The 72,089-nt window shown below is 31.6% G+C and overlaps 6 protein-coding genes across 7 annotated transcripts; 5 read left to right on the forward strand and 1 right to left on the reverse strand.

Moving 5' to 3' along the window:
• The first annotated feature begins 15,317 nt into the window (after positions 1-15,317).
• On the forward strand, positions 15,318-19,206 carry LOC126654097 (receptor-like protein kinase HSL1). Its single transcript, XM_050348156.2, has 2 exons — positions 15,318-18,034; positions 18,478-19,206. Exons 1-2 carry the CDS (start codon positions 15,451-15,453, stop codon positions 18,867-18,869), a joined length of 2,976 nt encoding a protein of 991 aa, XP_050204113.1. The 5' UTR covers positions 15,318-15,450; the 3' UTR covers positions 18,870-19,206.
• Positions 19,207-28,015: 8,809 nt separating this feature from the next.
• Positions 28,016-29,496, forward strand: LOC126664685 (leucine-rich repeat receptor protein kinase EMS1). Its single transcript, XM_050357194.2, has one exon. It carries the CDS (start codon positions 28,156-28,158, stop codon positions 29,170-29,172), a length of 1,017 nt encoding a protein of 338 aa, XP_050213151.1. The 5' UTR covers positions 28,016-28,155; the 3' UTR covers positions 29,173-29,496.
• Positions 29,497-42,128: 12,632 nt separating this feature from the next.
• Positions 42,129-47,081, forward strand: LOC126680393 (uncharacterized). Its single transcript, XM_056104389.1, has 8 exons — positions 42,129-42,183; positions 42,404-42,610; positions 42,720-42,820; positions 43,471-43,488; positions 43,649-43,720; positions 44,234-44,602; positions 44,774-46,909; positions 46,993-47,081. Exons 1-7 carry the CDS (start codon positions 42,129-42,131, stop codon positions 46,568-46,570), a joined length of 2,619 nt encoding a protein of 872 aa, XP_055960364.1. The 3' UTR covers positions 46,571-46,909; positions 46,993-47,081.
• LOC126677821 (uncharacterized) lies at positions 43,634-49,885 on the forward strand. 2 transcript variants are annotated; one of them, XM_050372629.2, is made up of 6 exons: positions 43,634-43,720; positions 48,029-48,272; positions 48,350-48,494; positions 48,577-48,870; positions 48,950-49,056; positions 49,313-49,885. In XM_050372629.2, exons 2-5 carry the CDS (start codon positions 48,031-48,033, stop codon positions 49,004-49,006), a joined length of 738 nt encoding a protein of 245 aa, XP_050228586.1. In that variant the 5' UTR covers positions 43,634-43,720; positions 48,029-48,030; the 3' UTR covers positions 49,007-49,056; positions 49,313-49,885. The 2 variants fall into 2 exon arrangements, with proteins under 2 accessions (XP_050228586.1, XP_050228578.1); XM_050372621.2 differs by lacking the exon at positions 43,634-43,720 and having other exon boundaries at positions 47,812-48,272.
• A 4,583-nt stretch (positions 49,886-54,468) lies between these two features.
• LOC126667691 (NAC domain-containing protein 73) lies at positions 54,469-57,452 on the forward strand. The gene is made up of 3 exons (XM_050360743.2): positions 54,469-55,005; positions 55,102-55,294; positions 56,660-57,452. Exons 1-3 carry the CDS (start codon positions 54,868-54,870, stop codon positions 57,238-57,240), a joined length of 912 nt encoding a protein of 303 aa, XP_050216700.1. The 5' UTR covers positions 54,469-54,867; the 3' UTR covers positions 57,241-57,452.
• Positions 57,453-58,819: 1,367 nt separating this feature from the next.
• On the reverse strand, positions 58,820-65,356 carry LOC126655281 (uncharacterized). The gene is made up of 14 exons (XM_050349401.2): positions 64,927-65,356; positions 64,560-64,721; positions 64,410-64,475; positions 64,133-64,276; positions 63,923-64,036; positions 63,573-63,674; positions 63,245-63,430; positions 62,371-62,460; positions 62,169-62,303; positions 61,730-61,852; positions 61,460-61,545; positions 60,740-61,352; positions 60,191-60,268; positions 58,820-60,079 (listed from the first exon to the last, which is right to left on the reverse strand). The coding sequence occupies exons 1-14, from the start codon at positions 65,188-65,190 to the stop codon at positions 59,042-59,044; spliced, it is 3,201 nt and encodes a 1,066-aa protein (XP_050205358.1). The 5' UTR covers positions 65,191-65,356; the 3' UTR covers positions 58,820-59,041.
• Positions 65,357-72,089: the final 6,733 nt, after the last annotated feature.

The following is a 72,089-nucleotide window of genomic DNA, read 5'->3' on the forward strand; positions in this document are numbered from 1 at the left end:
TTTAGATATTTGGGAAAATCTTAAGGAGAGATTCTCTCAGGGAGATGCTGATAGGATTTCAGATTTGCAAACTGAAATATGTTTCTTGAAGCAAAATGATATGTCTGTTTCTGAGTACTATACTGATTTGAAGATATTATGGGATGAATTCACAAATTTCAGACCTATACCTAGTTGTTCATGTATTCCTAAGTGCACTTGTGGTGGATATGATGTGATTAAAAAGTATCAGGATAATGACTATGTGATTCGTTTCATTAAGGGATTGAATGAACATTTTGAGACTGTTAGATCTCATATATTACTTCTTGAACCATTACCTCCAATAAACAAGGCTTTTTCAATGGCTTTGAGGCATGAAAGACAGATTGGATTGTCAAAGGCTGTTGTTATAGATAATGCAGAAACTAATGTGTTTGCTGCTCAAAGTTCTAATTCAGATCATACTGCTTGTTATAGAAAAATGAATTCTGGATTTCAGAAGAGATACTTTAATCCACAGAGTAAAAAGATGATGCTTTGTTCCCATTGTGGTCTCACTAACCACACAGTTGATAGATGTTATAGGAAACATGGATTTCCTCCTGGATTTCTTTCAAAATTCAGATCTAATGCTCCTGGTTATGCAAATCAAGTTGATTCTAGTTCTGGTTCACATAATGAGTTTAAAGATGAATATGAACAGTACAATAGTCAAACTGCTGCTGATTCTGAAAAATGGAATTCCAACAATATTGTTGCTCCTGCTGCTCCTCAATCCATTGTTCCATTTACTCCAGAACAATGTTCACAACTTATAGCCATGTTACATCAGAAGAATGACATGCCTTCCACTTCTCAAGTTCATAATGTTCATCACAATGTTCATGCCAACACTGCTTCTGCTGATTTTTCATCTCAACCCAGTTACTCAGGTATGACACATTCTTGTCTCTTATCTGCAAAATTTACTCAAAATGACTGGTTAGTAGACACTGGAGCTACTGATCATATCGTTTGTTCCATGGATTACTTTACTGATTCAAGACCTATCAATGGTGTTTTTATCAATCTACCAAACAATAATCATGTTCCTGTCACCCATATTGGCACAGTTACTGTTTTTTCCACTCTAATACTCAAAAATGCCCTCTTTGTTCCTCACTTTAAATTCAACCTTATTTCAGCAAGTAAAATTACAGATGATCCCAATTATTGTATATTTCTTCATACTGACAATTGCCTCATTCAGGAACTCCATACCTGGAAGAGGATTGGCTTAGCTAAGAAACAGAATGGTCTTTACCACTTAACTCCTGTGATTGAGAGTGTAGTTGATTCTTTACCTGTCAAAAGTTGTTTTTCAGCTTCTATGTCTAGTATAGATCTTAGCACTATATGGCATTATAGACTTGGTCACTTGTCTAACTCAAGACTCAAACTCTTGCAGTCTGTATGTCCTTCCATTCAGTGCACAATGAATAAAAGTTGTGACATTTGTCATTTTTCAAAGCAAAAGAAGTTGTCTTTTCCTTTAAGTATTTCCACTACTAAAAATTGCTTTGACTTGGTTCATATGGACATCTGGGGTCCTAATGCTCAATCATCATTATATGGACACAAGTATTTCCTCACTGTTGTTGATGACCACAGTAGGTACACATGGGTTTTTCTTATGAAATCCAAGGCAGAAACCAGAAATATTGTGGAAAATTTCTTTCAATATGCTGAAACACAATTCTCAACAAAAATAAAGACCATTCGTACAGATAATGGAGCAGAGTTTGCTATGACTTCTTTCTTTCATTCCAAAGGAGTGATCCATCAGACTTCATGTGTCTACACTCCTCAGCAAAATGGTTTAGTTGAGAGGAAGCATCAGCACATTTTGAATGTTGCTAGAGCTTTGAAGTTCCAGGCTTCACTCACCACAGTTTTTTGGGCAGATTGCATACATCATGCTACTTACCTTATAAACAGAGTTCCATCTCCTGTTTTGCAGCAAAAGACACCTTTTGAGATGCTATATCATAAGGTACCTGACTATGCTATGATCAAAGTTTTTGGTTGTCTTTCTTATGCCTGTACTACAGAAATCCAAAGACAATCAAAATTTCATCCAAGAGCTCTAAAGTCTGTGTTTCTGGGTTATCCTTCATCCACAAAAGGATACAGATTATACAATTTACAAACAAGGCAAGTGTTTGTTTCAAGAAATGTTACTTTCTATGAAACTGAATTTCCATTCTCTCAAACTTCCATAAACTCAGCCCCTTCAACCCCTTCCACACCTTTCATTTCTCCCATCTTACCAACCTTAGATCCAACTTCTGTAACACAAAATTCACAACCCAATCCAGCTTCTCCTCTCTCTCCTTCTTTCACATCCCCAGACAATATCTTTCAAGAATCAGATTTTCCTGTTCTTAGAAAGTCAACCAGAACTAAAAATCCTCCTCAATACTTGAAAGATTATCATTGTCCTCCACAAACCTCATCTTCTGTTACTACCACATCTCCACACTGCCTTGCCAATGTTATATCATATCACAGACTCACTCCTCAACATAGAGCCTTTGCAGTTAACATTTCTGCTCCTACTGAGCCTTCTACATATACAGAAGCAATAAAACATCAATGTTGGATTGATGCTATTCAGTCTGAATTACAAGCTCTTGCCACTAACAATACTTGGTCAGTAGTTGATCTACCAAGTCATAAACAACCTATAGGTTGCAAGTGGGTATTCAAAGTTAAATACAAGGCTGATGGTAGTCTTGAGAGATGCAAAGCTCGTTTGGTTGCCAAGGGCTTCACTCAACAAGAAGGCTTAGATTTTCTGGATACATTCTCTCCAGTGGCTAAAATGACAACAGTAAGGACTCTTTTGGCAGTAGCAGCAGTTCAAAAATGGCATTTGCATCAATTGGATATCAACAATGCTTTTTTGCATGGTGATTTGATGGAAGAAGTATATATGAATATCCCTCCTGGACTTGCTGTTTCTTCACCAAAATCCAAAGCTTGCAGACTACACAAGTCTTTGTATGGTTTAAAACAGGCTAGTAGGCAGTGGCATGCCAAACTGACAGAAGCTTTATTGTCTCATGGTTTTTCAGTTTCTGCAGCTGATCCATCTTTTTATATTAAAAGGTCTTCTCAAACCTACATTGCTCTTCTGATTTATGTAGATGATGTCATCCTAGCAAGTGATTCAATGGATGAAATAAACTCAGTCAAACAGTTCCTTCATGCTAAGTTCTGCATTAAAGATTTGGGCCAGTTAAAATTTTTCCTTGGTTTGGAAGTTGCTAGGTCTTCACAAGGAATCAACTTATGTCAGAGGAAGTATATTCTAGACCTCCTTACAGATACTGGTTTTATTGATTCAAAACCAGTATGCACTCCCATGGTCAATTCTTCAAAGCTTTCATCTACTGACAGTGCTTTACTTCCAGATTGCACTACTTACAGACAACTAGTTGGAAAGTTGGTCTACTTGTGCAATACTAGGCCTGATTTATCATTTGCCATTCAACAATTATCTCAGTACCTTGATAAGCCAACTGAGAAACACATGGCTGCAGCTCATAGAGTACTAAGGTACTTAAAAGGATCACCTGGAACTGGATTATTATTTCCTGCTGCTGGACCTCTGCACTTAAAGAGTTTCTCAGACAGTGATTGGGCATCTTGTGTTGATAGCAGAAAGTCAATATCAGGATTCTGCATTTTCTTTGGTTCTTCCCTTATCTCTTGGAAATCAAAAAAGCAATCCACTGTGTCTAAGAGTTCCTCAGAAGCAGAGTATCGTGCCTTAGCATCTCTTACTTGTGAGATTCAGTGGCTGCATTATCTTTTTGCAGACCTCCAAGTTAAACCTGAGAAACCTGCTGTGATTTTTTGTGACAATCAATCAGCAGTGCAACTGGCTCATAATCCTGTATATCATGAGCGCACAAAGCATATAGAGATTGACTGCCACATAATCAGAGAGAAAATTCAACAAGGTTTGGTCACTCTTTTGCCTGTGACAACTACAAACCAATTAGCTGACTGCTTCACAAAGGCTCTCCCTCCTGCTGTTTTTACTTCTGCTACTGTCAAACTGGGCTTACAAAATTTGTATGCGCCAGTTTGAGGGGGGATCTTAGACTGTATGTGTTTCTGTACAACCATCTGCAGCTGATTCTCTCCTGCTGCTCTTCCAGGCTGTTGACAGTTAGATGACAGGCTGTTATTAGTTAGTTTCTTATAACTAACTCATGCTTTTTGCTCCTTCTTGTAAACCCGTAAGAGTGTGCCACTTGTCATAGGCAGTTACTTCTTTCTGGTATAAATATGAGCTGAACTCTTTCTTGTAAATTGCTTCCTGAGTTTAATGAGAAAAGAGTTTTATTTCTGATAGAACGTAGATCTGAAGTGCTATCAGTAGAAATCTTATTTCTAATATTCTCTCAATCGGACTCATTCAAAGACCAAAGAGTCGATTTGTGGTTTAAAATAACTTTCGAGTGGAGCGGATGGATCGCCGAGTTGCACATTCAAAGAGCTCCGTCAATGCGATTGAAGAAATTAGATATGATTTTTTGTTATTTTACTGATGTTCTATTATTGTACCTCTTGAATGTATTGATATATTCAATATTTGATCAAGTTGTATTTTTATTTCTCTATTAATGAAATTTTCATTATTCTCAAAAAAAAAAAAAAGATTTGATTGATTTCCATGTAATTATTAGTAGTTTGGTAAGGTGAAAAAAGATTAAATCATTACAAGAACACTATAATTCGCAATGAAATTAATTAACTTTTTTAAAATTTTGGTTGTTTTTGTTTGCATACTCTCATCTCATCATTCCCATGCTATAACGTTGTCAGCGAGAAGGTATAGTTTCCTATTTTCACGCGGGTGACATGCCCATCAATACTACCCTGTACCCGCACCTAAATTCTACTGTTCACCATCTTATTCTCAATAAATAAATATTATTAACCTATCAAATTTATTTAAAATTAATTATTTGCTATCCCTTATATCACAAACAAAAATAAATGGAAGGTTGTGGCAGTGAATATTTCAAAATATTCTTCAATGAATTTCTTTATTTTTGGGTATTTTGATAGTGATAAATGTTTCTTTAATTTATTCATTGCAATCCATACAAAAAAGGTGATTACTAGTTTATATTCTCATAAAAATTTCTTTTGACTAATTTAGATATGCATTTTATCCATTTTGATATTTTTTCATTCCCAAAGCGCATGTGAGTTGATAAGGTATTTTTTAAAATTTAAATAAGCCACATATTCAAATCGTACTCATGTATATATACAAACATTTAAAATTTTGAATTAGAGTTTTACTTCACGCAACCTACTTGATTTGAGTGTATATTATTCTGCATGTAGAAAATTTAAGGCCAAATGTCGTAAAAAGGCCAAACCTTTCACAAAAGTTCTGACCATTTAATTTTGTCGATTTTGGCCAAAAATGGATTATTTGGTTCACAAAAATCCTGAACTTTCAATATATGTGCATACCACGTAGGCGCCACATAGCCAAAATTGAGATCAAATTGATAGTTGGCCACAATTGAAACCAAATAATCTGTTTTTGGCCAAAATCAACAAAATTGAAAGATCATGACTTTTGTGAAAATTTTATAAAAGGTTTGACCTTTTTACGATATTTGACCATGTTTAATCATTAAATAATGATAATTTTTTATAAAAAATTTCTAACAATTTGAAACAAAATGAGTAAATATACATACATTAATTATTACGAATGTGGTAAGATTTATGTTGAGTAGGTTAGAAGTTTTAATAAGTGAATTATATATTGTTGGATTTAGTAATTTTGGTTGACAATTGAACAGAATGATGAAGGATTATTGTTGAGAAATTACTATTTCCAGGGACCCATTGGGGGGTCAACAGGTGAAGATTTGATTGCTGTTAATTGAATTTTTGCATGCAATACCACCAACACCATTTAATTGAATTCCTTATTTACCAAATTGATGACTACTCTATTCAAGATATATATATCTTAAATTCATACTAACATCTACTATTAATTATATATGTACAATTTTTTTTTTCTGTATTTGGTCCGGTCATATACAAATAATTATAGAGAAATACTCCAGCAGCAATGCGCTTGTATATTTTCTATGCGAATACTCCCTAAATGGAGTATTATACAATCTGAATTAGTATTAGTAATTGTTTATAGGAAAGTATTTATATATACTTGGTATTTTAAAAAAAAAATTGAAAAAGGGGAGCGCTTGTGTAAGGAACTGAACTCACGACCTAGCAGTTTACTGCCTGCCGTTTATATCATTTGAGTTATAACTAGTTGGTCGGTATTTCAATTTTAAACAAAATTGTTTATTACCGAGAAGAGAAGGAGGGCAATAATTTTTAATTGAAGTATGTTTTTTGAAATAATTTTATTTATATAGATGATATTATTTTAAATAAATGTGTGACACAGATTTAAATGTTTAAAAAGTTGAAAGATGCATTTTTTTACGGCTTAAAAAAATATATGTTTCAGTTATAGAAAAATGTAGGTCCTTTTTTTAACTTTTATATTACTATTAGGTTTGGTAGGTTGGAAAATAGAGGTATCCAAATCCAATATTTTTCCTCAATAAAGGTTATTTTATCCCTTCAATTTAAAATAGAAGGTTATATAGGATTAAATTCGTGATTTTTAACAAAAAAACACCTTTAAAATAGGCGTTTTATATTGTCTTACCTCTTCAATTCCAAAAGGTCAAATAGTTTGTTGGCACCTCAGCTCCAATTGCTTTTATTATTTTTTCCATTTCATTTAAAGGGGTAAAAAAGGCTAAATTAACCAACATGTGTGTATTTTTGTCCTAAACCATGAATTTGTTCTTAATTGATATTTTGTGTCAAATTGAAGGGGCAAAATGAAACTTTGTTGGTTTGTTTGTTTAAATGGATATTCATGGAATTATATCCAATGTTAAAGCTAAGGATTATTGATAATTTAATTCTTCCGATTTTTTTTAAGGATAATTAACATTACATAATTGTTTTCTATATTGGAAGAAGAAGAAAGCTAATAATGGAGATGGGTCACAAACAGGTCATACAGGCACAGCCACTAAGTTGGAAAATATAAATGTGGTAGAATAATATATTAGGAGATTCTAAATTAAAGTCCCAAATCTATCTTTAGGTGGGGTTTTAGCTTATCTACATAGGAATCTTCAGATTTGTTAGTTAAGGACAACAAATAATCCTCCAAAATCTGAGCTCAATATTTAAGTAACCATTTAAACTTGTAAGGATAATTAATTTCTAGAGTTACCAACTTGTTCTCTAATTTGCTTCTTTTTTTTTAAATCATCAAATCTCATTAAATCAAATATGAAATAATTATATTTATAAAAAATTTAAAATAATTTGAAAAGTAAACTCGATGATCTGACATGAAACAGACAATATGATATCTGATTCGCAGACCGTACTTATAAAAATAAAAAAAATTATTAACTATTTTTCTAAATAAGTGCAGTGTCCGATCACTCTTCGATCAATCACCTATAAACTCACAACATTCCATTTAATCACCATTTGATAACTCATTCATAAAAAAAAGACAGCAAACCTTTCACAGAGAAATGACAACAAACTTTTCATTGAAAAAGGACAAAATCAAACATTCAGAAAAAAAAAACAAATAATAAAAAATAAATAAAACTAATATAGCTCATAAACGATTCCATTTTGTTGTTGAAAAATCTTCAATCTATCTTCGCTTCTTGGTAATTGAAATGCGCTTCATTGATATATTTTAATCCATCAAAAAAAAATGAAAAAGAATCGCTATTTATTATATTTTATGAAATTAAAATAATATAAATAAAAAGACGACTACCGTCAACAAAGAAAATCAAATCACTGACGGTAGCCGGAGAAAAAAAAAACTCTTGTCAGTTAGAGTTTTTTTAGAGAGAAAGAAAAGGGTTTTATTTATTGTCTAATTTACTTAAGTGGCTGAACCTTAATTTATTTCATTATAACAAATAAATTTTATTTTTATTTTAATGAACAATTTTGAGGTTAAAATATATGTGGCAATCAATTTTTACTTTCAAATGCATGTGGTAATCGATTATCTGGAAAAAATTTAGTCATGCATAATTTATAAAAAAATTAGCAAAAATTGATTGTCATTGGGTAAAAATTAACTGTCCAATATATATATTTTTGAATCCATTAAAAGAAATTTAAAATTTAAAATTTAAATATTAAAATAAAATAAATTTAAATTTAGTTACTGAAATAGACTAAGGCGATTGTTTAATAATCTCAACTCTCAAGAATCAATTAGCCAAACTTGTGATGTAAATCAATCAACTACTTCCATTTTATAGTTACACTACTATTAATATAAGTTCAATTAAAATAACATCATCTAAAAATAATATTTTTTTGTCAAACAAGGGAATATATTTTGTTAATTTATGATTCAATATCAAATCAATCTAAACAATGCATCTCTCCTAAGAAGATGATCATGGATTAAAATGGATTAAGCTTATATCTTTTAAATTTTCAAAACATGAGAAAAAGAATGCTACCACAATAAATTTAAACTAAAAAGAACATGTCAAATAACTTCTTATTGTTATCAATTATTAATATATGCAACAGAGGAAACAAATTGAATTTCAGCAACTATATTAAACGTAACAATTCAAAATTGAAGAGGGCTGGGGAAAGAAGAATAACTATGAGTAATTGTAATTTTTTTATGGGATATAAATATATGCATGACCAGATTGGAAGTATTATATGCAAGCTGTGTGTTCTGTTATTAATACATATAATTAACTTGTTTCACCGAACTTTTTATTTATTTGAATTTTAAACTAGCTCTGTGTCACAAATATATTGGATCTCATAGTTTCCAGTTGGTGGGATTTATACCATATCCACCCACCAACAAAATAGTAGTAATTCTTTCAAATTAATCCTCATTATTGTTTGTATCTAATTAGAATTGATGTTCGATACTTATGCAATCGAATTAATAGAACTCTTACTTTTAATTTAAACAATTTTAACTAGGGAAGATATACAATTAGAGTTGTAATGATCGAACCAAAATTTCAGTTGTTTATATTTAGCTCGTTTATATGAATGACGTGTTTATATTCAGTTCGAGTTATGTTCAAATAAATATTGAATCCGAGCTCAGGTTATATAAATTATACTACAATTTTTATATTTGGCTCGAAATCATCTCGTATTAGTCTATTTAGATGTTAAAGAAGCCGAAAATCAGCATTAGCACAACTCATTTTAACGTAGTTTTATTCTACATAGTTTTCATTTATAACAGATTATGTAATTTTATATAAATAAAAATTATGTAACTTTTATTATATTGACATGCGAGTAGGTTCAAGAGTTTTTTTAATCCAGCTCATATACGAACCGATTTACGATATTATAATCGAGTTTATATACAAGCTCATTAGCAATTTGGGAACTCATAATCAAATCAGCTCGTGATCTCATCAATATGAGTTATTTACTAACGCAAACGCATATTGGACCCGTTTAAATAAATGAACATACATTAAAACTCGGGTTTGATCTCGTCTTTTTAGACTAAGGAACGAATTCGCGCAAGTATTGAGGTACTTGCGAGTGGCAATATTTATTCACTGTGGCCTTTAAAATTACGTATTCAAATTAAATTGTCTCATTGAGAAACAAATGTTGTTCAAATTCTTTTTACATAAATTATTTTTTCATTTAAAATTTAGGAGAATTATGAAGCGTAGGGTTAAGGTAAGAAATGTGAAAGTGACTACACTAAACAGAAATCATAAATGAGTGGAGCAAAAAATGAAAGCTCGCAAATTCTTCTTCTTATGTAGCAACCGTGTGGCTGTAGTCTGCACTGCTCCAGACCAGACCCACCTCTTTAATTTTTCATCTCTATCCTCTTTAATATTTATGTTCCCCTCTCGTTGACCTCCCATTTTGAATTTCTAATTTTTGAATATGCGAAGTTAATACTACTGCCATTGTATAATTCATGCTTTACTTTCTGTCTTTCATTTTATTAGTAAATTAGTTGCAATTAGTGTTTTAATTTACATTGTTAAATTAAGTATTCCAAAAATATATCTAAACATAAGAAATGTAAAAGAAAAGTACAAAATTTACCAATGGGGGTTGGTCTAAGTGGTAAGCGGCTTGGTATCGCTTAAGCAAGGTCTCGGATTCGAGTCCTTGTGAATGCAGAAAATTCCCACTGGCAGACTCACCCACCATGCCAGGTGCGCGACGCGGGTCGGATCCGGATTAGTCAAGGCGAAGTCTTGGAAACCGGATGGGCTTACCAAAAAAAAAGTACAAAATTTTATAATTTTAGAATATTGGTTGGTCTATTTAGTAATTAGTGCTTTTGATATTTTATATCAGTTGATTTACGGTGTAGTTCGATGATTATATCTACATAATATTGGCCAAATTGATCCCGAAGTTCTTATGTTCTTACCATTTTATATATTTGGTATTTTCTTAAAGTTTGGTATTTATTAGGTCCTTATACTTTACAAATTTGATTTAATAGGTATTTTCTAAAAGAAAATATTTACGTGTATGTTTAGTTATGAAGCACGGAAACTTCAACAAAGTTGCGTGTCCCGTTTCAGAAACCAGAAACTCTCAGAAACTCTCGGAAACTCATAAGGAAACGTTTCGGGCCGTTTCCATAAATAAAAAAATTATATAATTATAAAAAATCCTCAAAAAATAATTTTATGAATCAATTACCCACAATTTTTATTATTATTTTATCTATAACATAGCTTATATACTTATTTTTGTTGGATTTAATTATATTTGATTTATTTTATTAATTGCCAAAAATATATAAATAAAATTTAATATATATATATCATTTTATAATTCTAATATTATAAATATATCCTTATATATGTTTTTATTATTTACACGTTTCCCCCACGTTTTATGTCCTTCATTTTAAAAATTCGCCGTTTCCCCGTGTCCGTTTCGTGTCGTTTCCGTTTCCGTACTACATACTATTACCACGCATGATAAAATGAGTATGAATTAATGAGTTAAGTTTTTTATTCAGTAAATTTTTATATTTTTATTTTTATAGTACTTGTACTTTCAAATGTTATTTATCCGTCTCTCTTTAAGTTCGGATTCACGCTCATTTTACAACGAGGTAGTGTACACTTCTTTCTATTTTAAAAAAATTTAAAATTTAAAATTCAAAATAAATTAAATATATAAATTAAATAAATATAAAAAGTTAGAATAAAGACCAGGTAAATAAAACAGTAAAAATCGAGCCTCAAAATAGGCTTGGCCTATAAAATTTTATCTATGACAATTTACTCTTTGGTTCTTGCTTAAAAGAATTGATGACAAAATTTTCCAAATCACGTGGAAGAGAAACGTGCCACCGTTCGCAGCCATTGAACGTATTTAAGGTAGAAGTGACGGCTTATGATCATATATTCAATTTTCTGTATGAAGTGGTAATGTAAAACCTAGCTGCTAAAATGGTTAGTGACTGACTGAACTGTTACTTAGAGCACAGTAAAAACTTAAAAAATCTACTGATGGTGCCATATAAAATTGCAGAGTGTTTATCCCATGCAACCGTTGCGCCACGTCATTTTTACATCAAGCCAATGAGCATTTGCGATAGGAAATCTTTTAATTATTACTTATTTTTTTTATCATTCAATTTTCCACATGGCTAACGCACAATTGGTTTGTTGCACGAATGACATGGCGCAACGGTTGTGTGCAATAATTTTTCAAAATTGTATTATCAAAAGCCAATTTAGAATTTGGAAGAATGTGAAAGTTTATCTTTTTTATGAGACATGTTTTACAGTTTTTTATCCATTCCATGCAATGTCTTGTTTTTGAAAGAAATTTCCGCGGGTTTTCATTCATTTGAACCAATTAAACTCTAGAAATATTCATAAAAAATAATAATAATTAAACTCTACGAATCAGATTGGTAAAACACACTATTGGATATTTGTATCATCACATTTTCTAAAATTGAGTCCCTCTACTATAATAAATATATTGAGTCTTTATATTTTAATTTTTTTTAGACATTTAAATAATTCCGTCAAAAAAATGTTAAAGGTGTCAAGTTAAAATAAATAAATTTTACAATTTTTTTACCCCACTCATGCTAACAGCTTATGAAATGCACTCACTTTGATTTAATGTTTAAAAGATTATTGTAAGAATTTAATAATGACAACAAAAAGTGAAGGAACCAAATTACTAAAATATAATAGTTCAGAGATCCAAGTATATATTTTGCCAATTAGCTAAAAGTCTTTATTTTCGGCGAATCTTGGACGTTAATTTTATCAGCTGGTTCAGATTAATTTTGACGGGACGTGGAAGCATCACTTTCTTAAAACGACATGACTAGGGTTGACGCTAAAATATGCAAGACTAATTTTAAATGCCACGTGTACAGTAATGATAAGTTTACAGTATGAATTTGATCTTTTAGCCTATTTGTCTGGCTAAGAACCTCTCTAATCCAACTAAATGATGTACTAGAACATTACATCGTATTTATAGTTTGAACTTCAAACTTCTCTGTAGTTTAACTTTATAATTTTGAAATTAAAATTCTATTAATAAATTTTCATTTATTTATAATTGTAATTGTTTTTTCTAGTATTAGTTGTTTGAATATTTATTATATTTACTCTTTTTGTATAAAATGAGCTTTTTAATTTTTTAAAAAGCAACTTTTCTATATCTATTGAACGGAAGAAGTAAATATTTTTATAAACGAAAATTATAAGCATGCCCCTCATGATAATATAAAGAGATTAATTATTTTATGTAAAAAATGATAAAATACATCTATGTTTTCAAAATATCACGTATTTGTTTTTTTTACGAATTTTTTACTCATTAGATCTATAATTTAAATTTTTTATTCATCCGACTCTCCAAATTTGTTAAATGTAACTCATTTTTATCAACACATCGATTTAAATGAACATCTAAATATGGTCTCATACGCGTTTTTAGTAAGTGTAGTGTCCATTCATTTTCTGCTAAAAAATCTAATAAATTAAGATAAATTAAGCATAAAGACTATATAAAACTAAAACTTAAAAAAAAAACTAAATATATTAAAAATAAAAAATAAAAAGATTAAAAAACAATGGAATCCATGGAGTAAATAAAAACACAAATACGCCATCAATTTTCTCAACTACTAACATGTGTCTACTTAATCATCTCTAAAACAAAGCATGGAACAAATTTCCAAACTGTCTTTCCCATTTGTTAGACGGACTTAACCACTCATTTGGATACTTAGGTAATTAGCAATAAATTATTCACTAATTACATGAAATAATTAACCTGTCTTGTAGTATTTCTAAGCATGTCTCTTCTTGGTCATGATACTGTCTTAAAGATTAAACAACACAAGAGACAGTGGTAATAATCCAAATTCCAAGTCCGATGTCCAGAAAATGACGTCGTTTTTCTCTGACCGTCGTTGACTGGTTTGCAACTTTTTCTCTTGCAAAGTCCCGTCAGTCTGTCGGAGATTTTCCCGTCGGTTTTGTTTTTATCTGCCACACGCGTGATATGGACAGCTTAATGGTTTTAGTGTGTTTTGTTTACTTTTTTGACGACGAAACAACCCACTAATTACTGTCCATTTTGTAATAAAATACTAATGTAAAAAGAGTCAATTTTACTTTTGAATTTATATTTCAAAATTAAATAACTTCTTAATCGATTAGATTTTAAAATTTGTCTTTTAAAGTTTAATATAGAATTTTTAATTAATCTCAAAATGCGTCTCTCAATGTAGAATAAGTCGTGCCATTGAATTTAAGTTTCGGAATCAAATAATAATTTTTTTGGTAAATTAGATCTCAAAATTTATATTTCGGGATTAAATAAATCACACATTTAAAATTTACGTATTAGAAGATATTTAATAAATTAAGAGAGTTTAAATTTAATTGACTAAAAAAACTAAAAATATTTTAAATGAACTTAATGCACAAATGTCAAAATTTAATTGACAAAAAAATAAAAAATGACTCTTTGCTCTTAAACTAATCCAAAACATTTTCTTATTTTATTACATTTATGATTATAGTTTGTATCACAAAAAAAGAGAGCAATAATTTTTTTTTTTTTTTTTTTTTTTAGCTATTTTCTAAACCAGCGTTTATTAAATTTTTTGGAATGAAGTGTTAAAATATGAAATACAACGAAATTTTCAACTGTATTATATTTTCCGGGCAAACAAACAGGATCTGAAAAGCAGAACACATGGAGTACTCTTGTGTAAGAAAAGATATCAACAGCTAACAGAGATCGAAAAAATAGAGGTTGTGTTTAAATCCGTACACATTTCAGTACAAATTTGGATTCTACAAGCAAAGCCATTTCCAATTCTTGTTCTCATTTTTGCATGTGATCGTACCCCTCTAACTATAATCCAATCCGAACCGTTTGGTATAGAATTATCTTTAACATTTTCTTGTAATTAATTATAGCTACTTTTATTTGTGTAAATTTCAATTAGAATCTAAATATTTCTAATTTGTTCATCAAAATTTTAAAGTATAAAATCCCAAATAAAAGCTTAATAGATTAGAATATCCAAATCTCTTCGACGTTTTGCAATTATAACTAAAGTTTGAAAATTTTATTATTTTAGCTCAAATTGAAACGTTCGGAGCAAATTGTTTTAATAGTTTGTGGACAATTTTACATGGCCTTCACATGATAAAAAAATCAAACAGACACAACGACAATCAATAGACTATAAAACCTACCCCTTTTTGATCTATTACAAAGCTTATGATAATATTAAAATGTTAATTTAAGTCTAATATATGGTCTTACATTCCATGCTGATATCGATTTTCTGATAGTGTGTAAACCATATGGGATTGATTACACGTTATTAAATCAACGGTGAATTGACTAAAATTAATGTAAATATTTAAAATTGAATTAAAATATAAAAAATAGATTTTTAGTACATTAGACCTCAAATAAATGACATAAATCTTATTTAAGTTTATATATAACAAATAAAAATTCAATCATAGTTTGGAGTATTCTATTTTTTGGTTGGAGAAATAGGTGGTAAATACAAAATTTTGAAAATAGTAAAAAAAAAAAAAGAGCAATGAAGGAAAATTGAGAAGAAAGTAAGAAAGAATGATTCACAATCATGCAAAAGTCTAAAAAGAGTAAACACAAGAGAGTGAGAGCTAATGAGCCCACACCCTCACTTTCCCATCTCAAATCTTTTTTTTCCCTTTCCACTTCAACTCTCTTATATTTACTCCCACACTTTCCTCTCACATTCCCTCACTTTCTCTCCATCCAAACACCAAAATGATCCCCCTCCTCCTCTCCCTCCTCCTCCTCTTCACCTCCCCGTCTCTCTCCCTCAACCAAGAAGGCCTCTACCTTAACCAAATCAAACTCTCACTCACCGACCCGGACTCGGTTCTCTCCTCCTGGTCCGACCGCGATTCCTCCCCATGTTCTTGGTTTGGTATCACCTGCGAACCATTAACTCACTCGGTTACTTCCGTTGATCTTTCTAGCGCCAACTTAGCCGGACCGTTTCCGTCGCTACTTTGCCGTTTAAACAACCTTACTTTCATCTCCTTCAATAATAACTCTATTAACGACGTTCTTCCTGCTGACATTTCCACGTGTCGTAATCTTGAGCATCTTGATCTCGCTCAGAATTACCTCACCGGTACACTGCCGTACACGCTAGCTGAGTTACCTAATCTGAAGTTTCTTGACCTCACCGGAAATAATTTCTCCGGTGATATTCCGGAATCTTTCGGTTATTTTCAAAAACTTGAGGTTATTTCTTTAGTTTATAATCTGTTCGACGGTGTTATACCGCCGTTCTTGGGTAATATTAGTACTTTAAAAATGCTTAACTTGTCCTACAACCCGTTTTCTCCGGGTCGGATCCCGCCGGAGCTTGGGAATTTGACTAACTTGCAAATTCTTTGGCTTACTGATTGTAACCTAGTTGGTGAAATACCTGACTCGCTGGGTCAGCTCAAACAGCTTAAAGATTTAGACCTTGCTCTCAACAATTTAGTGGGTCATATCCCGAGTTCTCTCACTCAGTTGACCAGTGTCTTCCAAATTGAGCTGTATAACAACTCGCTAACCGGCGAGTTGCCTGCTGGGTTAGGCAATTTGATTGCATTGAGACTCTTAGATGTTTCCATGAACAAGTTGACCGGTCCGATTCCAGACGAGTTGTGCGGGTTACAATTGGAAAGTCTCAATCTTTACGAGAATCATTTCACTGGGAGCTTGCCAGCAAGCATTGCCAACTCGGAGAAATTGTACGAACTCAGGCTGTTTCAGAACCAACTCAGTGGCGAGTTACCTCAAAATCTCGGCAAGAAGTCACCTTTAAGATGGCTTGACGTGTCAAGCAACAAATTTTCCGGCGAGATACCGTCAAGCTTGTGTTCAAAAGGTGAGTTGGAGGAGCTGTTGATAATTCATAACTCGTTTACTGGTAAAATACCTGAAAGTTTGAGTCTTTGTCCGAGTTTAGCCCGAGTTCGATTGGGTTATAACCGGTTATCCGGTGAAGTGCCATCTGGGTTTTGGGCTTTGCCTAATGCTTATCTTGTTGAGCTTGTTAATAATTCATTAACTGGTCAAATTGGTAAAACTATAGCTGGTGCTTCAAATTTGTCACAGTTGATTATTGATAATAATAATTTTAATGGAAGCTTACCTGATGAGATTGGTTTGTTGGAAAATCTTGGGTCTTTTTCTGGTAGTGGAAATAAATTTAGTGGATCTTTGCCAGGAACTATTGTGAATTTGAAGCAATTGGGTAATCTTGATTTGAGTAACAATTTGTTTTCTGGGGAGTTGCCTAGTGGAATTGATTCTTGGAAGAGATTGAATGAGCTTAATCTGGCTAATAATGCGTTTTCGGGTAAGATTCCGGAGGAAATTGGGAAGCTGCCTGTGCTTAATTATCTTGATTTGTCTAGCAACAGATTTTCCGGAAAAATTCCGTTTAGCTTGCAGAATTTGAAGTTGAATCAGCTTAATTTGTCAAATAATAAGCTATCCGGGGAAATTCCGACTCTGTTTGCGAAGGAGATGTATAAAAACAGCTTTCTTGGGAATCCTGGTTTGTGTGGAGATATTGAAGGGTTATGTGATGGAAGAAGTGAAGGAAAGAATCGAGGTTATGTTTGGTTATTGAAATCAATTTTTGTACTTGCTGCTTTAGTTCTTGTTATTGGTGTGGTTTGGTTCTACTTCAAGTACAGGAATTACAAGAAAGGAAAAGCTATTGATAAGACTAAATGGACATTGATGTCGTTTCACAAATTGGGTTTTAGTGAATTCGAGATCTTGGCTTCTCTCGACGAGGATAATGTAATAGGGACCGGAGCATCTGGAAAAGTATACAAAGTTGTGCTCAGCAATGGTGAGGCGGTTGCAGTGAAAAAGCTTTGGGGAGTAACCAAAAAGGAGTGCGACGAAAATGATGTTGAGAAAGGTCCGGTTAAGGATGATGGTTTTGAGGCAGAAATTGATACATTGGGTAAGATTAGGCATAAGAATATTGTTAAGCTTTGGTGCTGCTGTACTACTAGAGACACTAAGCTTTTGGTATATGAGTACATGCCTAATGGAAGCTTGGGGGATTTGTTGCATGGTACCAAAGGTGGGTCGTTAGATTGGCCAACGAGGTATAAGATTCTTTTAGATGCCGGTGAGGGGCTTTCGTATTTGCATCATGATTGTGTTCCTCCAATCGTGCATAGAGATGTGAAATCGAACAATATTTTGTTGGATGGAGAATTCGGTGCACGAGTTGCGGATTTTGGTGTAGCCAAAGTGGTTGATTTGACAGGGAAGCCTAAATCCATGTCTGTCATTGCAGGATCTTGTGGATACATTGCTCCAGGTTAGCAATACAATCCTTATTTATGTCATTTTAATCTTAGATGCTTGAATATATATGTGTGGTTTGTCATTAGATATTAAGAGTAGAGCTGAGTAAAAACTGAATTGAATCAATTATTCAATGGAATGAAACCAAATAGAAATTTATTTTGGTTCCCTTATGTGTGGTTTGTCATTAGATATTAAGAGTAGAACTGAATTAAACCTTAAACGAACCGTTTATTAAACCAAATCAAACCAAGTAGAGATTAATTTTGGTTCCGTTTAAGTGATTAAAAAGATTGGTTTTAATGTGAATGAGTAGAAAGGTTGGTTTGCTGTTTTAGTTTGGTTTTCACTATTGGTTATTCAAACCGACTGAAAACAGAAGTTCAAAACGATGTCTATGCAACTGAATTGATAATTAACATAATATTAATTTCTTGTTGTGTTCATTAATTGCAGAGTATGCCTACACACTTAGGGTGAATGAGAAGAGCGATATCTACAGCTTCGGGGTAGTGATTCTCGAGTTAGTCACACGCAGACGTCCGGTTGATCCGGAGTTCGGAGAGAAAGACTTGGTGAAGTGGGTTTGCACCACTCTAGACCAGAAGGGAGTGGACCATGTCATTGATTCCAAACTCGATTCTTGTTTCAAGGAAGAGATATGCAAAGTTCTCAACATTGCCATTCTCTGTACAAGTCCACTACCCATCAATCGACCATCCATGAGACGAGTCGTGAAATTGCTGCAAGAAATTGCGCCAGAAACCGCGCTTAAGACGGTTAAAAAGGATGGAAAGTTGACACCGTATTACTATGAAGATGCATCAGATCAGGGAAGTGTAGCTTGAGGGTTATAGTCTAATTCGTTTCTGCAAGCTCAGATGATGAAGGAGCTAGCCATGAAGCTCCAATTTTTCCTGTTGTTGGGCTAACTTCCCAGTTTTTTACTTGCAGTTTTGCAGTGTGCCTTAAGAAAATGAAAGAAAGATCCATACATTAGGTTAGTTTATGGTAAGGAAAGAAAAGTGCAGTAAAAAGTTAAAACTGGAAAGGAAGGAGTTATAAATTATTAACTTCTTTTACCCTGTAAATTGATTATTGCTGAAATTTTCCCTTAAAATGGCAGCCTCACGCGAGAATGTTAATTTTTTTCGTTGCGATTAGCAAATTATATTGTTTTCTTTAGTGCGGTTATTAACTTTTATATTCGTACACTTTGATAATGAACTTTTAATTTTATCAACAACGGTGCATTAGATACATTTGTACTAAAAATTGTTTGTGTTGTTGGAAATTAAATAAATGTGTTCTTAAATTTGTTATGTCATTTAAAAATCAATACATAAAATTAAAATCTGCTGTACTATTTAATCATAAGTTTATTGAAAACCATTTAGTGATATGTCGTTGTTAGTAAAATTATGACTCAGTAATTTAAAACAATAGTAAATATTTTTTAACAATCGTATTTTTTTTAAACTTGATATTTATATTCAACACTTAGCAAAGGGCCACATTTCTTGTATTGATTAGCTGAAATGAATTACTTGAAATGCAAGGCATTAATGAGCAAACCACCAGAAAAATTCTGTTTCAATGGGATAAATGCAAAAAGATCCGGAAAAAGGGAATCTCAGAGAAAATTATAGGATGTGCTAAAATTTATAGTGGAGGGTTTAGGGTTTACTGGTTTAGGCCAATGTACAACATGCCCTAAGGAAGGGGCAATAGGCTTAGTTAGAGTTAAAATGTTGTACTTGAAATTAGTTAGGTGCGGCAATTCCTCCGATGGGTCCATTTCTATTTAAGTGAAAGGCTTGTATTGTTGGTTACTTTGCTAGACTCTCATTTCCAAATTACCTTTTCGGAAATAACTATGACAATTACTGTATTGGCCGTTAAAAATGATTCTTGCCAAATTTCAATCGGAATAATTGGATAATAATCATCTCAAGTCTCAACACAACTTTAATATAAGGATTAATTGAAAAAGAAAAAGAAAAATCAGCAATGGTTCATTTTGTCCCTTCTATTTGAAATAAAAGATCAAATAAAATTAATATTGTGGCTTTAAATAAAAACAACTTCAAAATAAAGTTTTAAACAAAATCATATCAGATGTTATGATTCATTTTATCCTTTCAGTTTTAAATAGTCCAATAACTTGTCATCTCAATTGCTATAATTATTTTTTGCCACTTTATATAAGGGGTAAAATGAGACAAATTAATCAACTTGTAAGTGTTTTTGTAATGAGTTTGTTTTTAATTGGTATTTTATGCAAATTGAGGGGGTAAAACGATAATTTATGGAAAAATATATTATAAACTTGTAATAAACCAAACCGACTGAACCGCATTTACCAAACTTTAAACCCAATTAAGCAAATTTGATCAATTAGTTTGATGGACTCGGTTTTACTAAATTTTTGCTCAAACTAATTGACAAAAGAAAGTAGACTAATTAGTAAAATTTAAATATATTGTTAATTGTTTATTAAATACAAGTTCATAAAGAAAATTGATATTAAGTGTAGTAGTATATGAACATCTGAGCTTCAGTTTTGGGCATAGTTATTTGATGTGCAGTCAAATCAGAAAAGTAAAAAACAATAATGTAATAGGCAGTCATTTAGTGCTCCCGTGAACCACTAGCCAAGAAGCAACGATACTAGAACTCTGCAGATATTAAAGAATCGTAGGCCTATCCTTAAATTTATTGAGAAAACAGGAGAATTTAAATGTTTGTAGTAGCATCATGAATTTGAAACTAGAATTCCAAAACTACTATTTTCGGAATAATTATTCAACGCAACAATTGAATCGTTGTCATTATGTTTACAATATTAAAATATTAAAAAATAAAAAATAAAATAATTATTTTAATATTGCAAACACTTAAACCATCTCCAATAACTCAATAAGTAATAACAATCATTTTAATTTTCATTACCAAATATTATCAGGTGATTTATCATCAAATTCATTTCAATAACAATAGCTTTTTTCTACAACAAAAAATATAATATTGCTTTCTATTTTTAATATTTAATTATTTTTTAATTTTAATATTTATACGCTTTTATCAATAATACACAGATTTATTTTTATTACATATTAGTCCCATTAATATATATAAAATATTAATTATATTTTATAAAATAAAATATTATTACATATTTGTTATTATAACAATTATAGTTTATCTAAAAGTTGATTTTTTTTATTAAAGTTACTAAAAATATATTTTTATTAATTTATTCAATTTAACACAATAAAAAATTAAAATAAGTGAATACATACATGTGTGTTCAGTTTCCGTTACAGTTACAGTTACCACGTGAAAAATGATAAAGTGGATTTCAATTAATATAGGTTAAGTTTTTTTATTCAACAAATTCATATAATATTGAATTTAAGTTTATCTGATTTTTGCATTTCCAGATTTTGGTTTATTTGATCCTTTTACTTTTAAATATGTATTTATTTAGTACATCTTCAAAATTGGCCTCATGCGTGTTTCACGAAGAGTATAGTGCACCCTCCTTTTCCATCCAAAAAAAGAACATATAGAAATTTTAAAATAAATTGAATATATGGACTAGATAAAAAAAATAAACTTTAGTAAAAGATAAGAAAATGAAACTTCGTGTAAACGTCATAATTTTTTTTGTGGAATTATCCCTAAATAAAAAGCTAAAACTACATGGCATCTAGATTTATTTAATCTAAAAAAAATTAAGAAATCATAACATATATAGAATGTCTAAATCATTAAATTATGTTCGAACATTACATATCATGGTGAATTTTCTTGTCTACCTAGTTAATCAATCTTTTAAAACATATTATTATTTTTGATTTATGGAATGTGTCTCTGCAATTTTTTTTATGTTAAATCGAGATTTGATAATATTTTTTTACAATAGTGTGATGAGATGATGTAATTTAAATCTATATGTAATTTGAATTTTTTAATTTGAACTTGTAGGTGGCACATTCAATCTACATGAATATTTGTTAAATATTGAATTCATCCATTTTCATCAAACTATTGTTGGTTAGTGTCGGTTGGCCGGAAAAATCCCACATGATCATCATATCCATACCTTCTTTCTTATTCCAATCAAATAGCTGTATACTTGATAATGGATTTTAGCATATACGGCTAAAGTGACTAGTTTAAATTGATTTTATATTAATGGATGAAAACAAACTATTCCAATTTTAATAAAATTTATAAAAATAGGCTTGATGGTCAGGCAGGCTTTTATAGTTGCTTTAAATAAAAGTGAAATTAGCTAGGGTTATTCTTTTATGAATTAGTTAGGGTTGCTGATTACAGTTTGGTTATCGAATTTCCAAGTGTTATAAATTAGTTAAGTCAGTTTATACCTACCAATTGAATTTCACTATGGATCGAGTTTTATATTTGAGAGAATGAAAAATGTGATATGATAAAACATAATTTTTTTTAAGTATACTCACTCCAGCACGTCATCCGTAGACTAAGTATATCACATTATAACACGTTATTAAAGTGATGACAATTTTGTAATTTGTTTGTTATTTATTTATACTTTTGAATAGTAGTAATCAGGGCCGGCCTTACACAAAGTGAGGTCCTAGGCGGTAAAATGTGTTTAAATTAAATATTAAGTTTTTTTAATGATAATTGATAATATATTATATTTTGAATAATAAAATTACACAATGTAAAATTAATACATTAAAATAAATATATAAATTTCAAAACATAATTACAATAATAGACATTAACAATTCGTTAAAATGATAAATTTTGAAATGAATTTGTCGTGCGTCGCAACCCAACTTTTAATCAACCACCTGCAATTCATCCAAATACTTTATAAAAAGTCTATTTTTCTTGCCTTTTGAGATGCAAAATTATTAATTAAATTTTTATATTCAAGTTCTGAAACTAAATTTTTTTCAATAGAAATAATTGTCAATCCATTTAATCTTTCTTGTGACATAGTTGATCGTAAAAATAATTTTATTAATTTTAATTTTGAAAAACTTCTCTCAGCTGAAGCAATTTTTTGAGATTAAATAAATTCTCCTGTTCTTTTCTTTTTCTTTCGTTTCTCATGTCCAAATTCAAATTTTCTCGAAGGCATATTTCTAAAAATAAAATATGACAATATAATAAATAAAATGAAAAAATATCACCCGGATTTCAAGAAACAACTACTGTATGAAATCAATCAATTATAGTGTTACCATCATTACCTACAAAAAAAAAACAAATTATTGATATAATTAAAAACATAAAATAAAGGAAAAATATAAAAAAATAACAAAAAAAATAAACAAAAATCTTTGACTCAATAATATTATGCATTAATTGTACTGCTAAGAATTCAATATCAAAAGATTTACTATACTCTGACAAAAAAACTTTTTTACTATACTAATAAATGATAAAAAAAAAAATCTGAGGCCAGTAAAAATTTGAGGCCCTAGGCTTAGGCCTTAGTGGCCTAGGCCTAAGGCCGGCCTGGTAATAATATTATAAAATTATCATCATTTTAATGATATGTCATAATGTGATAGACTTAATTCACGAATGATGTGGTGGACTGAGTCTACTTAAAAATTTCTCGATAAAACATCACAACTTGAATTTATAATAATCCAGTCAGAATTATAGTACTACAATCGGATTGCCACCGGGCCACGTAGGCATAAATTGGACAGATTTCATTAAAGACAAGCCATAATCACCAAAGAAACAATATAATAATCAATTTATAATATTTTAAAATTCGATAACCAAACTGTAAATAGAAAAATATACGATAATTCAAAAAATCACTTTGATTTTAATCTATTATTGATGGAATTGAATTACATCGGAGATGGATATGCCTTACATAAAATGCATGGAGTATTGTGGAAATTAAGATGATAGAAATGTCGTTGAAGACCAGAACTGGCTAGCTAGCTATTTCTTTGAAACTTCTACTGTCATCATCGGGTAATTGATTCTATGGGTCACTGTACTTTTCAAGAATTGCAAAATGGTGACCAAACTTCAAAACATAACAAAATGGTTACTAAACTTTTAAATATGTGATTTTGGGAGGTTTTTAAGTGTTTTACGGTCAAATTATACATATGTAGTAATCAAATTTTGATTATTTATGACAAATAAGACCTTATATTTCATATATACACACAATCAACAAAAAATCGACTCAAAATATTTTTCTTCAGTGACCAAAAATCCTTCTATCTTAACATAACCAAATAGTATAGTAACTAAAATGTTACTTTTTGAAGTTCAGTCACCATTTTGCAATTTTTAAAAAGTACGGTGACCTCCAAAATCAATTACCTGTCATCATCTAGATTTTAATTCTTATTTTAGAACAAAATACTTTAAGAACCTGACTTACAATGAATAGATAAACACTAGATAGCACTGAAATTAGTTAAGAGCCTCACTTAGGAAAAAGATATGAGCTTATTCTTAAAAAAAAAACATTAGATCTATGTAATAGTATATTAGATCTAGATTACTAATACTTACTAGGATTTTGTCTAAAAATCTGAGTGGATTATTATAAATTCAAGTTGTGATGTATGAGTTTGAATAAAAAGATATGAAACTCATCGCGGAAGTACTACATCAAGGTGTAGGCCGTGATCAGGTAAGAATCAAATCGCGAAAAAATAGTGTTGTCACGATGAATGCTATGGTAAGACCACATCTGTAACACGGTTGCAGAACTTGCGGTTGAGGCCATAATGACACCACGGTCATGACCATGGGGATCGCCGTGGTCACGGTGAAGTGCTAACCTGGATTTTTAGTGTAAGATTATAAGTATTTTTATTGTGTGTTTTTATGGTGTTCTTAAGATTGTATAAATCAAAAATGTTGTACCTAGTATTATTCAATTTTAATTCTCTTGTTAAGTTAGACCATTTGTAATGATCGAGTTTTAGACATTGAAATGATTCCTAATCATTTTCTTGTATACTCTTATTTAATTATTAGTAAATTATTTATTGATCATCCATATCCTTTATGTTGTCAGCATTTATAACATTTGAAATATGATTTATTGGTATATATATATATATATATATATATATATATATATATATATATATATATATATATATATATATATATATAACGGTTTTCCGACAAAAATGATTAAAATTTGCTCGTCAACCTCTTTTTTCGAAATATTTTAAGAAGAAAATAGAGAAAGAAAAAAAAGAAGGAAGAAAAGACAAAAGAAGTTATCTACAAATTGGTATCTTTAAAATGATTGCCATCATTATCAACATTGATGTTTATGGAATTAAAATATCATAAATAATTAGTAAATTTTTTTGACGAATAATAGTTAGTAATTTTAAAAATATTAAGGATAAAACAACAATGATAAATATCAATAGATAAATCAAATTCAATAGTACATAATAATACACAATTCAGTTTGCTCCTGCGACGGCATACTACGTACGTACCATATTTTACATTTCTCTTAAAAAAACGCTATAGTTAATTTGGGTATAACATTAATTATTACTCTTTCCGTTGCAATAGAGTTGTCAACTTTAAATTTTTTTTGTCCCAATACTTTCGTCCACTTACAAAAAATAACTAACTTTTACACCTAATTTTTCTATATTACCCCTATTTAAAATTCGCTAAAAAGTAAATTGAAAGTAAATTGCAAGTGGACTCTATATTAAATAGGGGTATGACAAGAAAAATAAGGTGAATTTTATAAAATTCATAAATAATAATTATTTTTCTTAAACTGTGTGATAAAGGTAAAGTGGACAACTCTATTGAGACGGAGGGAGTATTAGTTTATCATACGCGTACCTAGTTGTTGGTATCCACATTAACAACATTAAAGCAGAATAATATAATTGTGGCAAAATAAAGTTTTATATTTTCTACTTTGATCATTTAATTAAATAAATTTTTAAAATTAGTTTGGATATTCTAATGTATATATTAATTTAGGGAATTGAGATAATTATATCTAAGACCAAAGTTGTAACTTGTACCTAGCTATTTCCGGGATCATTTGAAAGAAAAATTGATTTTATGAATGGTTAATTTATACAAATAATATTTTATTTCAGTTTAAAAAGAGTTATGCGGGTTTAGATTTGAGAATTACAAAATGTGCCTAAAGATATGTTTGAACTAAGAGTTTGGAATATTTATCATAATCGTAAAATTGATGGACCAAAATATACAAATTACATTTTGGATATATATTTGATAAAATAGTTAAAATTAAAAATATGAAAAATCATTTTGCTTATAATAATATAGCATATGCTTAAATACATTATTCAAGTATTAAAAGTGAATTTGAATTTTTATATAAATGAATTTTATAGCTAATAAAACATTATTGAAACAATTTAAAATACTTAATTAATTAATTTTTTTCTTCTGAAATTTGTATTATTCATTTAAATCTATTGAACTTTTATATTTGATTTAGTATTAATATAATTAAGAGTTTTTTTTTACAAATACCGGGAAAAATGAAAATATTTACAAAATTGCAACATATATTTTTTCTTAACAGAAATACAAAAAATAATTACAAAAGTACAGTTTTAAAAAAAATAATTACAAAAAATACTTTTTTTTATATAAAATTCATTTTTTCCAAATTTTATATATGTTTGGTATATAATACGTATATAATTTGAATATAATTCATTAATTTTGTATATAATCCGTATATAATACGAATTATATACGTTTTTTTTAAATAAATTCAGATCTGAGAAAATATCAAATTTTAAAAAACGGAGAAGATAAAGATGAAGCCAAACTAAAAATCTAAAAACAAACTGAATAGATCTATACATACAACAATAAATCCTAGATTTATACACACAAATCATAGATTTATACATATAAATACTAGATCTATACATATAAATATAATTTTAAAATATTACACTCACATGACGGCGGTGTGGAGGAGATAGCAGCGGCAGCGTGGTCGTGATCAAGGGGACCGCGGCGTCGGCTTGCGCGAGGAGGGACAGCGGCGGCGGCGTGGGCGTGGAGGGCACAACAGCGGCGTGGGCGTGGGCGTGGAGGGCACAACAACGGCGGCGGCGACGTGGACGTGGAGGAGACGAGCGGCAACGGCGTGGACGTGGAGGGGACGAGCAGCGGCGGCAGTAGAAGAACGGCTGTTGTGTGTTTTGAAAAATTAAGTTTGATGATGGGTGGTGGCCATTAATGGAAAAAGAAACGAAAAGAAAAACTAGGGTTTCAAAGATAAAAGAAGAAAGAGGGAAAATATATTATTTTTTAATAAAAAAAGTTAAGGTGGTATATTTAAAAATATGAAAAACACTCTTGTAAAAAGAAAGTATAAGATAGGATGTTTGTAAATATTTTACCTTATTATGATATATAGTGTAAATATTTCTATAATTAACAGATTTGTCAGAATTAATTTTAGACTGTAATGGAATTATAGTAAACATTATCTTATTTCATTTTAATTAAATTCTATTTCTATTTACCATATTAAATCCAAATTAATCGTTCATTAATAAAATATATTATGAAATTCATTCAAAAATGCAACAAATCTTAGAATATAATTGAAAGAAATCTATGGAAAAGGCAAAAATGTATTGATAAGAGAATAAAAATATCTCAATCGAATTGGATATTTTAAAATCCTCTTAAATCTTTATTTGTTTTATTTTATGACTCGATCTATGTCAAAATTATTGGTCAATCTAAATAATTAAGGAGTTTCGTTGCGCGACTTTCCTTAATTAATATAGAAAAGTAGATTCAGTGAGAGGGCGGCCAACCATAACTATAATAAAATCAAACTTATAAAATATTCCAACTTTCTTACCAAAAAAATCTCATCTTTTCAAAGCATACACATTTTCTTTTCCATTACGCCAATTAGATATTTCTTTCAAATTTTTGACGTATTATATAAGCCATTTTCTTGCAAGAAAATTTATAAGATAACCTACTTTTTCTTGTTCAAACTCAAATTCTCTTATCATGATATCAAGATTTTCATCAGAAACCAAACCCTAAAAACACCAAGAAAGTTCTTTACGTGGGGTTACAAGCATGATTTCAGGAGAGGAAATTGCTTATGATTTAATCTTGTCTCTTCTTGTAATTTCCTTTATAATTTTTGCTATTGTTTTGTTTTTCTTTTGTAGAAAAAAACCTGTAAAATCAGAAGAAATACATTCATCTGTCAGAGTTTCTGCACCGTCGTATCCATTGACAGAAATCGACACTGCTACTGACGGCTTTCATCATCGGAGAATTGTCGGAAAAGGCCGTTTAGGTACAGTTTACGCAGCTTTATTAGCGAATCAAGAACTAGTTGCTGTCAAAAGAATACACCCGTCTCTTGTTTTAAGTAATGCCGGTTTCGGATTTTCTTCGATTCTCAAATCTCTTTCTTTAGCTCAACATCCTAATATAGTTCCCATATTAGGGTTTTCTCAAGCTCCGGGTGAAAGAATTATAGTTATGGAGTTTGTCGGTATGGCAAGCTTAGATTTTTATTTACATGAAAGTACTTCTGATGGCGGTTCGTTACTTGATTGGAACCGGCGGTTAAAGGTTGCCGCCGGGGCGGCTAGGGGGCTTCAGTATTTGCATGAAGGGATCGCGCCAAATATTATACATGGGTGTTTTAAGGCGTCAAATATTTTATTAGATGTGAAATTTTGTGCTAGGGTTTGTGATTATGGGCTTTATTTTTTGGTTCCTAATGAAAAAAGAGGGCTGGTAGGGTACGTAGATGATGAGTATTGGAGTGAAGTTGCCGCCGGTGGCGGCGGAGCTTGTAAAGCAAGTGATGTTTTTGGGTTTGGTGTGGTTTTGTTGGAGCTTTTGAGTGGGAGAAGAAGTGAAGGAGGATTACTTGTGAAATGGGCATTGCCTTTGATTAAAGAAATGAAGTTTAATGAAGTTTTAGACCCTAAACTTGCAATTTTTGATATGAATCAAAGTATTATAAGATTGGCAAAAGTTGCATCAGCTTGTGTAAGCAATACAAGGAAGAGTAGGCCTACAATTGTTCAAGTAGCATCCATTTTAAATAGTTTGGAGATTGAGATTAATGGATGATCCAAATTTGGAAATAGAAAGAAATTACATAGATTATTAAAGTTAGATTTGGATCGTCATTAAGTTGATAAGAAGCTCTTTTGGATCACGGGTTCGAACCATACCATATATGCAACCTTTTAAAAATTTGGAGACACAATCCACCTTATAAAAGACCTACACTAATGTGGAAGATTTAAAAGTGTTATCTCTTAAATAAATTCTGTTAAAAATATATCATGAATTCTGTACTAAAAGATTAATTTGGAGTGTTATTGAGTAACAATTTCACCTAAACACATATTAAATTAATTTTTATAACATATGATAGAATTTATGACTGAATTCTTGATTTCAAAATTTTAAATAGATATAATTTTTTATTTTTTAATTTTAAATAATTATACTTATTCAATTACTTTTAAATTTTTTGAATCCATGATTTCACGTTTTATTTTAAACTTTAAATTATAAATTAGTTTTATTTTTTTTATTTTTAATATCTATATTTTTTTTTTTTGGTCAATCACCAAAGTAGCAATTTTATTATTGCTTGAAACAAAAAGGCCACATACAACAGCCCTAAGGCAAAACCAGTACACAACCTGAGAAGCTCAGCTAAACAAAACCAAAAAAGACACAGATCAGCCTACCAAGGCTCCCTGCTGCCCTCCCACTCAAAAAAACCAAAACAGAGCACTTCTAATTCAGTCTAGCTTCTACTGCCTTCCTGATCTTCTCAAAGATTTGATCACAAGTGTCTGTTTTTTGGTTGAAAATAACATCATTCCTGGCTATCCACAAATGATAAACTGTGGCAGTGAACCATATCTTCCTAGTCTTAGCAATCCTGGATTTTCCTTTTGATCTTCTGGTAAAGAAGCTCACCTCTCTTCTCCAGTCAAAAGCTTGCCTCTGGAATCCCAACACATCCAAAGTTCTCCTCCAGACATCAGTAGAAAAATCACATCTAAAAAAGAGGTGCTCAGTGCACTCACTGTGAGCATTACAAAACACACACATAGCAGAGTTGATTACACCCCATCTTGCAAGTTTGTCCCTGGTGTTTAATCTATTCAAAATGGCCAGCCAAGTGATAAACGAGTATCTGGGGATTTGACCTGCAAACCAAATTAACGAATGCCAAGTAACCTTCTCACAAACACCAGCTAAGAAACTCCAGGCACTTTTAATAGAAAAGTAGCCATTATTCTGAGCTTTCCACACTATTTTATCATCGGTAGTATTGTTGATTTTGTAATTGCTTTGAATGTAACTCCAAGCATCAAGAGTATGGTCATCCATAGGGTCTGGAAAGGACCAACAGTTATTCCTCCAAAGCTTGAAAACCTTTGTTTCTTTAGGAACATCTGAATCAACAATATTAATGTTAGGAAATCTTTCCACCAAAGACTTTCCTCCTACCCAAGGGTCATTCCAAAATTGAAACTTCTTCCCATTACCTAGCTTATACTCAAACATAGGCTTGACCTCACTTCTGATCTTCAACAAATTCCTCCATGACCAGGAGCAGTCATGAGGTTTGGTAATTCCCCAAAAACTCAGCTTCCTGAGCTTGTTAGCATTGACCCAGCTAGCCCACATGGAAGGCTTCTCTGAAATCAACTCCCAAATATGCTTAGAAACAGCAGCTTTATTCCATATATGGATTGGTTTAATTCCCAAACCACCACAACACTTCCCAGTGCTTACTGAACTCCACTTAACCAGCCCACCTCTTTTAGTGCTATGCACACCATGCCAAAGGTATCTTCTACAGATTGCTTCAACTCCATGAATTACTGCTTTAGGAAGCAAAAACACTGAGCACCAATAAATGTGCATACTGAGAAGCACTGAGTTGATCAATTGAAGTCTTCCTGCATAGGACAAACTTCTGGAGTTCCAAGCTGACACTCTACTTGTTATTCTTTGAATTAAGCTATTACAGTGCTCTTTGGATAGTCTGGTAGAAAAAAGAGGCAGACCTAGATATTTGACAGGTAATTCACCCTCCTGAAACCCCAGGATGTTAAGCAGAGCAGATTTCTGATCACCAGCAGGCCCATTGAAAAATATAGAGCTTTTATGATGATTAGGCTTTAAACCTGAACAAGAAGAGAACTTATTGATAGCATTGTTGATAATGCTAATGGAAGCAGGATCCCCATTGCTGAAAATTAGCAGATCATCTGCAAAAGCCAGGTGAGTTAGCTTAATTCTATTACAACCTTTGTGATAGGTGTAACCAGACCCTTCCTTTGTACTGTTCTGCATAATTCTTGAAAAAAACTCCATGCAAAGAACAAAGATTAAGGGGGATATGGGGTCCCCCTGTCTTAGGCCCTTCTTACCAGGAAAAAAACCTACAGATTCTCCATTAACCATTATTGAGAACATGGCAGTCCTGATGCAGGTCATGACTAGAGTTGTAAACTTCCTGGGGAACCTGAAACCAATCAGGATCTCTTCAATAAAATCCCAAGCTACTGTATCATACGCCTTCTGGATGTCAACTTTGATTGCACACGCATTGTCTTTCCCTCTGTGATAATTTCTCACTATCTCATGAGCTAAAAGGATATTATCAGATATGCATCTCCCAGGCACAAAAGCAGATTGACAAGGATTGACAATTTTCCCAATAACCCTGCTAAGCCTTCTAGCCAGAACCTTTGAAATGCCTTTATAAATCACATTGCAGCATGCAATGGGTCTATAATCACCAATGATTTTAGGATCAGGCACTTTAGGAATAAGGGTAATGGAGGTTGAATTGGTCTGCTTATGCATTCTTCCATTTGAGAAGAAATCAGTGATGGCCTTAGAAATATCACTTCCAACTATATTCCAAGACTTCTTAAAGAAAGCACTACTGTATCCATCAGGGCCAGGGGCTTTGTCATTGTTGATGGAGAAAATGGCCTCTTTAATTTCATCTATAGAAACCTCTTTATCTAACTCCATTCTGTCAGATTCACTCAGATTAACACCTTCAGCAAACATCTCAGCATCAGAGTTGATCCTATTGAGAGAACAAGACCCAATAGTGTTTTCATAGTGTTTAACAATTTCCATCTTAATCCTTTCTGGATCTGAACAGATAGAACCATTATTGAGAGCTATAGAAATAATCTTTTTCCTAGCTTGTCTTTGAATCATGCTCCTATGAAAAAATTTTGTATTCTGGTCACCCAATTTAATCCAAGAAATTCTGGATTTCTGTCTAATAATGCTTTCTTCCCAAGCCATTTGATTATAGAGATGCTTGTACACAGCTCTTTCCTCTTCATGCAGTAATTCATTAAAAGGATCCACAAGAATATTAGCTTGGAGACTGCTTAGTAACTCCTTTGTTTTCACAACTTTATCAGATATATCACTGAACTCCAATCTGTTTAACATTCTCAAGTCTTTCTTTAGCCATTTAAGCTTCTGATACACTTGGTTCATATGGTTCCCATAAGCATTTCTATTCCAGCCACTAGTCACAATGTTTCGAAAAGATGGATGCTCACTCCAAACATTAAAGAATCTGAAAGACACCTTTCTCACCCTATTACTAACCAGATGAACAATAAGAGGGGAGTGATCAGAGATTCCAGGGCTTTTAACATCATAGTAAGAATCATTCCAATAGCTATTCCACTGATCATTAATGAAACACCAATCCAATCTCCTCCAAATCCTACTCTCACCAATTTGGTTATTACACCAAGTGAAACTATTACCAGTTCTCATTAGTTCCATAAGATTTGAATTATGAACACAGTTCTTAAATTCATCAGCAGCATTAATGTCAATCATATTGCCACCCAACCTATTACCATCATTCATTACAGCATTGAAATCCCCAATTACAATCCATTTATCATCTATGGACTGACTAATAAGAGAAATACTATTCCACAACTCAGTTCTATCTGCAGCTATGTAAGATCCATAAACAGCAGTGCAATAGAAGGTAGTATTCTCACAATCAATTCTACAATGGATAAATTGGTTATGAGTTACAATAGGGCTGACAACTATATCATTCTTATTATAAATGATCCAGATTCTGCCCATACTAGAACACACATAGTTATTGATTATCTCCCAACCTGGCAACTTACTTTTCATCTTACTCCAAACTGAATCAAACTTAGAACTATTAACTCTAGTCTCAACTAAACCAACCATCTTCAACCTATTTAGAGCAATTATAGAAATGATCTCAGATTGCTTGAGGGCATTACTAAGCCCTCTAATGTTCCAGCACACTAACATATCATATTATTAGGTGGGAAAGTAGGTCTCACTCTGCCTTCCCCAATAACTCCAACATTTTTCACCTTGCCCTGCCTAACAACATTCTGTAAAACAACATTTTGATCACCAATCATTAAAGCATTAAAAGGATTGTAGCACTTCTCCTTACCATCAGTCACAGCTGTAGGCTTTGTACCACTATTAGTTTTTGTAACAGGCATCTTCATGCTAGCAGGAAATTTGCCATCAGTCTTAGCCGTAGGCATATTTTTTCCATCTGTCAGAGCTTTAGTTTTTCCATCAATCCCCTTATTCATGCCATCAGTCTTAGCTGTAGGCGTTTCTTCATAAGCTTCATTAATGATCTCAGACAGTATAGCATCTTGCAGAATTTCTTTAGTCCCTGTAACACTATTAGATCTTTCCTTCATTGTTCTCACTTTACAGAAGTTCTTTGAATGGCCCAATCTTTTGCATATGTCACAAAATAAAGGCTTCCACTCATACACTATTTTCTGCTTATAACTGATACCATTTTCATCCATTAAGTCCACACCATCTGGAAAGATTCCAAAAACCTCCATTTCAACCAGAATCCTTGCATACCCCAATCTTGTTCTGTTTATAGTGCACTGATCACAAAACAGGGGTGTCCCACAAAAACTACCAATCTTGCTAAGCATATTAGGTGTCCAAAACTCCCATGGCAGACCAGGTAGCTGAATCCAGATAGGAACAGTCTTGATATCAGCTGGGTCCATTGACATTCTAGGACTCCATTGTTTAAGCATAAGCGGTTTCTGATCAAAAGTGTAAGGACCAGAACCCAACACCTTCTTACAGTCCTCCTCAGTTTTAAACTCAAAGAGAAACATTGAAGCATTGATTCTTACTACATTAACCAGGCCAGAGTTTCCCCATCTATTCTTAACAAAAGCAGCAATTCTCTCAAACTTAGGAAACATGCCTAACACACATCCAACAATTGCATTTTTCCACTTACTTTCTTCTATTATAGTTTCATTAGAGTTGAAACTAACAAACCTATTTCCATCTTTCACCGCCGGCGGAATGAATTTGAGTTCCCCAGCAGTATTCCTCGAGCGATTATCACCAAATAAATCTCTCCATGTTTTGTGATGAACAACAGGATCATTAGGCTTGATCACATCATTCTCAACAACAACATTAGTAACCTCCATTACTAGCTCCTTATTCCCCATCAAAGAATCAGTCGTATCCATTGATTCAGAAATTGATTTTTTAGGGTTTTCACATTCCCCAATCCCTGCCTCACATTGAGCCATATTATCACCATCAAGATCCGATGATACAGTAGCAGTTTTAGGATCCACAACCACAGTAGTAGTCGATTTAACTTTTTTCCCTGACTTTTTCTTCGCCATTAAAGCAAGAACGAAGCTCAAAAAGGAAATAACCGTTTCCTAAAGCACGCGTTCAGAGAGAAAAAGTATGAGAGAGAAAAAACGGTTTTTTTATCTATATTTATCTTAAACCGCTGATCTGAATGAAAATTTGATGTGTCAAAGTTACAAAGTGGAAGATGGGGATGTGTTTTGACTTTTTTAAAAATAAAAAATTGATACTCTTGTTCAAGTGGGACAATTAATATTCAACTGGAAGAACGTTGAATAGGACTGTGACATGTCCTTGGAAGTTGAATTTAATCTTTTTATTTTCGTGTACGGTGGGGATTTTTTTATGTAAAAGGACAGCGACCCAATTTTCTTTATAATATTTTTCACACTAGGTAAACTATATATATTTATATACGAGTAGCACATTTTTATTTATTTATTGTATAAATAAGGTGACATAATAAATATATAAAATAATTATTCTTAAAAGTACATTACATGATAGAGTTATTATTAATTATCAGTATCAATGAATTATAGTAGTTCAAATAAAAATTAATTAAACACATAAAATTAAAATAAAAGAAAAAGGATATAAAAAGAAATCGCGGCTCTTCCAACTGTAAGCGGTGCACATTCAATTTTTTTGTTTTTCGTCTCAAGTCCTTTGCGGTTCACTATGGATCAGATGGTTTTCTTGTTTTGACCGGAAAATCACCTTATTTTCCTCCATCTATACATATCAAGTGTTTTTATTTTTTAAACAATATTATTCTGGTTTTGGAGTTCTTTATTCTTTATAAACCGATCATGGTTCTTATTTTTGGTGTGTGTTTATATTGGTACTTTTAGCTAATATAATTAACTTTTTAGCTTTTGAATTTTTAAGACTATCGTTCTTACTTGGTATCTAATATTACTGATAATTTAGATTATTTGATTTGTTCATGATTATTTAATGTTTGTTCGCTCTTTAAAATCAACATCCCAGATTAATTAAAAAATTAGTTTTAAAGAAGTCTGTGAAGCGAAGTACGGAAAAAATAAATCTGTCTAAAGATGAATTGGTGCTAGTAAATTGGATTAATCCCCAATTTGTGCATCTACCTGATTTTTATCCCATTTTGTTCACACAAAATTGATATTTACCATTTAATGCATGTTTGGGCGCATTCGCATCAGTCTTATGCGAACTACATGAAAAATCAGTGTTGTTTGCATAAGACTTATGCGAACAGCATCTTTGCTCCACGCTGGCGGCCAGCGTGGAGCAAAAAAACCATTCCCATAAAACTTATGCAAATAGCTATAACAATTTGATTGGGAGTTATTCTCCCAATCATTATCAACTTATTGGGATTATTAAAGATATTGTCAATTTGTAGTTAGTTTTCTGTTTGTTTTGGACTGATTATTTTTTACATAAATCTTCCAAAAGAAAAGTTTTCAAAAATCTCCCATAAACAAAATAAAAGAATTGAGACAATATTATCCTTACTATTTGTCAATATCTTATACGTCTATATTTGAGTCAATAAAATGTTGACCCGTAACAAATATTGGTTTGGTTATTAAACCAACCAACCGACCGATTCTGATTTGACCGTTCGGTCAACTGCGGTGGTCAAACGACGGTCAACCCCCGGTCAATGCTTAGCTATAGTGGTGAGATTTTAAAATAATTAATAAAACACAATTTTACTCTTGGTGGGAATCAAACCCATAACCTCTCACTCTTTATCCATGTGTCTAACCACCAAAGTAAGACATGCTCGTTGTCTTAATTTACTCTTTAATATATATAAATATACTCTTTAATAATATATAAAAAAAGCATATAAACTAAATATAAATCTATTAAAATGGTTGATTATAAATAATATATTATTATAAAACACTAATACGATATTACGTTTATCAAAATTTAAATTAATTTATTCTAATTAAATATGTAAATTAAATATTAACTTAAATAAATTAAGTTAAAATATATTTATAAATTAATATATTAAAAACGTAATCAACTTAATATCAACTCGACATAAAATCAAAATAGATTATATAAGTTTATTGAGTTGATATTAAGTTAATTTTTAAAATTATAATAATTTACTAAAAAATTTAGTTTGATTTGACATACAATTTACATTGAGTTGACATTGAGTCGACATTAGGTTTACATTGAGTCGATGTTGAGTTATTAAGTTTACATTGAGTTGATATTAATTTACATTTCAAAATTAAAATAATTTACTAAAATTTACTTCGGATTGACATTAGGTTTATATTGAGTTGACATTGAGTCGACATTAGGTTTACATTGAGTTGACATAGAGTTGACATTAGGTTTACATTGAGTCGACGTTGAGTTATTAAGTTTAAATTGACTTGATATTAATTTACATTTCAAAATTAAAATAATTTACTACAAAATTACTTCGGATTGACATTAGATTTACATTGAGTTGACATTGAGTCGACATTAGATTTACATTGAGCTGGTATTGAGTCGACGTTGAGATATTAAGTTCACATTGAGTTGATATTAATTTATATTTCAAAATTAAAATAATTTACTAAAAAATTACTTCGGATTGACATTAGGTTTACAGTGAGTTGACATTAGGATGACATTGAGTTGACATTAGATTTACATTGAGTTAACATTGAGTCGATGTTGAGTTGATATTAAATTTACATTGAGTTGATATTAAGTTAATTTTTAAAATTATACTTACTAAAATATTTACTTCGAATTGACATTTATTTATATTAAGTTTACATTGAGTTGACAATAAGTTTACATTGAGTTGACATTGGGTCGTCATTGAGTTGACATTGAGTCGATATTAAGTCGATATTAAATTTACACAAATTAATGTAAAAAATCTTAAATAATTTACTTTCAATCTATTATAGTTTATTTTTAAAAGTATAAATTATAGAATAATAGTTTTATTATAATAATAAAAAATAATTTCATTTTAAATTTATAATTATTTATCAAAATATTTACTTTGAGTTAACTTTTACTGAATATTAAATTTATATTAAATTGACATTAAATTTATATTGAGTTTACATTAAATTTACTTGAGTTTATATTGAGTTGACATTGAGTTCTTATTAAATTTATATTCATTTCACTTATTTTAAATTTACTTTCAGTTTATTTTATTTTAATAAAACCTTAAATAATTTACTTTCAAATTACTATTAGTTTATTTGTCATTTTATAAATTATTTTTAATAGTATAAATAATGAAATAGGCATTAAGTTGTCATTGAGTTGACATTAAGTCGTCATTGAGTTTTTGCACACCACGGGAGTCCCACTACCACATATCCGACCACGACCACCAAACCATCTTTCAGAAGTGGATTCCCTTGCAAGGGTTTCCCCCCATTGCAAAGACCAGCTCCGGCTGCTCTACTAAAAAAAAGATCTGATTTAAACGACTAGAAATTTAGAGAGAGAAAGGCCTAAAAAGCTCCAAAAGAAAAGTTGGGATTATATTTTTTAATTTTAAAAAGTGGAATATGTTTAATAGTCTTACTCATGTATTAATAAAGGGTGTAAAATATAAATATATGTATATTTTACTTTTTTATCATATAAATATTTAATAAATTAATTGAATTAGACTAATTTAATATAAACTTATAATAAATTTAATTTAAGTTCATATTTAGTTGATATTTAATTTGCATTATAAAATTAATTTCATTCTAATAGATTAATCTAGATTTTATAAGGCAGAAGATACAAAAAAAATTCTCGACTTTTTCTCAAAAGTACAGATCAACCCTTTTACTTTTTTTAGGCACGATCAAGTTCTCGTGTTTTTAAAATTGAACAATTAAACCCTTTTAGTTTATTTTTAGGACGCTTACCCCATCAAATTTTCGATAAATATTTTAAACATTAAAATTATTTTTGAACTTTTTTTCTATATGATTATGAGAGATATATTAGCCTTTAACGAGTGTTTCTAATGATGTTGGATGAAAGGGGGTTATTTGTTCTATTTGAAAATAAAGAGGGCTTATTTATGTCGCAAAAAAATAAAAGGGCTGATTTGTACTTTTGTGAAAACTATGAGAGTTTATTTGTACCTTTTACCATTTTATACTCAGTTATATATATTATAGAGTAAATGTTGACAACAATCAGCTTTTGCCTTAATGGTAAAGCACAAGTTCTTTTTTATAAGAGGTCCAAGGTTTAAGTTTTTTTCAATTATTTCACTTAATAATATTTAAATTAAAATAATATAATAAATAAGGGCAATGTAAAAATAAGTAAATGAAAAGGTAAAATAGACTATTATTTTGAGTCCCATGAAAGTGTCAAATGGGACTATTACTTTAGGACGGAGAGAATATTAACAGATCACATTACTAATCACTATATCAATTAATTATGTTTATTATTCCTATAAAAATAGATAAATTGAGAGTATAATATTAAATGAATAATAACAAATAGGTTCATAAACATACATAGCTTAATTTAAGGGATTGTAAGAAATAGGTCTAAAAAGATCACATGCAACTAATACATTTTATATTTTTTCGTCTTCAAATGGCCATATACATTAAGTTTTGTATACTATTGATTTACTTTTTTATTTTTTAATCATATGTTTAAATAATATCAAATATAAATGACAATAAATAAACTATATATAACAATCTCAAATGTAAATTATGATAATATATAATAATAAATTATATTTAATAATCTTAAATGTAAATCATGATAAATAAAAAATTTATAAACCACGTACAGCGTACGTATGAAAAATAAATTAGTCTATTTTAAAGACGTTTTATCCAAGCCAAGTGCTTTGACTTTATTTGATTATTTTTTTGTTCTAACTAGAAGGGTAAAACGCTTGTGTTACTATAAATTTATTCTATTTTTTGTCAATTTGTAGTTAACTCTCTGTTTGTTTGGGCTAATTATGAACCCAGAGTTGCCTGGCCCAATAGCCAATGCTATATGAAATCAGACAACATGGGTTTAGATTTGTGTTCATGACCCAATTTAACACAATATTTTGATATACCACCATGTATGGGCCATTGGTCCACTAGGCCCAATTATTACCTTGAAATGTAGGCTAGATTTTGTACATAGTTTGTTTTAAATGGGTTATTATTAGCCCAAGTAGCAAGGGGATGAGAATATAGTAATAAAATATGATTGTGAAGAAAACATATAAAAAACATAAAAACATAAAAGTTTATTTAAAAATATGTAAAATAATTATATAAATTTAAATTTAATTTATATATTTAATTAATAAAATATCACTTAAAACACATAATGAATTAGCTGTGAATTTTATAATAATAATTGAAATTAATATCTAAATTTTTATACATATTATAAAAATATAATACAGTCCAATAAACATATAAAAAAATATTGCATGTGATGTCAACAACAAAGTTTGTGGATAATTATCAATGAGCTATAATTCAAATGGTAAAAGTGCTAAGTAGCAAGCTACCAGGTCGTGGGTTCGATTTCTCCCACAAGCGCTCCCCTTTTCCAAATTATCCAAAAAAAAAGGTTTGAGGATAATTGATTTTATTTTTTTATTTGTGGATAATTATTTAGGGTTCTTTTTACATAAAATAGGTGTCTAAATTTTACTACTCCCTCCGTCCTAATAGAGTTGTCCACTTTACCTTTATCACACAGTTTAAAAAAAGTAATTATTGTTTATGGATTTTGTAAATTTTTTTTACTTTTTTTGTCATACTCCTATTTAATATAGGGTCCATTTGTAATTTACTTTTATTTACTCATTAGTGGATTTTAATTAGGAATAATATAGGATACTTGAGTATAAAAGTTAGTTACTTTTTAAAAGTGAACAAAAGTTTTGGGATAAAAAAATTTCTCAAAGTGGACAACTCTATTGGAATGGTGGAGTATTATTTATCAAAACCGTGCACAACATTCTGATTATCAAAACGGAAAACACACCTTTATCAAAAAATTTGTGCTTCTAGCACACTAAACCAAACTCATTCCATTAGTTACTAATTTGTTGAAATTAAATCAAATTATAAAAATTAAAGTATACTATTAGAAAACGAATTACCGACGGAAAATTTCTTATTTTATGACGAATTTTATCCTTTTACCGACATAAAACTAATTGAGCGACGAATTTTAGTTTTTTTGCAACTGAAAATTATATGTTGCTAAAATGCTAGTATAATGAATTTAGGTTTTTTTTTTTCAATCAGTTGGGGAGGTGAAAAATCTAGCACTTGTGGAAGCTTGTGATACCACGACTTTATAGTATATTGTCCTAACTCATTGATAGTAATAAGTTTAGGTTGATTTGGTTAATGCATTGGGATATTAACGTTCACTAATGACGTTATAAAATTAATTTCAGCCAAACTGAACATAATTTTCTTAAATATTTGTACTTCCTCCGTCCCGTTTAAGAAGTCTCATATTCTATTTTGGGATGTCCCATTTAAAAAGTCCCATTACTATTTTTAAGATGTTTTTCTATTGAATACCCTATTTTACCCTTATTTTAGTTATCTTAGAGGAGATCTATGGAAAATTCCACTATCATTAATAGGGGTAAAACATGAAAAAACATGAAAAGACAAGAATAATTAATGTTTTCTTAATCTGTGTGTAAAGTCAAATGGGACTTCTAAAGTGGGACGGAGGGAGTATATAATAAGAAAAGCAGAAGTCGTTGATCCCCATTATATATAAATCTAAAAAGTCTTTGAAATTGGATTCGCTTTTATATAAATTTTCTCTTGTGATCTTTTTCACTCAGTTATGCAGTAGACGTACTCCAGGAGTATACGTTGGAGTCTTTAATTTGACCTGTAAATTGACTTTAGTCATTCATTTTTATTAATTATGTAACTCCTTTATAAAAGTTTTCTATTTTTGTTTACTACTTTAATCTACGAATCATTAACTACATTCAAAATCTGTTCAGCCTTCTTAAACTTTAATTTTCTAAAGAATATACAAACTGCAACACAATTTAAATTTTAACAATTATTTTCACCAAAATAATTCAAGTTAAATTTTTAGTTTTTTTTGGGGGGGGGGGGGGGGAGGGGGGGGGAGGGGGGGGCTTGTCGAAAAAACTGTAAACACGATATTGACATTTTGTTATTCAGCACTTCTAGCATTTGAAATCCAACTCGTTGGTAAGTTATACTATCAGGTAATGGATTCATAACCTTATATCACTACTAGAAATCCTTCCATTTGCGACGGAAATTAGCGACGGAATGCCTTTCCGTCGCTAATTTCCACATTTAACGACCGACTTGGCGACAGGAATGGCAACCTGTCGCCAATTTGGAGGGAAAACGATTACCGACGGAATTTCCGTCGGTAATCCGTCGGGGATTTGGCGGGCTGATGGCGGGAAGAAATGGCGCCTTTTTATTTTGGGGTTAGCGACCGGACTTATTAATCCGTCGGTAATATTACCGACGGATTACACAATCCGTCGGTAAATCATTTGGAAACGGTACGCACCGTTTCATTTAAGATTTACCGACGGATTACCGACGGACACAATCCGTCGGTAAATCTTAACCTAATATCACAGCGCCGCAGTCAGCAGCAGTTCATCTTCTTCCTTCTTTCTCTTTTCTCCATTTTGGCGATTTCTCCTCCCCTCCGGCGATTTCTGCTCCCATTCCGGCGCCATTGATACCACTCCTCTCCGGCTGCCCCCACTCCTCTCCGGCGCCAGTACTGCTGCCGCCACTCCTCACCGGCGCCACTGCTCCTCCACCGCCCCCACTTCTCTCCGGTGCTACTGATCTACGGTAAGTTAGTTTAGGGGTTTTATTAATTTTCATTTGTTTTATTAATGTGTTTTAGTTATTTAATTTTTTTATTTATTTTAACAAAAAAAATAGTTGCTGCCGGCCACCCTCCACTGCCGCCGGCGCCGCTGCCTTTCTCCGGTCTCCGGCCACCCTCCACTGCCGCCGGTGCCGCTGCCTTTCTCCGGTCTCAGGTCAGTATAAATCATTCAATTAGTTTTGTTTATTTTATTAAATTTAGGTTTAAATTAGATTAGTTAATATTATTAAAATTAGGTTTAAATTAGATTAGTTTTGTTAATTGATTAGGTGTTTTTTTAAATTAGATTAATTGATATTAATAGATTAGATTAAATTATTGTTTATTAAAATTTGTAAGTTTATTTAAATTAGGTTGGTATTATTTAAATTTACATTTTATTTAAATTGGTAACTTTTATAATAATATGATAGTTATATAAAATTAGGTTACTTTTTATATTTGTGTAAATCTATTAAAATTAGGTTAGTAAAGTAGACTAAATTTGTAATTGAAAAGAATTGTTTTTTATTTTGCTTGGTAAAATTAGGTTATTTTATTAATACTATTTTATTTAGATGTTAGTTAATTAGGCTATGCATGTAAATAGAATAGTTAAATTTTTTAATAGTTGATTAATTTGGTTAAGTTTTATGTGAATTGGATTGTAATCGTAAATATACGTTTAATTGTGTTACTTGTTAGTTTTGAGAATTTAGCGTATTTAGTTAATAATAACTGTAATTAATATAATACTATCTGTAATATGAAACAGTTTAGATGAATGGTGTTGGTTATGTGGAAATGTGTATTGTTTGCTTGCAGGATTTCCCTGAAAAATGGGTGATGCTCATTTTTAGGGGAAATGCTGCCGGATTTTCGTTAAAAATATTATATCACTTAGAAAATTGAAAAAAATGTATCTTGATAAAGTATTAATTTGTATTTTTATAATCTGATCCAAAACTATTAATGTAGGTTTGTTTCTGAAGATTGCTGATAGCCGCTGATCATAGCCGCTGTTGTTTGTTTACATCGCTTATCTCCTATTTATTGCGGTTCTGCTCTTCAACAAGTAAGTGTTACTGCATTTTTGTATTCAATTTATAGTATTTAGAGTAAATTGAATAACAATTAAATTTATTTAACAAAGATTTTATTCACACCGAATAAAATCTTACCTAGCCGTAGAAACCCGTCCCGTGTGTTCAAGCGATTGAACGACACGGGATTGTACGTGTGTACAGTTCGTAAAACTGCCGTCGTCTGCGTAATTTGATCACGAAAAAACATATATGTATGGATATGGTATAAAAATATTCGGTAGTTTTCTGGCGTATGTTCTCCGGGTGGCTATTTAATATAGGCTGTGTAACGCTTATTCCTTACGGAATATATAATTAGCGTTACACACCCTATATTATGTAATGCACCTGGGGAACGACGCCGGAAGGCTGCCGAATATTTTTTCCGTATTCATGCATATATCGTGATCGAATTATGGGGCGCCAGTTTTGCGAATGGGATAGGACCCTACCCTTTTAGCAGTCAATTACATTGACTTTGCTATGTTGAGCTTATGAACCAGTACGTAATTGTACGTCCTCCAGAAATGAATCCAGACCGCAGCTGGATGTATACGAGGCATGACAGAGGCTTCCTGCCGCCAGATTTTTTCCCTAATCTTGAAGAGTTCGTGAATTTTGCTGTACAACATCCCGAGTGTATGAATGGAGAAGAGATAAAATGCCCATGTTCTAGGACAAAATGTAGAAATACGAATTTTCGAGATGTCGAAGTTGTGAAACTACATGTCTTGCAGTCTGGGTTTGTTCCAGATTACTATGTCTGGATTCACCACGGTGAGGTGAATGTCCCTCCTGTTGTTCAGCAGCCGGTTAATGAATACGATTACTATAATGAGGGAGGGGGAGATTTAAACTCCGGTCAGAGAATGGTTATTGATGCTGCTGGTCCTGAAGTTTTTGAGGAAGAGACCCCGAATGAAGAAGCTCAGAAGTTTTTTGATATGATGAGTGCGGCAGAAGAAGAAATATGGCCCGGAAATAGCAGACACTCACCCCTGTCCGCATCTGTTGAAATTTTGGATATTAAGTGTCGACATCAGGGGTCGATATCTTTAATTGACGACACCTGCCGTTTATTACAAGAACTGCTTCCAGAGAACAACAAAATGCCGAAAAATTTTGCTAATATCAAGAAGCTAGTGAAAGGTCTCGGGTTGCCGGTTGAGGTTATTGAGTGCTGTTTGCACAACTGTATGATTTACTGGGGGGCGGACGAGGATTTAACCCACTGCAAAGTTTGCACATTTCCTCGGTGGAAACCTGTTACGAAAAGCAATTCGGCCAAAAGAAGGGCTAACGTTCCTTACAAAAAAATGTTTTATTTCCCTTTAACTCCGAGGCTGCAAAGGTTGTACGCTTCCAAAGCCACGGCTAAACATATGACATGGCACGCTGAACATGAAATGGAAGACGAGAAGATGTGTCATCCTTCTGACTCTCCGGCGTGGAAACGGTTCAGTGAGTTGCATACAGATTTTGCTGATGAAACAAGAAATATCAGACTAGGCTTATGTACTGACGGGTTTCAACCATTTGGTAGTTTTGGAACACAATATTCTTCCTGGCCAGTCATTGTGACGCCGTATAATCTGCCTCCAGGCATGTGCATGAAGGATGAGTTTATGTTTTTGACAATACTTGTCCCGGGACCTGGAAATCCAAAAGACCAGATGGATATATTCCTGCAGCCGTTAATAGCGGAGTTGAATCAATTGTGGGAATCTGGAATTCGGACGTATGACGTTCAAAAGAGGCAGAATTTTCAAATGAGGGCGGCGCTTATGTGGACAATTAATGACTTTCCCGCTTATTCAATGTTGTCTGGGTGGAGCACATCAGGAAGACTGGCATGTCCGCATTGTATGGAAAATACCGAGGCATTCACGTTGCCCGATAGTGGTAAACAGTCCTGGTTTGATTGCCACAGAAAATTTTTACCTACGGGCCATCATTTTCGTCGGAATGTTACTGAATTTCGAAAAGGCAAACAAGTAAAGCACAAATTTGGAGGTGTGAGGACTGGAGATGAAGTATTAGCAGAGGTTGACGGTCTGGGGTTTAAGAGGGCTTATGAGACAGATGCTAAGGCTACGAATGCTGATCTATCTAAAGGCCGTGGTTGGAATCGAAAGAGTATCTTTTGGGATTTACCGTATTGGAAGACAAATGTAATCCGGCATAATCTCGATGTCATGCATATTGAGAAAAATGTATTTGACAACGTTTTTAATACCGTACTCAATGTACCTGGTAAGACAAAAGACACGGCAAAATCTAGGGCAGAGCTGAATAAGATTTGTGATCGTCCCGGTCTAGCACAAGATCAGGAAACCGGTAGATATCCAAAGGCTTTGTATGCTTTGGACAGGGATTTAAAAAAGATTTTGCTCGAATGGATTCAAAAGTTAAAGTTTCCGGACGGTTACGTGTCCAACTTGTCAAGGTGTGTTGATTTAAACAGTTTGAAGATGATGGGCATGAAAAGTCATGACTGTCATGTCTTCATGCAACGACTTTTGCCAATTGCTCTCCGGGAGCTTCTTCCGCCCGAAGTGTGGGAACCTTTAACTGAGCTAAGTATCTTCTTCAGAGAATTAACTGCCACATCGCTGAAAAAGGCAGATCTTGAGAGATTGGATCTTGATATCCCGAAGATACTGTGCAAGTTGGAACGTATTTTTCCACCGAGTTTTTTTAATTCGATGGAACATCTCCCGGTACACCTTCCATACGAAGCTATGATGGCAGGACCTGTTCAGTATCGTTGGATGTATCCGTTTGAAAGGTACTACATCTACAGTTCTATTTCATCGATCGAGTGGTTGGTACATGCATGAACTAATTATTTGATTATGCAGATACCTGAGAAAACTAAAAAATAAGGTCTCGAATAAAGGCAGAGTGGAAGGAAGCATCAGCAGCGGATATTTATTAGAGGAAACAGCGAAATTTGCATCTTTCTATTTCAAGGATGGTGATCCGATGCTACCATGTCGGATGCAAAGAAATGAAGTTTGCGAAATGGACGTTGATGATGATGTCGACAGATTATCCATTTTCAAACCGAAAGGGCGACCTATAGGTGCTTCTCGGAACAGATATCTGGATGATGCTGAATATAATGCTGCCCGAAGCTATATCCTTCTGAATTGCACTGAAATCGAACCTTTCAGAGAGTATGTCTTCATATCCACATTTAAGTTCAATATTGAAGAATTTTATACAATTTGTCTTAATTCGCTCGTATTCTTGTAAATAGAGTTTTTGAAGGCGAGTTGTATGAAATCAACCCCGAAATCACACAGACCGAAGTTGTAGTCAAGTTGGAGAGTGAATTCGCCTTTTGGTTCGAGCAACATGTAAGTATTTATGTTGTTTTATCGTCGTAGTTGTATATATTATCGTGTTGATCCGTTTAAATAATTGTGCTACAGGTGAAATACCAAACTGTCTGTACCAATCCCTATATTCTAAGTCTTGCAGAAGGACCGCTTAGATCGGTCAAAACATTCAAGGGGTATTGTGTGAACGGGTTTAAATTCAATACTGAAGAATATGGGGAGGATCGGGTTACAATGAATAGCGGAGTTTGTGTAAAAGGATCACTCTACGGTCCGGCTGAAAGCGACTTTTATGGAGTGTTGACTGACATTATCGAGTTAGAGTATCCAGCTCTACCGATAAAAAGGACGGTCTTATTTAAATGTAATTGGTTTGATCCTACGAAAAAAGTTGGTATGTTAGCCCATCCTCGGTATAACATAGTGGATGTTAATCATAGAAAGAGGTACAACAAATATGAACCCTTCATTTTAGCTGAACAGTCCGATCAAGTACATTACTTACCTTATCCTAGCAAAAGGCGAGACAAAAAAGACTGGTGGGCAGTATGCAAGATAAAAGCTCGCTCTGAGATAGACATGCCTGCAACAACTGTTCCAGCTTTCCAAGATGATAGTGCAGATCATCTGCTCGATGTCATAACAAATGAAGAACCGACAAATTTAGTTGATCCGAATGGCGAGGCGGACGAGGCTGCATTACACAACCCTCCATTAATGGAGACGGAAGATGATTATCCACCATCTTCATCAGACGATGAAGACATTGGAGCGGCAGATAATATAGAAATTGCATGATTCGTTTAAGTGTCATTTATGTAGAATTTTGACTTTTATTTACATTTGTTGATGTGGTAACTTTATTTTGTTAATTATAAATTATGTGTTATGGTTTTTATAATAGTTGTGTTTATTTTTTTCTTGTCGAATATTTTTTTGTAATCTTTTTTGCAGATATGAGAGGTTCAGGTGGTTCTTCTGCCGGCCGAGGCCGCGGTCGGGATACAGTTCAGGGACGCGGACGTGGACGCGGCGACCCAGAGCAGGATGCCCCTGAGGACTCGGATCCCGGGGCTGAGCAGCAGGTGCTAGCTGCTAGACCTGCGCCGCGGAGAGCGGCGAGACAGCCGCAACCACAGGGCCAGCCACCAGCGACGGACGAGACTGGGAGGGTTAGAGTTACACCAGATGCTGCAAGGTATGATTGACAACTTTTTTTTAAAAAATAATTTAATTTAAAAAATGTGAAAACTAAGTGTTTTTTGTAATGTGCAGAGAAAAATTACTGGATAGCAGGAACGACAGCGGGACAGCATCTAGGGCGATCTTGCCCATTTTCCGATCTAGATGGTTTGCTGAGGGTTCCTCGTGGAAGAAGATTACAGCAGAGCATAAGGGATTCTACTTCGAGGAGTTCAAGGTTGTTAAATATTTAAAATTTTAAATATATGTTTAACTTTCTTTTTGATTTCTAATTATATTTATTTTTTAATGGTTTGCAGAAGGGTTTTTGCTGGGACCCGACCTACCCTGAGGATCTGATTAGAGGGGTCTTCTACCGACATGCGGGCAATCGGTATAAAGATACTCTCCACAACATGAAGCCGGATAAAAAAGAGGGCAGTGTTAGTGCTGATACTTGGGCGTCATGGAAGCGAGACTGGGATACTGCTGAGGCTAAGAAAAAGTCCGATATAGCACGAGCTAATCGGATGAGTGAGCCGTCCGGAGCTGGCACCGGACCTGTTCGACATACCGCAGGATCGCGATCGGCTACGAGGCATAAGACAGTTATGGTATGTTTTTAATATTAATTAATAATCATGTTAAATATTTTGTTTATCTATTAATTAATTTGTTCATTTCATATAATAGACTGAGGAGCTTGGTCGAGAGCCCACTTTGGTGAGTTGCATGTACGGTTGCACCTGACCAAAGCAGATCGGACTGTCTTTGTTGACAAGAGATCAAAGGATAAAAATGTAAGTTTTAACCTTAAGTGACTGTTTAATATGACTTATATATAACTTTAATTATATAGACGTTGTTTATAGGATGTTTACGTGTTTGTTGTGGGTGTTGTGATTGCTGTTACTTATAGTTGAACAGAGTGTCTGTAGTTTTTGCAGGATGTCCCTGAAAAATGGGTGATTATCAAATTATAGACAAAATGCTGCCCAATTTTAGTTAGAAATGTAGGTTTAACTAATTTAAAAATTTGTATTTTTTAAATCTCAGGACCGTTTTCAGGCAGAGCTTGCTGCAGCAACACAGTCTCAGGCAGCTGGAGAAGGGAGTTCGTCGACTCCAGAGCCGATCGACGAGAACGAGCTGTTTTTGTCTCTCGAGGCAGTCAAGAAGCAGCGAGTCTACGGTATTGGATCGGCTTCAGCATCCTACATCGGCCAGAGCAGCGCTAGCCGATTGCGCCGCGGCGGATCATCCCAGCAGGGGAACGTTAGTACTGAGGACATAGAGCAGCGTATTGCTAGGGAGGTTGAGGAGCGGCTCGAGCAGCGGATTCGTACTGTGGAGGCGGGTTTCGAAGAGCGGGTCGAGCAGCGGATCCGTAGTGTGGAGGCGGGTTTCGACGAGCGGATCCGTACTGAGCTTGCGCGGCTGATGACTACACTCCCACCCGAGTTACGCCCGCAGTTCCCACCACCCTCACCCCCTCCTGCTGATGACACCACCAGTTTAGAGTAGGCTTGTGATACACTTGGACATATTTATGTTTTTTGTTCGTATACTTTAATATTAATGTTTTTTGTATGCTTTTTGACGTTTATATATATATTACGGATTTGGTTATATATATTTATTGTTTCTTATGTATGTGAATGGTATATTTAACAGGTCTAACGAATAACAGAAAAAATATGAAAATAAGCCGTAAAAAAATAAAATTTTGCCAAAAATAGGTAATTTAGCGACTACCTTTTTTAACTTTAGCGACGGATTTTCCGTCGCCAATTGCAAGAAACAGCGACGGAATTACCGACGGAATTTCCGTCGCCAAGTTAGCGACGGAAATGCCGTCGGTAATCCGTCGGAAAATTGGTCGGCTGGCCGACCAATTTACCGACCTTCTGCCTCCAACTTACCGACGGCATATTCCGTCGGTAAGTTGGCGACAGACTGTGTTTTGGGTCGCTATTACAATTAGCGACCCAAAATTTACCGACGGACGGAGTCCGTCGGTAATCCGTCGCTAATTGTAATTAGCGACGGATTTCAGGTGTTTAGCGACGGATATTTCCGTCGCTAAACACCTGTTTTCTAGTAGTGTATTTTTATTATATTTAAATTCCACTGGAATTACATTATCCAATAGTATATTAACATTTTTGCTTCACAATGGGACACAAATTTCATCTTAAACCATGATTTGAGAAATATCCAATAGTTAAATAATATATCACCTTTATCATTCCAGTAATGATTGAGCATTTGAACGTAGGAAAAAAAACATTCATCAAATCCTGAGTATTTTAAGACTAAAAACGTATAAACAAATCTAAGTCTTTAATTCTTTTGTCTTACATTTATAGCCAATTACTTATTTAAATGTTATATACTTACTCCCTCTATTTTTTAATTGTCCATTTAATAAAATTTATTTATTTATATTTATTTGTCCATTCAAATTTTTAAGATGATTCTAATTGTTATCTTTTAAATTTACTCATTCATGATAAATGATTCTATATTTTAATTTAAAAAGCATTTATTAATTAATAGGATTATATTAGTATTTTTCCTTATAAGTTACAATAAAAAGAACACTATCATGTTCAATTTTAGCTAAATAGACAATTAAAAAAATAAAAAAAGAATATATCACATTAAATAATATAACTTTTATTAATCACTACCTCCTGATTTTAATTTTAGTCATTTCAAAATATAAATATATCTTGATTTGTATATATTTTATTTAAAATTGTCCACACAAATTATTACAATTTTTATGTTTAACTGGTTCTTTTAGTCTCGCTAAATTATTTATTGACAGAAATAAAATCAAAAAATATCAATAATACTCTTTTTATATTTTACATTTTACAAATATTAAATTAATTTTTTTTATATTTATATTTGTCATAAATTGTTTATTTATTTGAGACGGAAAGAATGTATAACCTATAATATTTAATAAGTTTATTTTAATGGAAAAAAAACTTTTAATGCCAGTGGTCGTGTCTCGTTTTGGAATGTAAGTATTTTTCTTTAACATGTTAATTAAGCAGTGGCCGAGCTGATATTAAATAAATTAATAAATATTTATACAATTTTATTTACACGAAAGTACATGGAAACTGAGGGACCCATGTGTTTTCATATCGACAAAATTTGAAAACCCTAATCCATACGTTAATATTGGTAGCTAGGGAAACTTAAGGAAGAAGCTTTTGTTATTGCTTCTCAGAGAAGCTGAAGCAAAAGAAATAGACAAATATTTGTGTTGCCTAATAATGTAAGAAAATTACGTGTGGGGTATTATACAGTACAGCAGTTATCAATCTACCTCCCAGGTTGTCACCAATTACATTTTGTCGTTGTTTAGTTTCGGTTGCAGGTGAATCCTTTTTAATCTTGCGACCAAACCAAAACCAACAAGCTTGTACGGAAAGCGAGGGGAAATAAATAATTAAGAAAATTTAAATCAGTTTTAATTTTTTAAAGTATTAATTCTTGTTAATTGTCATGTAATTTAATGCATTCAATTTTATACTTAAAATCAACTCCTACACGAAATTCACTGAAATATACGTTCCTCAAACAATTTAACATGCCTTTTATGTCAAACTCCTAAAACTAAATAGTTAGTTATCAGATTGTCCAACACTAATATTCATCAGAGTTTATTAAAGTCATTAATTTTAATTAATTTTTAGTTTCAATTATAATCATTAATAATTTATTTAAATTAGAGTGAAAAGGAATTCAAATATACTTTGCATATTGCTTCATATTAAAAAAAAATATAGTAAAAAATATAAATTGGAACACTATAAAGTAATATAAAAAATATATTTGAATTTTTTATTATGTCAATTTGAACAAATGGTTATAATTGAACCTGAAAATTAAAAAATGACCTAAGTTTAATTTTTTCTGAAAGGTGAGTATTTTTGAATGATTAACCTAAAATTTATGTATGTCTTTTTCTGAAATTTTATTTATTTTCATAGTTCTAAATATATAACTGCTAAAAATTGTTTTTAAAATATATCATGCCATGTATGTGCCAATGAACTAATTTGTAAAATCATACTAGAATTACTATAAACCATTAAAATTAGCTTAGAATAATGAAAATTATTTTTTTAATGAAATTTGTTAATAGTTAAAAATGTTTGATCACCCCAAAAAAATTATAAATTCATCTTAGAATATAGGTCGCCTGGTTGCAAAGAATTAGTAGTACAAATATATATATCATCAGTAGAAGTTGGTGTAACATACTGATATTTACACAATACCACCATATTCTGATATTCATATTTTCTTTCATTCAAATAACTTTAGGCACACTCTAGATTGACATTGTATCTAAACTTAATAACATCCCTTCTCTAACTTTATAGAGGTAGCATGTCCTACATTTATTTCCTCCGTTCTATTTTTAATTTCATTTTTCACTTTAAAATTCCAAATATACATAAAATCTAATTATATTTGTGCCGTAGAGTGGAGTGAGGACTAATGGATTCCACGTATTCGAATTTCTCCATCCATTTAGAATGTTATCTATTTTTGGATATTAAACAACATGAATCACTGAACGTATCTGTTATTATAAAAAGATTATTAAATTTTATTTTATTATAAAATAATCACTGAGTAATATCTTTTGTTACAACAGAAGGTTATTATGGCCGGTTTAATTAAATTTTATTACGAAAAAAATAGTAAATTTATCGTAAATTGTAAAAAAATCATTGAATTATATCATTTTTATATAGCTTGTCACGTAAGCAAAAACAATGTGTTTTAATGTGAAAACAGTGCTTTTTTTTGCAAGAAAATAATTCAACATTTGAATCTTTGAATTTGTAAGTAGCTTCTGCTTAGGTTTTTATGCTTTAATCAGTTTGTCAAAAGTCACAAAGTGTAACTCACGAGTCACTAGAGTAACTCAGAAATCACGTCCAGGTACAAGTCAATCCATAAAACTTAAGATCCAGGCGGGATTTACTCGCATGTAGGTATTAAATCGGGAACATAGGGTTCAAGCGGGATCAGAGTCAAATCTAAGTATCAATTTGGAGGTTAAGAAACCCAAACATAATTAATATTCAGTCTACTTCTAAATTAAGTTTAATTCGGAGATTAAAATAGAAAAGTCTGAACTTTAATTTTTGGTTTGTTTGATAATTGATTTGTCCTTTTATTAAATAAAAAATTAATTATTTATAAGGACATATCCTAAAATAGGAAAATTATTCTAAAAAAACTAAAACTTTTAATATAAATAATATTAAAAATTTAATCTATTTGTCTAAACGAGCCGCATATCCATAAAAGTCCAACTCAGCTTATTGTCTAGTAGAGTAATAATTTGAGCCGGTGTAAATAGGTTTAGGAGTGAACATCGTAAGAAAGTGCAAAGATAAGTGACATTTTAAAACAAAATAAAATTCAATATCCTTTCTATAATAATATATAAGTTCATTGACTAGGGAGTTCAATGTTTCATTTTTTCTTTTCATTTTATAATATTGGAAGTTTCATGAAAAATTTGTTACACTAATAATATTATAGCTCATTAAATTATTCATCTGAGTTTTTATTACATTTTATATATCCAAAAAAAAAAAGAGTGTATGAAAAAATTTGGAAAATAAAATCAATATGTATAAATATTTAAGGTTTAATAGTGCTAAAAATTCAAATTTTTCCGACTTATTGAAATCTATCCGAACCTTTTAAAAATAATAAATCTATCACAATTTAGCCAATTAGCTGAAAATTTATTCTATTTTTAAAAATTAATTTACTTATAATTACATGGCAATTGAATATATAATTAAAAAAAATGATAAAAAGGAAACTTATAAGATGCCATGTAGTTTGAATAAATTAAAATTTCATATCTTATGTCTCGTAGACATTTAAATTGATTTTAAAAAATTGAATGGACTTCCAGCAAATTTTTCAAATTGAAATAGAATTACAAAACTATTTATACATATTCCCACTGAAACTCAATATACATATTTCCATTGAAACTATACTAATTAAATGAAAATGAATGCACAATATCGTAACCAAACTTGACGTCCAAGCAACCCATTTTTTTAAATAAAAATCTAGCGATATAATTATTTTACTAATTATTGAAATTATTGAGTAATATCTGTCTGCTGCTTTATATATAATATATATACCCTTTCATCAAATCTTCTCCCTTTCTGTTTGGCCAGTGCAAGAATCTCCAGAAGCCAAATTATAATCTATACTACACCCAATTTATATCAAAAATATCATATAAATATAGCCAAAAGCAAGGGAAAAAAAAGGTGTAGTGTAGAAGCATTAAATTCCTTTCTTTTTTGCCTAACTTCAAGATACCAGAAGTGGCTATTTGGGTTTTATAGCATATAAAACGTGTTTGCTCAACCTTTTTTTTTCTTTTTCTTGCGGATCTATTTAGCTACCTGTGCCTAGAATCATTTCATTTCTTTTGTTTTTTTTGATATAGTTATAATTAATCACTAGCTATCAGCTGATCTTGATTCTGTTTGGGGACAGAGAAAAGTGGAGAAATTAGAGGGAAAATTTCTGTAATGACATGGTGCAATAACAATTCAGTTGATGAAGGAATTATTCAATTAGTCACATCATCTAGTTCCGACCGAAAAACCGATGAAGTTCGAGCAATAACATGTCCGTCTTGTGGTCATAACATTCAAGTGGAAACTCAGGTAATAATATTAATTGTATGTTTAATTATTTATCTTCAATTGTTTGAATATTGTATTCTGATTTTTGTTTTGGGGGTTATGGTTAAATTTTTATAGGGAGGTGGTATTCAAGATTTGCCAGGTTTACCAGCAGGAGTAAAATTTGATCCAACTGATCAAGAAATTTTAGAACATTTAGAGGCAAAAGTGTTATCAGATTCAAGAAAACTTCACCCTTTGATTGATGAATTTATCCCAACATTGGAAGGAGAGAATGGAATTTGCTATACTCATCCAGAGAAGTTGCCAGGTAAGTTTTTATTTAAATTAAAGTTTTCTATACTGAACTATAGGTCTAACTATTTGTTGCCATATAACCAATTTTGACAATTGAACTCGTTTTTTTACATCAGCGAGAGGTTACTATAATAATTCCGGTTAAAAACTGTTTAAATATCAAAAAGATGTCGAATAACCACATAACTTTGTGCATTCGCATAAGTAATTTTTGATCTGAATTGTTATAATAACCTTCCTTTGTTATATAATGAAATCTTGATTACCAAATGGTATAAAAATCTCTCTAATAAATAAAATTATGATAATGTCATTATTTTAATGACGTATCATAATGCGATAGGTTAGTTCACGGATGACGTGGTAGATTGAGTCTACCTAAATCTCTCAGAAATCAAACGATGATAACCGATCTGTAAAAAGTTTAAAGTAATTTAATAATGGTAAACTTTTATAGTCATAAGTTTTCTTTTATTTAATTTCTTTTTAGAAAATGGATTAAGGAAATAGTTAATTATCTGATTGGTTACTGATTAGCTTCAATTTTGAGTATAATTTTGGGGTGCAATATTCTAGTTTTGCAATGCAACAAGTTAGATTAAATGGTTCTTTGGATGTTCCGTCTCTATTTGTAGTTTACCTATAAAAGAATTAACAAAAGCTAAAGTTACACATATGGATTAAATTTTTCTTGTCCCTCTAAAACAACTCAATTAAGTAAGTTCTAAGTATAAAACTAATCAAGTATGCTATACGCTTGCTAATTCTAGTGTCGTCTCTCTCACAGGTGAAAGGTCTCATTTTATAGCTTGTAGGTCTATTATGTGAGACAAAATTTGATCCTTTAGGTTTTGACCAAATTCCTAAATAAAAAATTCTTACTTACACCCATTTTCACTCAAATTCAATGTAATAATGGGTTAAATGTAATTTAAATTGCAAACTTCAGCGTGTTATGTAGTTATATATAAACTTTAAACCTTACTAATCATTAATTTTTTGCGATTTTAAATATCAAGTAATTTTTCAAAAAATTCTAATGTGAACAAGAAACATCGGTTGTTCTAAGTTTTATATTAGTATCTTTTTATCAAAAGATTTTTCGATGTTTTAAATTGAAAGAAATTGATAGCTCATATTAATTATTTCAAAATTTAAAATTGGTATAATAATTGCAAAACACGTTAAAGTTTATTTCAGCAAATAACACTAGCTTAAGTTCATAATATATTTAGCAAATAACACTATAGCTTAAGTTCATAATTTATTTAGCAAATAAGCCTATGAATTTGGAAAATATAATCAGGAATTTCAAATTTAGTTAATATTTATTTCGAATCATAGATATCACAAAATACCTTATATATTATGCATGCAGGAGTAAGCAATGATGGCCAAATCAAGCACTTTTTTCACAGACCTTCAAAAGCATACACAACCGGAACAAGAAAAAGAAGAAAAGTGCACACCGACGAAGATGGTAGCGAGACCAGATGGCACAAAACAGGCAAAACCCGGCCAGTTTACTCCGGTGGAACAGTCAAAGGATTCAAAAAAATACTAGTACTCTACACTAACTACGGCCGGCAAAAGAAGCCGGAAAAAACAAACTGGGTCATGCACCAATACCACCTCGGCGACGATGAGGAAGAGAAAGACGGGGAGTTAGTTGTTTCAAAGGTTTTTTATCAAACTCAACCTAGACAATGTGGGAATATAACCGCCGTTAAAGATTCAGTTCACCGGAATTTGACAGGTGGCCATGAAAATAACGTTGTACCTAAATATCCAAGTTTTGGTGATTACTATAGTCCAGCTTTCGTACCGTATGATCATCATCATGATAATAGTGAAAGCTCACCGTTGATGATCCCTAATTTGGTGGTTCAAGGTGGTGGTGAGTCTTCTTTTTTCCGGTTAGCTGCGGGAACAAGCAAAGCAAAGCTTCAGAGGAAATAATTTTGTTTGGTGGAGAAAAGGAAATGATAAGGATGATGATACTGTTTACTATAAATATATGAAGTAGAAAGTGTAATTAATTAACCTTTTAGGTAGTTTAGTGGATTATTAGGGTTTTGGTGAGAAATTTTAATATACTATTATACTCCGTCCACTATGTTATTTGCGGATGACTAATCATCGAAAGATATTCACCTTCCCGACTTTTTTTATTTTTGATCCAAATTTTTAAAATTGTCAAATTTAACTCATTTTTCAATTGTAGTTATGCATTTGTTTAAATCGAAGTGAAAAAATATCCAAATCCCTTTACGCATAAACAGACAAATTGAAGAACATAATATTTGAACTTTTTCTATTTTTATATTTGAAAAAATAGTTACAATTGAAGCTAGAAATTGAAAATTATGTTAAAATTAACAATTTTAATATTAAAGCCGAAAAAGAATGATATTTAATTATGATTAAACCATATTTATAACCATCGAATGTGTGAAGTAAAAAATTTAATTAACTGCAGTATATAATTGACATCATTTCAATTTTGTGTTGTATTGACATAAAATTATCAGCTCTATCCATGGATGACTTAATTAATTTCTCGATTTTTCTAGTTATACTTCACCAATCTTACTTTTCTTCGTTCATCCTTTAGAAAATTACCATGCATATGCCTCATGCTACTTGAGACCCTATCCTAAATTGGATCTTCTGAAAAGGAAATGTACATTTTTTTATCGTAATTCTCAGTTGAACTAGTAATTAATTAAGCAAATATTCTAGCTAGCTGGTATTATACGTTTAATTATAGGTTTGAACATCTATAACTTAGAAGTTGACCGATAACAAAAAAAATCGGAAGGTCAATGGAAAATGACATAAGAACTTGGGAAATAAGAAAGAGAGTAGGATCTTCATTGGATTGAATTTGTTCTCACCATGCTGGCATGTATATATATTTCACCACTAGTATATATTTTATTTATTTTATTATTTCCACTACTAAATTTCACCATTTCATAAAAAAAAGGGGACAAAACTCAATTATCTAGGATATGACTTCTAAAAGCATCTCCACTTTATTGCCAAAAATATATTTTCATTGCATTTTTATTTCATGTACTAGATTAAGCATATGCTAAATTTTGTGCTAAATTTGTTAAAAAATTTAGCATATGTTAAATTTTATTATATATAAATTATTTACAAATTTGCCATCAATAATGATAATCACTTATAAAATTATAAATTTAGCATTTAGTTTAGCATTTTGCAATGGAGTGAATTTCAATAATATGTGCTATATATAGTATTTTATTTTATTTTGTATTAAAAATAGCATAAGAAATACAACATACAATGGAGATGCTCTAAGATTATCATTGTTACGAGGCTAAGACAAAGTGGATCACAAAAATGTAAATCTCAGTGAACATAATCTGTTTAACCAGTTTTGTTTTGTTTTTTTGAATTTAACCACTATCTTACTTCAGAAAGTTTTGAGTGAAATCTCCTGGAACTTAAAATAATACCACAGGTTACACACTTTCCGTCTAGAAAATAGATCGGACACGAAACAAAATGAAAAGCCACCCTGATGCAGCATGAACAGCCCTAACTGTTACACAAACAAGATCTGACAAACATTCCTAATGGTTACACAAACAAGATCGACATATAAGTTAAAGCAAGCCAAGAAACCAAACCATTGAAAACTTAAAAGATTACCTCTATTCTCGACCTAAATAACCCTAAACTTCCAGTAGGTTACAAGCAACCTCTACTATACAAGCTAAGACTCTTACGACTTGCGCAGAACAAATTTCTCATATAAGGCGAGAATGTCTTTCTTGGCTGGGGTTTTCAACTGAAGAAGTTCCGCGCCAAAATTATGTTTTGTCAGTTCCTGCTTAAGTTTTGGGACTGTGAACTTTGTATAATCTTCCTGATCAGTTTGTTGACTCTGGTTATCCTCGTCGCCCTTGAAAACTGATCCGCCGTCTTCTGGATGTGTGTACTTTAGAGGGCTGCTAGTGCTCCTCGATTTTTTATTCCGCCTTTTGTCATTTGTGCCCGTCTCTTGAACAGATCCTACACCCATCTCAACGTCGTCAATTCTTACACGTTTGCCATGGGAAGCTGCCTTGAGTTTACCATCCAATGCAGACTCGTTCAAACGAACTGATGTAAACTCTTGTTGAAGTGCATCGAGTTTTGCCCTGGCTTCTTCCAACTGAAGAGAGAAATCCTCTGCTCGTTTGTTAGCGATGCTATGGGCTTTTCGCTCAGCTTCCAGAAGATCTTTAAGGACTTTAACATTACTTGACCTCTCTTCATTATTTGATTTGAGCAGCTGCTCGATTTCTTTCTCCCTTTCTTCAACTCTTCCCTCCAAAAGGGCAACTTTCGAGACAGCCTCCATCTCTGTTAGACGCAGCCTGTCAACTTCATCTGCTAAATCATTTTTCTCTCTTTCCAAACTTTCGATATTCCACTGTGCCCTCTCAATTTGGGCTAACCTTTCCATTGCCAATTTTTGAAAATCGCTCTTTTCCTTTTGGGCAGAAACTGCATCAGCACGTGCCTTATCAGCCAATTCAGTAGCCCTTTTTGATTCAGTTTCAGCACGACTACACCTACTCTGGACTTCTGCAAACCTTGCAAACTCAGATTGGTACTTCTGTTCGAGATGGATCTTCTCTTGCTCCAATATTCTAGCTTCTCTTTCATAAGAAAGAGCCTTCGCATTTGTAGACTCAAGTCTCTCAATCAACTCCTTATTTTCATGCTTTAGGGATGATATTTCAGAATCATAACTCTTCATTTTTGACTCAGCAGCCTGCAAAAAATCAAAGAATCATTTAAGACTTTGCTCAATGTTTCTACATTTAAAGGAAGGTGAAAGGGAGGTGACAGTTTGTTTCACACTGTCATAATCCCAGAAACGTACCTTTAACTCCAAGTTTAAGGTAGTCAGACACTGCTCTGCATGCTCAATTCTCCCATATTTCTCTTTAATTTCTCTTTCCTGCACGTTATTTAAGAAATAAATCACGACTCCTATTCTCCTGTAACGTAGTAAAAAAAGACGAACCAGACTGAACTCAAAAACCAATTAACTGAACCAGGTTGGTTTAGTTTTGATTTTTAAAACTTTTACCAGTTTGTTAGGTTACGGTAGAACAAAAACTTCCCTTAACTGACCCAAACACAACCCCCAATCCAACAAAAACAGACCCCACATACACAAAATAATTTTGATGCTTTTCCAATAACAGTAAAACTTCAACTAGCAAAATTAATAAAATAAACTAACCCGTTATTTTCTATTGTTAACCTTGGAAATTTTTCTTTTTTGAGTTAACAAACATTTGGTGGCATGTTGATTGAACAGATTGTTGTTTTTTTCTGGAGTTGGCCATTGGTTCATAAGATTTTTGAACCAAAACCAACAGATTATGGTGGCATGTAACAGTTGTGCATGAGACAGAGACGGTACCTTTTCAGCCAAAAGGCTAGAATATTCCTCTCGCAGAGCATCTTCTCTCAACTGTGTCTCTTTACCTGTCCGTTCTTGTATAATTGCTGCCTTCTCTAAAGCAGCTTTAGTTTCCCTCACGGTAATATCATATTTTCTTTTCCACTCTGCTGCCTCTTCTTGAGCTGACCTAGTTTGTTCATGAGCAGCAGCCAACCTAGCTTCAGCAGCACTGCTTCTAGACTTGAGAATTGCAATTTCTGAGTTGGTCTGATCTTCACCAGCTTTTTGTTTCGATAAGACCTGGTCATACTTTCTTTTCCAATCTGAAGACTCTTGCTTGGCCAAATCCAAAGCTTTCAGTAAACTTGAACACCTCTCATCCAGCGAACTGCGACTGCTTTGAAGATCAGATATGCGTTTCATATAGTCATCGGCAAGCTTCTTTTTCTCATTGATAGCTTCGTTATAACGTTGCATATATTCAGACTTATGTTTCTCGCTAGCTTCTAGTTGCTTGTTAACCAATGCCATCTTATCCTCAATAGAACGACATTTTAACATGAGGGAAGTCTTCTCAGATCCAATTTGATCATTAAGCCTCTTAGAAAGGTCATATATCGGGCCTTCCAAACTGGGGAAGTCAAAACAGAAAACTTTTACTTTCTTTTAGGAAGTCAGTACAAAAAATCCTACAAATAATAGAAGGGAAGATTGCGGAAGACAAAAGTAGTTACATACCTTTGTTGTAGGAAAATGGCTAGTTTCTGCCACTTTCCCGGTCCATGACATGATGTATCATAGTCAGATAGCAGACCATCAAGAAGCTGCACAGGTAGAACTACAAATTAACACCATAAACGGCTCACGCAAAATTCTGGAATTATACTAGATGGAATGAACACTTTGTTATGACAAAGAAACTCAAGCATATGGATGCGTATGCCACCTTATTTTTGAGGTGCCACATGACACCTTAAACATGGGTCAGCCAACTAAATAAGTGCCTACCTTTACGACATTATCCACATTTGCATTTGAAGCAAGACAAGCTGTCCTAAGCGTCCGTTCCATTTTCTGTATAGCATTTGAGCATCTCAAGTCTGCCTCCATAAATGCAGTCCTCTTATAATCCTGCTCGAGTCACATACCGTTATGCAAAACACAAAGATCATCCAAATATAACTCAACAGATAATGTACTTGCAGTTCACAAAGAGGGAGATACGCTGATGACAATTCCTTGCAACTAATCCAACAAAAGAATATCTATAGAGCCAGAATTAGTTCACTAATTTTCGTTTTGCCCGGTTTTAGCTACAGACCGGATAAAGAAACTCAAAGAATGGAATGTACGGTTCACATGCTATACATATGGATGAGTCCAAAAGATAGATGTAATCATTATACAACACGGGACTTATATAATCTTATTATAGTTTTAACATTACCTCAAATGCCTTTTTCAACTCTTTATGAAGAAGCCCTTCATATTTCTTCCTTGCCTCGCCAATCCCTACGGCACCACCATTAAATGCATCCAGTGATTTCCGAACTGCTTCTTCATGTGCTTCCCTCAAAGAACCCTACCATATCATCCAAATTAGAAAATGATGGAAATCATCAAATAACTAAGATAAAAGTTCCACTTACTTCCTCGGGTAACTTTGAATGATCAAAAGACGTTTTGTAGACCTCCATGGCGGTATCATGTGCTTTTCGACATTCAGTTTCTTCGACACTCTGTAAAACAATTTAAAAGAGAAACTGGAAAGTAAGAAACTGAAGCATCTGATAATTATAGAAACTTCCTCATGGAACTTTTCACAGCTGAAGTGATTGCACTCTTGATAAAAATTAAAATCCCCATACTGCACTGATGTATTATTCTTATACACATTCCATGCAGCATATGAAAGGAAAAAAATAGCAGAGAATATTTATATGGAAAGAATCGCTAAGATTAGAATGAGAGCAACAATGCTAAATAAAAGATATACTCAAAGGGTTAAGCTTCACAGCTCTGATGGCAGCTACAGATTATGCACATCTGTATTTTAAAATTTGTAATTTCCCAAACGAGATAAAAGTTCATCTTTCCTCACACCCCTCAGTTGTTTGATACAGATTCCTTCACTGACTAATAATAATGAAGGCTATACCTCCTTATTTCACATGGCATGTTAATCGTTTATAACAAGTTATAGAAGAGTCCATTAAAAAAAATTAGCTAGAGTGGTGATCGCAGAATTTCGCATCTCTCCTAACAAGTGTACTTCTTGTTGTCATATTTTCTCGCCTTCAATGAGGATTTTCTGCTCAGATTTTTTCATTTAAGCCACAAAATGACACCTTTTACATCACATTACAACCTACAAGTTATTAGAGATGTATCCAATAGTGATTCGATTGAGTTGCTAGATAAAACACACAGCGCTAATACTAAAACTATTTAGTGATTGGGTTTAAAAGACCTTTCATTATGTTAGTCCTTCATAATAAGAAAGAGTTCTAACAAGATACCAACCTGCCATGATGTGAATATTGTGGGCACTGCGCCATTATTAAGAGCCGACAAATAAGATTCTGTGATACCAACAAGAATAGGACCTGTCATTATTGTGGCTCCAACTTGCTTAGGCCTTGTCCTCTCAAAAACAAACTTTGTCAATGCATCCAATCCGGCTCTAAATTCTGGTCTCAACCTGGTCAACTGCATATAATAAAAAAACAGCTTAAGAGATGTAATACACCAAAAGAAAATATACTATATTCTGAAGTATGTTCAGTAAACTAATTACTGGTTTTGTAATCTCACAAATGTGCATGCAGACTCTAAGCAAAAGATTACTAACCGGCAATTGCTCCAAACGTTGTAGATCATGTTCCTCTTGTACAGGCCTCACAAGGGCAAAGCATTCTCTATCAGGAAAAAGAGCTCGAATGGAGTCCCGACTCTACAGATCATATTTAATGCAAAATCAGCACCTCTTAGAAAGGGAACCAAAATCAGAAAACATGGTATTAATCATAGTAAGAGAGGCCCAGAAATATAGTTACATTATAAGCAAAAGAATCAAGCCTAAACAACAGACAAAATGATGATTCCTCTACATATGTCTACCACATGGAAGAAAAATAACATGCTAACAACTTAAGAATGACAAAAAAAAAAAGCAAAGAGAAGTAACAAATTGCAATTTACCGCATTTTTGGCAGCTACATCTCCAGCACGGCCTTGAACTGGCCTTAAAGCTATCTCTAAATAGTCGCGAGGACTTATTTTCTTACCCTCCTCTACTAAATTAAGATAGAAGTCCTGCATGACAGAAGTCAACAAATGTAAATACTTCGCATATTATGCAGTGAATTAAAAATCTCAAAAAAATCATGAATCTTTTTCAAAATTCAATACCCTTAGAAGCCAAACAAATATAGGTGAGAATTGTCCGAGTTCTGATACTGTAGCCTTTCCTCCTGAAGCTCTCACTCGAATATGTTTTGTCAATTCAGTGACAAGAGAGAGATGATCAATAGCAGATTCATCTATACCGCCCATCTAACATAAAACAAACAACTAAATCAATTGATAAATAATCCCATGACAAGGGGCCACAAAGAGTATACAAATAGGATAAACAAATCATAATGCTGAGAAATGTAACATCTTACGATGACTAAGAGATGCTAACCTGATTGTAAATGAACATGCTCGATAACAAAACAGCTAACGTAAATATCTGAGTGCTATACGTCCCCTGCCACAAACGAAAAAGATAAAAATAAGAAAACAATTAAATAGTATAGAACCTAGCTTCGGAATTAAAAAATCATCCACACACCGTTTGATCATATGCATCGACTCCTTCAGTATCTAAAAGTAGCAAGTTGTACTCAGTTCCATCAAGAGCAGTTCGCTTTAATGGTGCACTCCATAGCCAAAGTCCTTTAGTACACGGCCTATGCGTCGACGCTACTTGAAATCCACTACTCCTCCCTAATAGCTGTATACAGCAGTTTAATATTTACAATTGAACAAAGAACAGTCTAAGTCATGTTTGATACAGCTAAATTAAACTATTTAAAAACTGCATTATCTATAATAAATATACTTAACTAAAGTTACTAACCCTAACATTTATAATATTTGAAATAAAGCAAACAAAATAAATTACAATTTGTATTCTGAAGTAAAAATATTAATTAAACCTGATTTAAAATGAAGCTTTTGCCCTTACGAGAAGGACCGCAGACCGAAACGACGCCGATTGGGCCTTTAACAAGCTGGAGTGTAGCGACTGCTTCTGGATCCATCCGGAACTTTCCCCTTTCATCGCAGTAAACAAGCCTGATCGGTCTAGCTGGTCCTGTCACAGGAGTCTCTGCCGACGTGGACGACCGGGAGGCAATCGGAGAGGTTTCCGGTGAGGTATCGCTGTCAGTATCTCTACCTCTGTTAAAAAACTTCAACATCTCGTTAATTCTGGTGACGGTGACAGTGCCGGTGATAATTATGTGACCTAGTGAGGTTTCCGGTGAGGAATCGCTGGCAGTGTTTATTTTTTGGTTTCTATTTAAATTTGAAGAGGGAAAAAGAAGCCAGCGAGATGAATTCTGGTGGAGTATGCGTGTTCACTTTCTTTATTTTTTTATTTCAGTATTTATAGTGTTTCTGAATAAAAATGAAATGACAATTTTGGTGTTGAATACAACAGCAAGTTGTGGAAATGGCAGGGGTAGTTCTGTCCTTTAGATAGGATAACATATCAGGGAAAAAAATTGATGGAGCTCCAGTCGGGGATGCTAATGCGTTAAATCCAAGTCGATTTTAAATGTATTTGGGCTGGGTCAGGGCTCATATAGGTTCAGCTGGAGCCCGAAGCCCCCAAAATAGGGTTTTGCTATTAAGAAAGGAGAAAATAACAAAACTATACAAAATGAGGAAAAAAATAACAACAATGCTAAATTTGCTGAAATATTACATGAGCACCTCAAAAAATTGAAACTTTACATTTAATACCTTCCCAATGAGAATGCAACACATGTCACACACAAAACAAACAAAAAAAGGTCAAAAACGCGTCAGAATAGGTCAAAAACGCGTCAGAAACGCGTCTGACATGCATCTGACACGCGCATCAGATGAGTGCGTCAGTCACGCGTCATTTTGTCGAACTATTCAAACATGTATCATTTATGTATCTGTTATGTATCATATATGTATCAAGGACATATCTGATTATTATTTTTTTCATATTTCTAAAATAAAAATAAATAAATAAATATATTATTAATATGTATTATTTATGTGTCTCTAAGGTGTATGTATAATATATTTTAAATTAAAAGATATATGTATCACGTGCTTTAATTAAAATTCACGCATCAAATAATATCAATAACATTTTGATATGTTACTATTCACAATAAATTGAAGCATACAAATAATAAGTTGTGATTTTTTTTAGCTCAACTTTTATCAAACTAAACATCCTCACTTGAATTACAAACACTTATCCACGATGTATCATAGATTTATCGATAATTTATCAGAGATATATCGATAATACTACATCTCAAAATACACACATAATACATATATTAAAATAAAAAATATACGTCGAAACTATTTCTGATATGTACAAAAAAGTGTCAAATATGTATAGTATTTGTATTTGAGTTATATATTTAACGCATTGAATATATAACTTACGAGTAGTTAAAATTTATCTATAACATATATTAAAATAAAAAATATGTCACATGCTTTGTATAAAGTATTTATCAATGATACGTATTAAAGATATATTTATCATGTTTTAATTGTATATGAAAGATGTATCTAAAAATACATCTAAACGACATATATATTTAAATATTCTTTGAACTGTTTCTGATATGTATTGATGATGTATTCGAGATGTATCGAAAATTTATATGAGATGTACCGAAAATGTATCTCGAAGGCATTGAGGTACCACCATTAACGAAAAAACGCATACCAAAGATATATTTATCATGTATAAATTATATATTACCAATTTGTCTAATAAATACATTTAAGAAACATGTCAAACACATTTGATGAATCAATATGTATTTCAAAATAAATATAATTGAGATGTTTCTGACATGTATCTGAAATGTATAACATATGTATCTGATATGTATCTCGAAGATAGTCAAATAATATTAATGAAACATATTGAAAAAATATATCTCAAATACATATATGAAACAAATCTAATACATAATCTTATAATTATTTAAAGAAGAAATATAAAAAATGATATACTCACATAAAAATATATAAATAATACATCTCAAATACATAAATAATACATATCAAATATAATTTTAATAATATATTTATTATGGGCAATTTAGACTGGAAATCTCCAAAATTATCCCCCTTTTGTTTGACTACAGCTCTTATAGTTCTCAATTAGCCTCTAATACTGTTAAATTAAGAACTCAAGATGAAGTCGATTCACCGATAAAATTTTGGGCTTTTTACAAAAATACTCAAGATGAAGTCGATTCAACTAAATGTTTACAAAAATACGTTCTAATTTTTTTTATTTATTTTTTGCAAAAAAAAACGCATTTTGGTAGATTACTAATAGCTTATTAATAAAATGAGGTATTTTATAAAACTAATAATTAAAAAAGAGTATTTTTATAGCAGTTATAAAAAAATTAAAAAGAAAGATGCATAGTGTAATTTTTCTCAAAATTTTACCATAAAAAAATAATCAAAAAAGGTCTTTTAGAAACTACATTTTTGTTGTTGATGGAAATAACTTATCGGAAGTTAATTAACCAACTTTATATTTCGGTGATAAATTAATATCTGATCTCAATTAGTAGAACAAGGTATATATAACATAGAAATGTAGGCAAAAGCATTAAATAAAGAGGGTCCAACACCTGTTAATAACCAATAGCAAATTCTATAATTTATAACAAAATTATGTGTTTGTTACAACAGTATTAACAATATCACCTACTAATTCTGCCATCCATCACCCTCTTTGGCTCATAACGTGCCTATGTTTACACACACACATCACTCCATCAAATTCTTCTATATAAACACCATTTCCGCAACTCTTTTTAATCACTTAATCTTCAATTCTCATTATTAAAACAACACAAAACTAAATTCTTTCAGGTTATTAGCCATGACATGTGTTTATATAGAATAATAAAAAAATGAGGGTTTGATTTAAGGAATGAGGAATCAAAAAGAATAAAATAAATAAATAAATGGAGAATTAAAAAGAACAATAAAAAAATTGATGAAAAGGTTAACATGGCTGGAATAAATAAGAAAATATAAAGAGTAAAAAGAAAAAGAAAAAGAAAAGCAACATGTGTTGATTTATGAAAAAAAATGAACCAAAGATATAATAAGTGGAAGGCTAGGATTAATTATGTATGAGATGTAATAATTTACCGTGTTTAGCTCATAGATGTAAAGAAAAAGTTAGCATTGATGAAAGAATTTAAGAGGCTTAGCATTTTTGTAATAAAAGCCCTTGTTTAGCTCATATGTGTAATTTTCTCTTAAGAAAGATATACTATAGTCTATATACTAATTTTAAAGATTATTTTATTTTTAAAATAAGTTATTATTACAAATTTATTATTACTATTTAAGTTATATTACTTTTTAATAATTATTTATAATTTAATAAAGGTTAATTCTAGTCAGTATGTTATTTTTTTATGGAGATTGCTACTATAATTTGTAATTAATTCATAATTAAATTAAGAGAAAATTACATAATAGAGATATATGCAGGCTTTTTTTACAAATATATTATGCAACCTATTTATTTTCATTAATGCTAAATTTTTGTTTACATTAATGAGCTAACAACAGTGATCAAATGAAAACTGTTCAAACACTCTCTCTAAAAATAAAAGCTCTCCCTTCTCTCTAAAAACAAAAGAGTTTTTTTCCTTCATCTTTTAAAGGGTGGGAGAAGATGATTTTTCCGGTTAACCGGAAAATCATCTTCTCTCCGCCCATAACACTATTATTTATAAATCTATATTTTTTTTTAATAAATCTTATTTAAGGTGTTTGTTTGTGTGGATTTAGTTGGTTGAATAAATTTCTAAGGTCTTTCGCAATTCTTTGATCTGAAGTTTTAGATCGCTCAAGATTCTATAGTTTTTTTCGAAGCTTTAGATCCATGTTCTTGTAGATCTAAGATTTGGGAGATGTGTTTTGATGTTGTGCTTGGTTTTTTGTTAGATCTAATTTTTGGTTTCATGATTGAAGATGGGACTTGAAGAGCTTGAAGTTTTAAGGATAGAACGGTTTGAAGATCGTATTTCAATATTTGAACCATAAATGTATTGGGTGACCCATTTGGTGGTTTGAAAAGCCCTTATCGATGACTGTATGTACAGCTGTATTTACAGCACTCATCATTATCTTAGAACGGTTTTTTCAATTTGTTGAAAAACCGTTCATCTATGTAATTTTCGTTATTTTTAATGAAAATTTTAGCCTTTGACAAAAAAAAACAGTGATTATTTACACTGCATACATCCTTCTTTCTATCCTTACACTGCATAAATAAAAGAACAACACATGTAAAGCTTGTTGTCTTTTTCTCCATTCCATTTCTCACTATTTCTTTTATTTTCTTTCTCTCTTTTAATAACTGTAATTATTTTAACCTTCAAATTTCAATTTTTTTTCTTACTTTCATTGACATGCACATCTGTGATTTTAAATTTAATTAGATCAACTTATTTTTCTTCTTATCCTGAATTTTTAACTTCGAACAATATGTTTTTTTTGTTTAACGTTTAAATTATTTTTTATTAAAATGGATAGACTGTGTAGAAAAATAAGGAGTAACAATTACTATCAAAATCATCGGCAAAGCACAGGTTGGTTTTTTGGGTATTAAAATATACTATTGTTCCACCATTGTTAGCTTTTTAAAGGTCTAGAGATGAATTTTTTTTGGATTGTGTTGAGTTATAGAGGAAGAGTTGTGGAGATTAATGATGAAGATGGTAATGGTGAGTGTGAATACTGAGTTATTTGGAAGTTGGAAAAAGTTATAGAAATACCCTAAAAGTTATAGTTTTATATCATTTTAGTGCTATGATTTTTTCAATTCTGTCATTAATGAAAATTGTGCATCTTATCTAAATAATCACTTAGATATAATTGTATTACATCTTTGATTTTTTATTTGTTTTTTCTTAATTAAGTGATGATGGTGGGCAACTACTTCTCGAATTACTATAAATATCTTTATAATATTTAAGAGATGTTTATTTTTTTATGCATTGTGTGAAATCCATTAGTATATTATTGTTTGCCAACTTCTCTCACGTGTTTATTTTTAGGGTTAATTACTAAAAAAATCACGAACTTTACACGAAGTTTCATTTTAATCATGACCTTTAAAAGTTGCCATTTAAAGGCACGAACTTTCATTTTGTTTCAAATCTATCATTTCAGTGTATTTTTGTTGACTAAATTCTTAAATAAACCATTAATGAAAGACCCAAATTATAAATTGACATTAATCTTATTATCTTTTAGTTAGAATATATAGGATTATGAATTTTTTGTTCGATAAAATACATCGGATTTTACTTTGGCGATAGATTTGAAACAAAATGAAAGTTCGTGCCTTTAAATGACAACTTTTAAAGTTCATGATTAAAATGAAACTTCGTGTAAAGTTCGTGATTTTTTTAGGAATTAACCCTTATTTTTATTTATAGTTTATGATTTCAACAATATCTTTAGCGTGAAATTAATGGATTACCATAGATGACAATCATGAATGACAAAGAAATGTTGTAAATTTGTTATTTTTTCACAGGAGATTGCTCCATTAATTTGCTATGATAAATGAATTAAATATCATTTTGCTCAATAAACACATGTATTATGGTAAACTAAGTAGAAATCTATTGTTCAAATGTTGATTACATTCGATCTGATAATTGTAAGTGTTTGTTCAATGGTATTAAGTCCACCTCTTATTTCTTAGATTTGTGGTTTGTTTTCTCTCTTATCAATTATTGTAATGTTTGGTGGTTTGGAGAACACGTATTTTGATGTTATGATGTGAACAGAGTAAAAGAAGTAAGGGATTATTGAGGAGAAGCAACCGGAAAATATAAAGCACGACGTGGACAATACACGCATCGGTGCTATATAGATTTTAAGAGTTGGAATCTATTCACTTAGGCTAATTTCTTGTTGCTACAAAAACTCATTCTAGTTTGATGTATAATAAATAGATATATTATTAAAATTATATTTTATATGTATTATTTATGTATTTGAGATGTGAATAAATTATTTTTTATATTGTTATTTTAAATTATTATAAGAATATATTAAATGTGTTATATATATATATATATATTTGAGACATATTTTTTCAATAAGTTTCATTAATAGTATGTAACTGTTTTCGAGATACATCTTTAAGACATATCAGATACATACGTTATACATATCAGAATCAGCTCAAATACATTTATTTTTAATATATATTAATTCATCAAACATGTTTGACATGTTTCTTAGATAAATTTTTAATATATAATTTATACATGATAAATATATCCTTTATATGCGTCTTCTCGTCAATGGTGGTACCTCAATTCTTTTTAGATACATTTTCGGTACACCTCCTATACATTTTTGATACATCTCGTATACATCATCAATACGTATCAGAAACAGTTCAGAGAATATTTAAATATATATTATATAAATATATGTTTTTAGATTTATTTTTAGATACATATTTCATATATAATTAAAACATGATAAATATATCATTAATACGTATCATTGATAAATAATTTATACAATTTATAGAGCATGTGACATATTTTTTATTTTAATATATGTTATAGATAAATTTCAACTACTCGTAAGTTATATATTCAATGTGTTAAATATATAACTCAAATACAAATACAATACATATTCGACACATCTTTTGTACATATCAGAAATAGTTTAGACGTATATTTCTTATTTTAATATATGTATTATATGTGTATTTTGCGATGTAGTATTATCGATAGATCTCTGATAAATTATCGATAGATATCTAATACATCGTGTATAGTAGTGATTGTAATTTATTAGAGATGACAAATTGTATTCGTTTGAATAGTTTTTTTAGATATATAAATAATACATATTAATAATATAGTTTTAAGACATATAAATAATATATATTAATAATATATAGTATTTTATCAATGACGATAAATTTGACGAAGGGGGTAAATATTGTTATTGGTTCTTTTTTTTTGTATATCACATGTATATAAAGATGTTTATATTGATACAAGTCGAGTTA

This window comes from Mercurialis annua, linkage group LG1-X (assembly GCF_937616625.2).
Source record: "Mercurialis annua linkage group LG1-X, ddMerAnnu1.2, whole genome shotgun sequence".
Taxonomy (NCBI): Eukaryota; Viridiplantae; Streptophyta; class Magnoliopsida; order Malpighiales; family Euphorbiaceae; genus Mercurialis; species Mercurialis annua.

Bases quoted from the DNA above. Each gene is read 5' to 3' on its own strand.
- LOC126667691 (XM_050360743.2), top strand. From the start codon at position 54,868: ATGACATGGTGCAATAACAATTCAGTTGATGAAGGAATTATTCAATTA. The intron at 55,006-55,101 runs GTAATAATATTA...AAATTTTTATAG, and splicing joins ACATTCAAGTGGAAACTCAG to GGAGGTGGTATTCAAGATTT. The intron at 55,295-56,659 runs GTAAGTTTTTAT...TTATGCATGCAG, and splicing joins TCATCCAGAGAAGTTGCCAG to GAGTAAGCAATGATGGCCAA.
- LOC126664685 (XM_050357194.2), top strand. From the start codon at position 28,156: ATGATTTCAGGAGAGGAAATTGCTTATGATTTAATCTTGTCTCTTCTT.
- LOC126655281 (XM_050349401.2), bottom strand. From the start codon at position 65,190: ATGTTGAAGTTTTTTAACAGAGGTAGAGATACTGACAGCGATACCTCA. The intron at 64,476-64,559 runs GTGTGTGGATGA...CGTTTGTGGCAG, and splicing joins TCGATGCATATGATCAAACG to GGGACGTATAGCACTCAGAT. The intron at 62,304-62,370 runs GTAAGTGGAACT...ATGATATGGTAG, and splicing joins ATTCAAAGTTACCCGAGGAA to GGTTCTTTGAGGGAAGCACA.
- LOC126677821 (XM_050372621.2), top strand. From the start codon at position 47,956: ATGTGTTATGGTTTTTATAATAGTTGTGTTTATTTTTTTCTTGTCGAA. The intron at 48,495-48,576 runs GTTGTTAAATAT...AATGGTTTGCAG, and splicing joins TCTACTTCGAGGAGTTCAAG to AAGGGTTTTTGCTGGGACCC. The intron at 48,871-48,949 runs GTATGTTTTTAA...TTCATATAATAG, and splicing joins CGAGGCATAAGACAGTTATG to ACTGAGGAGCTTGGTCGAGA.
- LOC126654097 (XM_050348156.2), top strand. From the start codon at position 15,451: ATGATCCCCCTCCTCCTCTCCCTCCTCCTCCTCTTCACCTCCCCGTCT. The intron at 18,035-18,477 runs GTTAGCAATACA...CATTAATTGCAG, and splicing joins TTGTGGATACATTGCTCCAG to AGTATGCCTACACACTTAGG.
- LOC126680393 (XM_056104389.1), top strand. From the start codon at position 42,129: ATGGCAACCTGTCGCCAATTTGGAGGGAAAACGATTACCGACGGAATT. The intron at 42,184-42,403 runs GTAATCCGTCGG...CTAATATCACAG, and splicing joins TACCGACGGAATTTCCGTCG to CGCCGCAGTCAGCAGCAGTT. The intron at 44,603-44,773 runs GTTATTGATGCT...TGTCGACATCAG, and splicing joins TAAACTCCGGTCAGAGAATG to GGGTCGATATCTTTAATTGA.